This window comes from Ursus arctos, unplaced genomic scaffold (assembly GCF_023065955.2).
Source record: "Ursus arctos isolate Adak ecotype North America unplaced genomic scaffold, UrsArc2.0 scaffold_17, whole genome shotgun sequence".
Taxonomy (NCBI): Eukaryota; Metazoa; Chordata; class Mammalia; order Carnivora; family Ursidae; genus Ursus; species Ursus arctos.
The window spans coordinates 4,578,546-4,650,634 of record NW_026622841.1 but is presented as its reverse complement, the minus strand read 5'-3'; the positions used below and the strand labels follow the sequence as shown (position 1 = coordinate 4,650,634).

Here is a 72,089-nt window from a genome sequence, read left to right as displayed (position 1 = left end):
GAAAAGAATAGAGGGCAGTAAACTGGTTGCCAGGGGCAATAGGGAGAGGGTGGTAAAAAGGTTCAAATTTCCTGCTGTAAGATGAAGAAGGTCTGAGGATCTCATATACAACACGGTAACTATCGCTGACAACGCGTACTGTATGATCGAAATGTGCTAAGAGTGGAACTTAAATGTTCTCTCCAAAAACACAGATGATGAACATGTGAGCTGATGCTTAGCTCGATGGGGGCCCCTTTCACAATGTGTGTACATCAGATCACCACAATGGACACAGCAAATATCTTATAATTTTATATGTCGATTTTACCTTGATAAAGCTGAAATTGGAAAAACTTTGTTTTTAAAACATGTCTACATGAAGAAGGATGTTGTTACATTAGGAAATGTGTCGGGGCAGGGGGATGGGGAGCCGCACGGACTCGAGAGGAAGGAGAACTGGCAGGTGAGGCTCCGTGGTCCGGTCCGTGTCCTGCAGGCACAAGAACCACGGTTCCCAGAGGATGCGCCTTGGAAGCGTGGCTGCTTCCCGCCCCCCAGCACCCATGTCCCTTCTCACCGTCACCTACTCACCTTCTAGTGGCTAATACAGGAGGCTCTTTAGGAATAAACTGATCTTGTGCCTGAGAAATTAATCTCGTGTGGGTCAGACCTTTACTGAGCACCCAGCGTCCGAAATCAGTGCAAGCCAGTTTAGACATAAAAGAAAAATTTAACAGGCCCTGCAATCCAAAAGAGGTTTAAACAGCCAAATGTTAGGAAGGCCGCAGATGCAATGAGCCTCAAGGATATGCAGACAGGCCTTGACACCTCCGGCAATCTTCCCTCTGTAACTTGTCTCTGTTCTCTCTCAATGCAGCTGGCTCCCCTCCCGTCTCAGAAACAGCTGCAAGGCTCTGGCCTCTCAGCCCACGGCCTCCGTGCTCAGGGGAGAGCGCCTCCTCAGCTCTCTCGCAGAAAGTCCTTGGAGATAACCACTCCCAGACCATCAGCTGTGGTCTAAGTAGAAGTCCAGTGATCTTCCAGAGTCACGCAGCTGGAGTTGGGATTGCCAGGGGGTGGGGGAGCCATCCCCTACCTAAGTGGCAAGTTAGCGGGTGGGCGGCAAAGAGGAGGGGTGATGGTTCTCACTGAGCAACATGCAGACATCCATCACATGGAGCAGGTGGCGGAGTCATTGTCCCAAGGCATGATCAGCGCCCAGCAGCCAGTTAGCGGAGCCACAGGCCTTGAGTCCTGAAACTTTAGACCCTGGATGAGGATAAAACTGTCAAGGAATCTTAACACCAAGTCTGCCTGAAACAGCTTTGAGTCTTGCCTAGGACATTATAACCAAAATGGGATCATGTTCTCCCAATTTCACTTCAGCACCAAAAGTATGAGAAACTCAGTGTTTATTCAGTATCCAGCCAGTATCCAGATGACAAATAAGCTGATTTGGGAGGTTTGTGTTTTTTTAAGACATAAGCAACTCCTTGCAACTTAATCGAGAGTACTCTAGCTTGAGACCGGCTATGCAGAGACTCCTTTCCGTCAACGGCTACTGATGGCGTGCCTCGCTACTTCTGGTGTTGTGACAGGTGCTGAGGACCCAGTGATCAGAAGGACCGGGTCCTTCCTCGGGAGCCTTCTTAGAACCTCAGTCTTGTCATCAGAACAACTGAGATAATTAACACCTGCCATCCCTGCAGATAGAAGAAGACACACAGTATAGCACCCACCATGCTCTAGAACATCCAAGATTCATTATGGTCTATTAACTTTCTGATGCTAAACATGTATTACTCTGATTTATTTGCATTTCATAAATCCAATTACGGGAAATATTACTTACTGTCAGTTTACTACAATATTAAGTTTATAATAGTAATAGTTGTTATCAATTCAAATAACATTTGAATTGTGTTTGACAGCTTGGGACAGTCTTAGTTCTAATTAAATTAGTTAATAGTTAATAAAAAAATCCCATGCCTCAATCATTTTGAATAAGTAGAGGGTTCTAGTAAAAATAGCAGGACAAGAAAAATTAAGCCTTTTGGAAACAAAGTTTAAGAAATGAGAGTTTTAAGTAAGATTTAAAATATGGTCAAGTTTTTTAATGTAAATAATGCCATTCACATATAAGAAACTCCATATGAGGGGCAATGAGGTAGACTTTGATCTTATTGATATGTTTCAGTCAAAACTTGAAAAGAAGTAATTGGTCATGGTCCTCAGGGTTTAAGAGCATTTTTTGAACTTCTTAGAGATGAAAAGCGGACATACTTCTGTGGCTTGGCAGTGAGCAACTCACTTTCTCTCAGAGCCATGAAATTACTAGGAATTTAGTCTTTCATTGACTATGACTGAGAACTCAGGAATCCCTTCTAGAAAATTCTACTGCATATAGGGCAGCAACGACGGGGGTGAAGTAGAATGCAGCGGACAGTCGTATTTCGTGCAGACATTCACACCAGGGCAATACCAGCAGGTGTCAAGTTGTGAGACGTTTAGTTTTTCTTTTCCAAAGAGCAAACGTTTGAAGATCTTGAGTGTTGTCAACCAAAAATAAATCAGTACGGAAGAATGAGAAACGGCATTCTACCAGAAAAACCATACTATTTGTGTGATGTGGAAATATTATTTCTAAGCCCATGACACATAACGAAAAGAGAATACCATGTCATTCCAACAGGAGAAATGTAAACGTCTGGAAAAGACGAGGCCCATCTGCTTGACTGAGTAAATAGGGGCCACTGGAATTGCTCCTGTTCACGCTTGCTCAATTCAAGCCCGTGCTAGACGCCAAAGCAGTTTATAAAACGAACACCCACATTTGATAATAAAAATGCTGGGTGCTTCCCAACTATTTCACTTTTCCTTATAAACATTCATCAATAAGGTGATATAATTGTATTATGCTGCATACATTCAGAAATCAAGATCTGCATAGGAGAGACATAAGCCAAAGTAACAGAATTATTACAAAATGTTTCATTTGAGCTATGTAATTCATATTACTTTTGAAAATGCAATTCTGTATCAAGATAACCAGACACAGTTCTAGCTGTGGGAAATAATGTATAAAAGAAATCCTATTTTTAGATTTGCATTTCCAATAATGGTCATATTATTTCAGTCTTGGCCAGAATTCCCAATTTAGAATATTTTCCACTCTCAAAATAGAGCATGTATCGGTATGTGAACTATATCTCAATAAAGCTGTTTAACAACAACACAAGGCATTTACCATGGCAGATACAGCTTAGATACCTTCAAGGAGGATTCCCAAAACTGTGGCTCATTATTTAGGCTTTACCAGTGTCAATATGTTAAAATTCCAGCACCACACACATGTGCCCGGACAAACATTACCTTACTATCAAATCCCCGAGAAAGCTAGCATTTATTGAACACTTGCTAAATACCATGAAATGCTCCAAACACTTTTCACAAACTCACTGATTTCTCACAATGGCCTTACAACGTAGGTGTGGTGACTTTCTTACATGAAAGAGGAAACGAAGACACGAAGAGTTTGTACAAATTGCCTAAGTTCGCCCAGTCGGTGAGGGGCCTCAGGCAGTATGGCTCCAAGAGCAGACACGTGGTGCCAATCGAGGTTAGGACAGAACCAGTGCCAATGCCTAACTCGCTCTGTCACCCAATCAGAGCCCATGCAGAGGCCCCTCCGTGGACCTCTGGGCACATGCCTCTACCAGAATGCTCCCTTTCAAAGCTCCATAAAAATGCCATGGAAAGATGCTGAACCAGAAGTCAGGATCAGAGGCCCTAAGAGCTGTCAGATATTGGGGCTGTCCCACAGGACCACTAGGGACCTCTCCCAGAACTGCCTTCACTAACATTGTACAGCCTTGGGAACCCCACGGACTTCCTTCCTTCTAGGGGTGATGTGGGCAGAGCCCCTTAAAAGGGTGAGTTCAGTCCAGGGACTCTGGAGGGACATGAAGCCAGGCAGGACCACTGGATGGCAGGTGCTACAGTGGTCCTACCACAGGTTGCCAAGATCAGAGGGCTGCCAGCTGTCCTCCATCTGTCCCCACCAAATGCTCTCCTGGGGCCTGGAGGATGGAAGCTGGCCTACTCCCTCCCTTTCCTGGACCCCAGAGAGTGATTCCAGAAGTCACTCTATGCATTCTTGTCTGGTGGCACTCCTCCCTGAAGACCGGGTCATTCACGTGGTCCTGCCGTGTGTCTCTGTGAGGGGTGAAAACTTTCTAGAGAGGTTACTGGGCTGGATCCGTTTAGCCATTAGAGAGATCCCTAAATAGCCCTGAGCCTCTTTCAAAATTATAATGTAAAACAACCTAAATCAATTTTAAAAAACCCCACCTTCTTCCCTCCTTCTGCCCTAAATGTCCTGCTCCTGAACTGAATTACTGTTTTCTTTTACCTTCAAATCTTTTCACGCTAAGTTTTATTAATAGTTTATCTAATTTCAACCTTTCCCCCTAAGTCGTCCAAATCTAGCATTACCCCAACTTCAAAGTTTCTTGGTTGCCAAAAACAAAATGTGAAATACTGTCTTATAAAATAAAAGGATTCTAAGAAACAATGGAATGAACTTCCAAGACCTGAATTTCGGGACACATTGAATGCTTCTGTAATCTTATCCATCCACATAGAAACTAGTCATTGCCAATCCAGAAGGCTGCAAATAATGACAAACACAGAGCACAAAATCAACTTTCTTGTCAGCAGAATTTAACAAGACACGGGTCTTTTTGCTATTTCTACAGACTGTGTTTAAAATACACACATACATGGGGCGCCTGGGTGGCATAGCGGTTAAGCGTCTGCCTTCGGCTCAGGGCGTGATCCCGGCGTTCTGGGATCGAGCCCCACATCAGGCTCCTCCGCTAGGAGGCTGCTTCTTCCTCTCCCACTCCCCCTGCTTGTGTTCCCTCTCTCGCTGGCTGTCTCTCTGTCGAATAAATAAATAAGATCTTTTAAAAAAAATACACACATACATGCACCCATATGTGCACACACACATGGACACACACACCGAAAGGAAACCCCCTCTTTTCTTCTGGATCTACTCTTGATCTCTTGCTCTGAAACTTTAATTTAGTAGCACTCTTTTCTCTTTAATATAGAGAGTGATGCAATTGTTTTTTTTTTTAAAGATTTTATTTATTTATTTAACAGAGAGACAGTCAGTGAGAGAGGGAACACAGCAGGGGGAGTGTAAAAGGAAGAAGCAGGCTCCTAGCAGAGGAGCCTGATGTGGGGCTCGATCCCAGAACTCCAGGATCACGCCCTGAGCCGAAGGCAGACGCTTAACGACTGCGCCACCCAGGCGCCCCGAGAGTGATGCAATTGTTAATACTTAACTTACAAATACTTTTTGGCCATTAACTTGATTTTTAGTATCTCTTTCTTTTTTAAAATTTTTTATTGAAGTTATTTCTACACCCCACGTGGGGCTCAAATTCAGGACCCCAAGATCAAGAGTCGCATGCTCCTCTAAGACAGCCAGCTGCCCTGATCTCTAGTATCTGAACCAAAGAGTGAGCAAAAAGAATTAAAAAACATAAAAAGAGCATCTTGGTTCTTGTTAGTGGTATTGCTGCAAGTCCTAGTCAGTGAAGAAATGATAATTTTCGAAAATACTGGCCACCAGATGTGGGACAGCCCAGGCCTGGACAGGAAGCTGCCAGGGCAGTGGGTGAGGCAAGCATGGCCTTGCCCCCAGAATGGAGGATGGGATGAGATGAAATGCTCAAAAGCTACATTTCTACCACAGGAAGTATATCTCACAGACCATATGCATTTTGTAGTCCCCTGTGACCTTTTCAGAAATACACATCCAAAGCTCGCTTTTGCTGATAATGAGGAATATGTATGAAATATGTAACTAAAACAATGTACTTTCTACACTTCTCTCACTTTGACTTGTAAAAAGATCATTCTATGTGTTTAAACCAATACATTTGGAGTTCTAATATTATGGGACAATGTGATGCCGATTGGTTCCCATCCAGCTTTCAATCATCTTGGACTTGAGGTGGTCTGGTCTATAGGATATCTCTGGCATTGGGGTCTGAAGCCCTGGGATTGACCTTCCTTGCACCTTAATTAGCTATGTGATCTCTGCCTTTGTTTCTTCAGGTGCAGAATGAAGCTATCATCCCCCCTGCATCAGTCAGGGTCCGATCAATAGAACAGAAACCATGCCAAGGGTCTGAGATCGAAGTCAGTGCTGGCGGATTTGCTAAGCTGTTGATTGAAGAACCAAGAAGCCATACAGGGGTCAGGGAGGCAAGACAGCGCAGAGGGAAGGACGGATGGACACAGGGAAGGACAGTGGAGTTACAGGCCTCATTGGGATCATCGAAGGTCACATGCCCTGCTCCTCCCCTGCCTCCTGCCTGGTGCCCCTGCTAACGGAGCTCCCCCGGGGCTGGGCCTCAGGAGCCAGGGAAGCACACGCAGAAGGGGTGCTTTTGTGAAACAGGGCACAGGCAGGTCAGAGGAGGGGGGAGGAACAGATTCGAGTGTAAAACTGCCAAGGACCAGCACCCTGCATGGCAGACTTGGAATGACTAGAATCCACGTTCCTGAAGCAGGTTGTGCTCAAAATGGTGAGCTCTGGGGGCAGCTGGGTGGCACAGTCGGTTAAACACCTGACTCTTGGTTTTGGTTCAGGTCGTGATCCTTGGGTGGTAAGACTGAGCCCCGTTTTGGGCTCTGTGCACAGTGAGGAGTCTGCTTGAGATTCTCTCCCTCTCCCTCTGCCCCTCCCACTTGTGCCCTCTCTCTCTCTCTCAAAATAAATAAATAAATCTTTAAAAAAAACAGTTGAGCTCTGGTGTGCATGGGTCTTTGGGAGCCATGCTTTTGAATGAACTCTTGTGACTTATAAATAGGACTGAGCGTGAATAAACAATCAGAGGAAAGACAGTATGATGTAGGAAAAGTCAAACAAGCAAATATTTCCATCTGATAAGGAGTTCATCACTCCCAGTGTGATGTTGCGGGCACAGCGGATCCTTGTAGCACACAGTGGAGACGAGCATCACTTCTCTGTGTAGTTGGAACAGGGGCCAGGAGAGTCGCCCATTCACCCTCACACCCACCTGAGACATCTCCCAAGTTCACAGGTATATTCAGAACTATAAAAAAGTACACAGAGGTCACAGATTAAAAACACCTCTTTTGGGGCACCTGGGTGGCTCAGTCGGTTGAGCTTCTGCCTTCATGGTTCAGGTCATGATCCTAGCATCCTGGGATCGAGCCACACATTGGGCTCCCTGCTCAGCGGGGAGCCTGCTTCTCTCTCTCCCTCTACCCTTCCCCGCCCCCACTTGTGTTTGCGTTCTCTCTCTCTTTCTCAAATAAAATCTTTTAAAAAAACATCTTTTTTGTAAACCTGTACATATCATTTTCAAGACATATCAAGGATCTCAAAAGATGTCAAATTAAACCCTAGCTATTTTCTGAGCCTAGGATAGTGACAGCCAAGCCGCTAAAGCCACAAGAGGTCTTCGAGGCCACCGAATGCAACACGCTATCTAATTTCAGGAGAAAGAAATCACAAATACTACGCACAAAGGCAGACACAGGACTGCAACTCCACATTTTACAAGTTACCGCTGCTCTCCTGTTTCACGGAGAGCCGTCAACCACGCGCTCCCCAAACTGGCTTCTGGGCGACAAAATGCTGCCCGACCCTGGCCCATTATTTCACAATTTTATAGTTTACAATTTACAAGAAATCTGGACTCATAGAAGTTGCAGGACTTGTTGCCCAAGGTCACAGTCTGTTAAAGGCAACAGGCAAACTTCAGACCCACTTCTCCCAACTCCTAATTCAGTGCTCCTGTTTCAGCCGGAGGCGGCCGCGGACCACGAGGGACGTGTTCTCATTTGTGGCGCGGGGAATTGAGATGGGGCAATGGCGTGCTGCCTTCCAAAATGGTCAGGTCAGTCGGTGCTGCCACGACTGTACCAATCCAACCTGCGTTGCAACACGGCTTGAAATGTCAATTAAAATTGCAACAGACTGTACTGCAAATGGAAATTTTGCTTGCGGGAAAGCCAGACTTTGCGCAACTCCAATGCTTATTTGGAAAGAATAATAATACTTCTAATATAAGTACCTTTCAAGTACATTTACTTTATATTTTGTCTGCTTGTCATTCTGGGCTCTTCGAACGTGCTGTGACCGAGGTGTCCCCACAGCACATACCCTTCCCCGTTGCTTCCTTCACACAATTGCCGTCCACCCACTAGGTACCGGCAGCTCTGTATCTCTAGTAACGGTTCTAGCACACAGTAGGATTCGATAAATAGTTGCACAATAAATGAGCACATGAATGAGTAAAAGGCAATGACCAATCATCACACTTTCTGGAAATAGCCAATTCTTATAACTACAATGATGAGAAGTCTGTATGTCTCAGACAGGTGTCCCCTGAAAGTGGGCCCTGGGACAAGCCTACAAGTACAAATAGTTTATGTGAGAGGTGACCCCAGAGTGGGGAAGTGACACAGGGAAGGGAGGAGACACAAGGCAGGTTGTGGTAATGAGGCAGGGATATAGTCACAGGCAACTGGGGCTGGATCCCAGCAGGGGACTCCAGAGAGGGCAAAGAGTCTGTCTCGGCATTGCCCCCAGACAGGACAGGAAGCCAGGTATTCCCCCACCCACTGCTGCACCCACTGACTGAGTCACTTCTGGGACATCACCTCCCTGGCACAGCACGCCTGCCCACTAGCTGGCCAGCCATGGACCCAGGCAGAGACACAGGAAGCCAATGGCTCTGACGAGAACTGCCCCAGAGGGACTTCCTGGGCAGGCTGGAAGGACTCGGGTGGGGCCCTGACAGTCCACTCTGCCTGAGCGAGGCTTGGGCACCCTGGCGCACCTGCCCGAACTTAGGTACCATCAAGCCCTCCTGACAGGTGAAAATCCGCTGCCGCACTGAGTTATTCTCTAGAACCTAAAGAAGAACCACGGTGGGGTGTGGTGTATCATGGTCCAGTAATGACCATAGTTTTGAAAGACCATATGTTTATTAATGAAAACCATGCATTCCAGCTGTATATACTTCTTTATCAGAAATGCGACTTCAGAAATGAATATACTGAGGGGCGCCTGGGTGGCTCAGTCGTTAAGCATCTGCCTCCAGCTCAGGTCATGATCCCAGGGTCCTGGGATCGAGCCCCAGATCAGGCTCCCTGCTCAGCAGGAAGCCTGCTTCTCCCTCTCACACTCCCCCTGCTTGTGTTCCCTCTCTCGCTGTCTCTCTCTGTCAAATAAATAAATAAAATCTTAAAAAAAAAAGATACGAATATATTGAGAACCCAAGACACCAGAAGAGGCTCACTCTTTTTTTTTTTTTTTTGACTCATTAGGCCTTCCTTCCTTCCTTCCTTCCTTCCTTCCTTCCTTCCTTCCTTCCTTCCTTCCAGTTTCAGAGGTAGAGGTCAGTGATCATCACTTGCATATAACACCCAGTGCTCATTATATCATGCGCTCCCCTTAATGTCCATCTCCCAGTTACCTCATCCCCCACCCACCTCCGCAACCCTCAGTTCATTCCCTAGAGTTAAGAGTCTCTTATGGTTTGTCTCCGTCTCTGATTTCATCTTGTCTTATTTTTCTCTCCCTTCCCCTATGATCCTCTGTTTTATTTCTTAAATTCCACATATGAGTGAAATCATATCATTGTCTTTCTCTGATTGACTTATTTCACTTAGCATAATACCTTCTAGTTCCATCCATGCCATTGCAAATGGTAAGATTTCATTTTTTGATAGCTGTGTAATATCCCATTCTATATCTATACCACATCTTCTTTAGCCATTCATCTGTTGATAGACATCTGGGTTCTTTTCATAGTTTGGCTATTGTGGACATTGCTGCTATAAACATTTGGGGGCATGTGCCTCTTCGAATCACCATGTTTGTATCCTTTGGATAAATACCCAGTAGAGCAATTGCTGGGTCATAGGGTAGCTCTATTTTTAACATCTTGAGGAACCTCCATACTGTTTTCCAGAGTGGCTGCACCAGCCGGCATTCCCACCAGCAGTGTAAGAGGGTTCCCCTCTCTCCACATAAGAAGAGGCTCATGCTTTAAAAAAACAATAACCAAGAAAGCTATTCATTAACTACTTGCTAACATAATGTCAAATATATCTTTTAGATCACCAGTTGGCAGCCCACCTACAAAGGAAGAATGAGAAGTTTGCACCTTTTGGCACTCCAGGGAATCCGAGAAGGAGAAGAGAAGGCCTGGCTTGTGCTTGGGTGAGAAGGAAGAGAGACAGGAGGAGGGTCTAGAGCAATGAGCATCGTGGGCAGACCTGCACAGGACAGAGTGTCCTGGATCCTGAGGGGCGGCTCCTAGAAACATGCAGCAGCCACAGTGAACACAGTCCAGCCCACCCCGCACTGCCCGGGGCTCACAGGACACACAGCAGCCACAGGGGCCCCACTCCAGTCCCTTTCCATCACCATACCCAGCAAGGGTACCATCGATATTCCAGTTCTGCCAACTGGTCCACGATACTCCTTATAGCACTTCCTCCTCCAGCTAAGCACACTGCCCAGCATCTGGCACTGCATCCCTTTGTCACATCTGTAGTCATGTTCATTCTGGAATATTCCTATAGCCTGTCTTTATCTCTTAGGACATTACATTTCTGAAGAATAGTCTCCCTTCCAGTCCTCATTTAGGGTTTGATGCATTCCTGGCCAGTGAACCACATACACGATGCTGTGTCGCAGTCAGGGCATCCTGCCTGGAGGCAGGCACTGTCCATCGGGCCCTCACTAGTGATGCGAAGGAGCACCCCATCGAGGCATCACCCGGCTTCTCCACTGCACAGTGACTATTGCTTCCCTTGGGATGAGTACGCAGTCTAAGAGGAGACACGACGGCCAGCCATATGTTGGCCCTCATGAAATATCCCTCTTAGACTCAGCATCTACGGGGGCTCTCGCCTGAACCAGCGTTCCCTGCGAGGACGGCAGGTCATCCACCTCTGGCACTCCCTCCCTTGTGTCACAGGGGTTTTTATAATGCTGGTTCAGATAAAAACCCACCCTTGGGAAGGACACCTCCATGATAGAAATGCACTGATCCGTTCGGTCATCCAAGGGATTGCTGGGCTCTGGGTCCCATGGAAGGCCTCCTTTCTCTCCCATTTATCTACCCTTTAATTGTCATCATGGACTCATTGATTCCTGTTTTTTCCAATGGTTTGTAAGTCATTACTGTACTTAGTTGTTTGCCTGCTCAGGTCCAGCTCGATTTGGCCAATGGGAGCCCTGCCAAGTTGGCTCCTGTGTCCTTCCAACGAGCCTCATCTTTTTTTTAAAAGTCACTCTGTATTTTGTGGCATAAGGTACTCCATGCTCACGGACTCACATGTCCTGGCCCTGAAGTCAGCCATTTCCCTGAGGAGCCCTGGATCCTTTCTGTGGAGAACAGTACTTGACAAAGGTCTGGGCAAAGGGTGCTAACTTCTGTCACAGAGGTGTCCTTTCCCGGAGTCGGCTTTTATCTGAACCCGCATTACGAAATAAAAGCCTCCCTCTGTCCTCTCCCTGGAACAAAGAGTTCTAGAGTCCAGGCTCAGAGAAGGAAAACAACACAGACACTCCAACCGAGGACTGGGCTCCCACATGCAACACGGGACTGCTGCGTGCTGCCCCACCGAAGAAGCCACGCGGCCTCCGCCCGCGCTCAGAACGGGGGTCCCACGGTCTCTCGCTGTCACCGGTCACCCGGATGCTCATCTTCTGTGTGGTGTTGGACAGAAAGCTGCCAGGCTGTTTTAACGAGAAAATGGAGCAGTGCCCTTGCTGGGACGCTCATGGAAACCATGGCGGCACTACTTGAATTCTTCCTTTGTCATCCTTTGATGAAACGAATTCAACGAGAGGGCGCCTGGGTGGCTTAGTCAGTTAAGCAGCCGACTCTTGACTTCAGTTCAGGTCATGATCTCAGGGTCCTGGGATCAAGCCCTGTGTCAGGCTCCACGCTCCTTGGAGAGTCTGCTTGAGGAGTCGTTCTCTCTCCCTCTCCCTCTGCCCCTCCCCCAAGCGTTCTCTCTCTCTCTCAAATAAATAATTAAGTAAACCTTAAAAATTAACTAATTAATTAGTTAGTTAGTTAAATCAATGGTGCCCTATTCACGAATCTGCAACAGCACTGGCACCAAAGAGCTCACAGCCCATTTACTCTTTTTTCTTAAAACATCGTATTGTGAAAAATTTACAACATGCACAAACAGGAAAGAGCCCCGTGTGGCCTCACCCACTATTCTTATTTCATCGCCCTACCCCATGCTCCCCCCTACTTTTTGGCAAGAAAATACTAAAGCAAATGGTAAACAAACTTCGATACGCATCTCTCACAGTTAAACCATTATCATCTCCAGCGGAACTTAAATAACCTGATTATCCAGTATCCTCTAGGAGTACCCAGTCCATGCTCCTTCCTCTCCAATTATCTCCAACATGTCTTTTTACACTTTGTTTAAATTAGGACCTAAACAAACAAGGCCGACACCCTTTACTTGATGGATCTAGCTCTGAAGAGAAGTTTCACCCATACTACGTCCTCCTCTTTTTAATGCCACTTACTTGTTGAAGACACTGTGAGTTCTGACACAATTTCCCACGTCCAGGATGTGGCTGAGTGTCAAGTGAGCCCTTAACAGATGAGGAGAAATGATCCAGGGACCCAGGCAGAGGCCGATCTGGTGGACGAGGAGGTGACAAGAGGAGAGAAAGGGCACGTGCCCGGGTGCCATTGAGGGGGTGACAACAGTTCGAAGAGACAGAAGGAGACAGGGCAGACTGCACTGCTCACTGTGGGAAGCCCTCTAGGAGCTATGACACAGGTCAGGCAGGAGATCCCGCACCCATAGCCCAGGAAACGCAGTCCTCTCTTTCCGACCTATGGAAGGAGGTGGCCGAATCTCCCCAGGCTTCTACGTGGGCTGCCAGCGTTCGTGTCTGACGAACTACACTCTCTGCAGTGGGTCCCATCACCAGAGGGCACCCCGTGAGCATCGTTCGCCCGAAAACTGAACACATGTCTCAGTTCATCCTACAGCCCTCCAAACACAGCAAAACACTCCTCAAAATCACTTGTCTTTTTATGTTTATTTTTACTTACTTGACACCTTCACCTTCATCTTCTTTTGTTTAACTGTCTGGGGGTGTTAGGAGGTCAAGACCCAGGGGTACGGAGGGACGCATGACTGGTGGTCATGCAGGGAAATGCTGGCCGCTCGGATCCTCCCTGACCCACTGCCTCGAATGGGACACATCCCCCTTCTTCCTGGACTCATTTCCTGGGGCCACCGTAACAAGAGACCTCAAGCCAGGTGCTTTCAGACAACGGAAGTGAGTTCTCTCATAGTGCTGGAGGCCAGACGCGCAAAATGCAAGTGTGGACAGGGCTGTGCTCCCTCTGAAACCTGCGGGGGTGGGAGGGGAGCCTTCCTGCCTCTTCCAGCTCCCGGTGGCTGCGGACAGTCCTCGCCGTTCCTGGGCTCCTAGCTGGATCACGCCTCTCACCCCTCATCACGGCCGTCTCCGTGTGTCTCCCTGTCCTCTCACAACCATCTTCTCATGAGGACGGGCTGAATCAGGCGTCCTCCCCACTCCGCTGGACCTCGTCATAAGTAATTACATCTGCAACAGCCCTGTTTCTGAACAATCCCATCCTCAGCGACCAGGGATTTGGACTTCTGTGTGTCTTTTGGGGGAGACGTAATTCAACCCCTCACACTCCTCTTCCACATAGAGTCAATATAACTTGAGCATACCTACGTAGCTGCAGATAAAGTAGACTAGCAGCCTCCCCTCGACTCAAAGATTATAGCGAGCGAGTGGGGGGGGTGCAGAGGGAGAGGGAGAAAGAGGATCTCAAGCAGACTCCCTGCTGAGTGTGGAGCCTGACGCAAAGCTTGACCTCACAGCCCTGAGATCGTGATCTGAACCGAAATCAAGAGTTGAATGCTCAACTGACTGAGCCACCCAGGGGCCCCAACCTCCCTTCAACTTAAAATAATGTCTGCCTTACCCAAACGGACATAGGAAATTCTACAGGCCATCAGTATCTTGAGGCTGTGTGATGCCGCGAACCCAGAAAGTAGCGCATCGACCTTCAGTTGTGTATACGGAGTAGATGCAGGACCTCCTCTCAGCCAGGCTGGGCGGGGGGTCGTTGGCGAGCATGAAACGCGGCATCAGAGGGGAAAACGAGTACGAGAGGCGGGGCCAAGACCCCAGACCAGAGCTGTGAGGCTCAGAGACTCACGGGCCCACGGCACCGGCAGGCTCTGCTGAGCGGCCTCCCCGAGGTACTGAGCGTGGTGGGTGCCGGGTTTCAGCCTCTCCTCCGCACCTGGCGGAGCTCAGTCAGCAGGGCGGTGGAGAGGGCGAGGTTCCGGGATGGGGCATTGCTCACGAAGTGGTAGGTATTGTCACCCGCCCCCAAATTCTGTAGGTTTTTAAAAAGTAAGGGGTCAACATCTGAAACATGAGAAAAGATGTGATCATTTTTTGGAAGAAAGTAACTCACGTCTGTATGTACGAGACGTGGCATTTACAGGTTCTTGACGTATCAGAGCCCCTCTCAACCCACTTAAAACCGATATTTGGGAATGCTATCTTCATCTGACGACTCCTAGATGATATAACTTATACAAACTTTCAGAAGGAATAATCATGACGACCAAAGTCTAATATAAAGAAAAATCAAATGAAAGCAACTCATAATTAATATTTATTTCAATCTGCCAATGCTTGGTGGGTACAGTTATGAAAGAACAGAAAAGGGTCTCCACACATTTCCAAACTACCCCCAAAGTACCATCCCCCCTGAGATGCACTGGGGCTGTGCTCTGTGACCTGGCTCACTGACTGGACCACAGAGATCCCCCACCCCAGGAGACCCGTGCATGGGGTCCCGAAGGCTCTGGCAATACTCCGCCGAGCCATAAAGCTAGCTCCTCTCAGTATGAGCACTAGAAAATATTGGCCAGCTAGAAGTAAAGGAAGAAAAAACAAAGCAAACTCACTGGGGAAGTAATGTTAGAATACAGAGAACATGACAGAGAACTAGGCAGACACACGCCCCTGGAGATGGCTCCGACCCTGCTGGGTTCCAGGCTCGACGTCATCCCTGATCACCTTACACTGTAACACCTTTTCTTTAAGATGTCCTAACTCAACTTCATGCTGAAAATCAACATAGCCCTGATATTGCAGTGAACAGGAAGTTTTGACGAGGCTTTTTTTTAAGCTAATAGAAATTCTACTCCATTGCTGGCAGGAAACGTGATGCTACGGGGGAGGTGAGCACTAGCTGTGAGGAGGTGTAATTTTTAGTTCTTTGTCAGTCACAAACTCAATAGAGAGCTTTAGGCAAAAATATATTAACATCGCATCATGGCAAATGCCCCTTCCTCCCAGTTAAAGACTGCAAATCTGAACTCTGTCGGCTCCTAGTGACCTTGACACACACCCATGCGTGCACAGTGGAGAAGGTGCCCCAGGAAGGCCTGGCTTGATTCTGCCCATCAGCCTCACGGCACCTTCTGGCAAAGCTGTGCTCCCAGCTAGGTGCTGAGTCACTGGCACGGGCACTGCCAGGCAGGTCAGGTTTTCAGCCTAGAAGGAACAGCAGAGCCGGTGAAACCCACCCATTGGCCCAAGTGCCTGTGATGAACAGATTTGTCAACGCGGACTTGTGGGACTTTGTTCTGGGCTTGGCTCTGCTCAGTGCAGCAGCTCTTGGATTTGCAGAGCATGCAGGGCAGCTGATTTCATCCCAGCGAGGTCTGCTTGACGTGCTTTTCCTTCCTGCCAGCCTTGCTCTCGCCCACCTGGGTTTGCGGGGACAGCTAGGCCCAGACGGGGCCCAAGGAGCTCCACAGATAATGTCCAGGCCCGCCGAGTTTCCAGCAGCACCGGATTGGCGTCATGATGCCATTTTTCCAGGATAGGAATGTTGGTCTGGATCTGGTGGTTCCTTAATGTTCATATATTTCTTTCCCCCAGGAGTGGGATCACCAGTTGCTGGCATGGTATTTTTCTGCTGCAAAAGTTAATTTAAAAAATGGGCACTGGGTGACATTCTGCTCCAATTCTGCTCTGAAATTCTGCTCCAATACGTACTGTTAGGGGTTGAATTTTTCCTCCAGAATTCACATGTTGAAGTCCTAAAGCCCAGTACCTCAGAATGTGACCTTGTTCGGCAACAGGGTCATTGGAGATGTAATTAGTTAAGAGGAGGTCACACTGGAGTGGGGTGGACCCTCATCCAGTAGGACTGTGTCCCGAAAGGGACACAGAAGGGGAACACCATGCGGAGATGGAGGCAGAGATGGGTGTGACACAGCAGTAGCCAGGGCACAACAACGATTGCCAGCAAGCCACCAGAAGCTGGGAGAGAGGCCTCGAGAGAGCACACGCCCCCTCCCAGCCGCAGGGGGAACCAGCCCAATGACACCTTGATCTTGGACTTCCGGCTCTAGAACTGTGAGACAATAAATTCCTATTTAAACCACCCACCTCTGGTAGTTTGTGAAGGCAGCCCTGGCACATGAATACATTTATTTAAATTGATTTTTGAATTTAAATATTGGCCATCTAATAAAGTATAACAGATTATTAGTATTTAATATATAAAATCCATAAGGAGAGGCATTTCTCACCCCAACAGTTACAGTTTTTACTTAAAAGAATAGAAATGCATTGTCTATCAGAAACTCCCCCTATGGGCTCTGCTCATCAAAACCTGATTCCTTCTCAGAAATATCCCTGGCATTCCCAGGAGGCCCATGTGGTGTGTTTTGAGCAGAAATGATGAAGAAGAGGTCCAGCAGGAGTTGTACTGTAAGCAGGAGTGCGTGGGTGGTACAGTCAGTTTCATTTGACTCTTGGTTTCAGCTCAGTTCCTGATCTCAGGGTCGTCAGATCAAGCCCTGTGTTGGGCTCTGAGCTCAGCACAGAATCTGCTTAAGTTTCTCTCACCCTCTGCCCCTCTCCCACTCTCTCTCTCAAATAAATAAATAAATCTTTAAAAAAGAAAAAGTTGTACTGTAAGAAACACCCACCTCCAACCATGATCCAGGAAAACCAACGCAACAGAATAATTTCCAACTATCTAGTTGTGTCCAAATCAATCAGGACAACATGAGGTGCTTCCCTCCTTCTCATCTTCTATTCCTGGACTTACCCAGGAAAGTTGACTCTAAGGTGAATCAGCCTTGGATCTGCCCCCAAATAACCTACCTCTGAACTCTTGGTTTATAGCACGGGTTTTGTTATCCATTAGTTGTTTTATCACTATATGTTTTATTATACTAGTGACTCATGCTGGTTAGGAAATTCGTTTCCAGTTTGCTAGTCTAGCTTGCATGACCTTAAAAGGGTTTCCAGAAGGGCTTCTTGACATGCTTTCTCCAAAGAGAGCTCAATTATTTCCTGAAAGTAAAAGCTGAAATGTTTATGTCACGTGAAAGTATACTAATTCGATGGTATCGTACGCAAAATGAGAATATAAATCTTGTTTATCATTTAATTGTTTGGCTAAACTTAAGACCAATACTTAAAGTCAGGCAGACCCAGAAGACATTAAATGTTTCTTCTTTCTTTTCTCCTGGCCACATAAGCGTAAAGGCAGCTGGGGCCATGTAAGGCAAGGCCCTGGTTCAGCCTTTAGCCTCTAAGGGGAAACCGTTAAAATAAGAATACTTTTCTCACCCAAACAATAGCATGCCCTGCAAAATGGGCACACATCCCCATATCACAAAGGCAAATGCCAAGAGATGCTCGGAATCGGACTCTCACTATTAAAATCTCACGAAATCCTTCATTTCACACCCCTTAGAAAGAACGTGTACGGGTTTTAATAGCTCCTTGACCTTCAGCCCTGGCAGTGGAAGTGATGACCTCGCTGGCCGTACCAACACTTGAGCTGTCTGGCATACATTTGGGCTCAGGAAGGAGCGTGTCCCCTTCTCTCTGGAGACAGGCTTTGAAATGGACAAATCGGGGCTGGAGGAGGGACATGTCTCACTAATAAACAGAGCTCAGTCAAACCTGCACACGCGCAACCTGACTTAGGATGTCTCTTTCCCCACCTGAGCCAGTGCCTGTTACCTGATGAAACACGATGACTGTGCTAATGAACGATGGCCCCTGGTTGAGCCTACAGTTCATTAGAGCAACATCAGCATAGGCAGGAAAACTCGGCAGTCTACAGAGCACGGATTCTAACCCAGAAACACTTCCTGCGGCCCGCACACTGGCACGGGTCTGACGTCGCCCACCACGCACAAATCCCTCTGGCTGTTCCCAAATATTCACTCCAAGTTAAAAAAACCTCACACATTTGTGTGCACCATGAGGGCCCCTCCGTGCATTCTCAATATTTATGGGAAGGCCCTGGTTTTGGGGCCATGCTAATGTTTGAGGGATGGACGGTGTCCCCCAAAGAAAAGTGTCCAGCCCCCTCTTGCTGACCTGAGCTGGGATTTCTCTGAATCATAACTCTTCCAGGCTGGGGTTGACGGGCACTGTGGCCAAGTGAAGCCCGTGGGCTGGCCACACCGTGGACTCGCCACAGAAGGAAACTCTTGCATCTGTGGTATCACCCGGGACACTGTGACAGCAGCACAGAGATGGTTCTGAGCCATCAGCACCTGGGGTGTAGTGGGGGAGAGTCTCCTTCCTCGGGGAATTGTTCTAAAGTCCAGCTTGTGCCCACTGCCTGTCTTTTGAGTAGCGAGTGATAAAAAACAACCTAAAACTGACTTAGACAATCAAGGAGATTTATGAATTAAAACTCTCGGGTTGAACTGAAGGAAACTGCCATTCTTATAGGTCAACACTTGTCAAATTGTCAGCAGTATTCTATGCTCCAACCTTCTAAAAGGCCCCATGATAGATCATGCTAGCTTCAGGAGAGGCATGATCCAGCAGCTTAGCAAATGTCTCCAAGGGCTCAGACTTCCCACCTTTCCAGTCTGCCTTCCATGGGGACAGGCTCATCTCAGACCTCGTGAGCCCTCACCCTAGCAGGACCCAAGTTACGATGTCAAAACAGCCGCAACACACTAAAACATCATCAGGGCTCATCCTGGAGTTAGGAGTGGGTCAATCCCACCCATATCAACAGCTGAGAGTGAGGGAGGCTGGTCTCCTGCCAGTCAAATTCGGGTGCTGCGATCAGACGGGAATGGACACTTGGTGGCAGAGAGGAGATGCCCAGCACAGGCAGCTAGCGCTTCGGTGAGTGTGACCGGAACAAGCCTTTACACTCAGTAAGCGCCCTGAGTGTTAGCGGCCACCTCAGGGGAGGAAGGCCAGGGGGCCAAGGGACCTCACTTCCTGCCAGTGGGGCCATGTGGGGCCTCAAGCAGTGTGATAGTGCGTTTGTGCCCAGCTAGGGACACCAAACCCCCGCATGGTCTCTGACCCGGCTGGTGTCTGGGTGCTGCCCGGGCAACTCTCCTTCCCTTCTGCACGGCACTCCTCATTCTCTCCTCCACCACCTCCCCCTCATGGAAGATGAGACGGGTGGATTCCCATTTCCCTTTCTCCTCCTTCTGACTTTTCTGGAACATTCCGGCCTCCTTGGCCCTTCCAGCCCAGGGACCTGTGGCCCCCAGGCAGCCCCGTTCTCCCACACCCTCCAGCACCTGCCGATCGCTCCAGCGGCTACCCCACTGGCTCCCCCCATCACAGCAGGGTTCTGGACAAAGCAGTCTCCCCTGAGAAGGCTGGCCAGGACCGTTCTGCCGCTAACCTAGGGCACGATAGCACGTGAGTTCAGAGCCAGGCTGACAGGAACTGGGTCCCAGCTGTCACTTGTTGGTGACCTTGGGTGAGTTCTCTCTCAGCCTCTGGTGCTTCATCTTTAACACAGAGATTACAGCAGGTCCCCACCTCCTGTGTGTGTGTGAGGAGGATTAGGTGAGGTCCTAATGTGACACCCTCCAAAGCAGACCTGCCAGGGCTGTGGGGCAGCACCTGCTCTTCTCCGTCCCCCCAGGGACATTTCTGTGGCAGCCTCTCCCTCAGGCTCTGAGCCCTGCACACCCCTGACCTCCCCACTACCTCAGTGCTTAGCCTCCTCCCAGGCCTCCCTGTCCCCTAGATGGAGGGCTGACGGCTTTTTTCTCCAACCTGAACGTTAGGGCACCACCAACTCCCAGATGCCCAAGCCAGCCTCCTGGAACCTTCTCCAGCTTGCTTATGTCTTAATGGGTTTGTACCTCCAGGGCTTTCTACAAAAACGGATGTATGGAAACTTCTTACTGGGCTCAATGGGTGGGTGGAAGGTCTCTCTGGTCAAGGGATTCAGAAGGAGAGTATCGAGTCACAAGGTCATACTTGAGGTCATGACAACAGTTGCCTTGCACCAGGTGGTACGAATAGAGGAGACAAGACAGAGCCTCAGGGAACAACCCACTCCTCCAAAGGCCTCTGGAATAACACTGCTGAGGTGAGGCCCGAGATTCTCTATTTGACAAACTCTCGGATGCTGCTGGTCTGCACAACAGACGCGGAGTAGCCAGGGTGGAGGCCTTGTGGATTTCCTTTAAAAGTGAGTTCACGAATATTTTACTAAACTAAAAGCACTAATAGTAGAGAACGGACTACATTCAGTAAAGATGCAGCCTTTTGCTTTTTGGTCTAGACAGATTTGTGCTATTTATTATAAAATGAAAAACTATCTTTCCAATGTGATTCCACTTTTCTAAAGGAATAGGAGAAGTACTTCTAAAAGAATATATATATATCGAAATATTAATTATAGTTATTTTTAGGTGGTCACCAATTTATTTTATTTTCATATATTTCTGATTTATAGGTCTTGTTTTTTCTATAAATATATACAAAGGTAATAACTGTAATTTAAAAATGCCCACTTTGAAAATTCTAAATACATAAAAGTATATTTATAAAGACATGTATTTATTTTTAGGCTTCAGTACCTGCTCTTGGCCACCCATAGTCTATAATCTGCAGATAGTCTTCTCTACATGCAAACTGGATGATGGCTGTTGAAGCCAGGCTGGCCTCATTGTTCCTCTTCAAATATGCCAGGCAACACTGCTGCCACAGGGCCTTTGCACTTGCTGTCCTGGCTCAGGGAATGCTTTCCAACAGACACCTGTACGACTCGTTCCCTCACTTCATGCTGATCTGCACCCAGAGGTCTCCAATTCACAGAGGATTTCCTAATCCCCCTACAGTCACACCCCATTCCCTCTACACTGCCTCCTCTTCCACTTCATAACACTGTTCACTGACTGGTGTCCCTATGCATGTCTCCTTCATTTTCCTGTGAATTGCAGGTCCCATGCAAGCAGCTTCCTGAGGGTGGGAACTGTGGCATCCTGTTCAGGCCTGTGTCCCCAGGCCGAGATGGTTCCTGACTCAATGCATAGTTGGGGGTAAGTTTTCGGGACAGTTGTGGCATGAAGAGGGATGATTTTTCCTTCATCCTTACACTTAGAACTAGTGGCTCTTGATCTTTGGGGAATAACAGGCCCCCTAAGAATTTAAGGAAAGTTACTAATACCTTTCTCAGAAAAACATGCATATGAACACAATGTTTCATGTCATTTTTGGGGCTGTAATGACCTTCTGGAGCTGCTTCATGAAGCTGAAATCTGTGGTCCTAAATGATAGGTGCCACTCTTACAAGCCTAATTTGCTCTTCAGCTGTGCCAGAAGTTGCCAGAAAGATCTTTCCTTTGGGTTTCTCCTACTGAGGGAGAGGTTGTCAGAGACAGGCAGTGTTTATGAGAGACTGCACGAACACCAACACAAATTATAAGTTTCCATTTACAATTTGAGCTTGAGAGAGGTGAGAACAAATCAGTAGTCCAGCGTCAGCAGTATAAATTACAGCAGGAGCTCTATCATCCATCTCTACTTAATCTCATCACAGGATTAGCTGTCTCTCTCCATGTCCTCTGAAACACATGACACCCAACGCCCACAACACACTGATACGCTCCATTAAGAGCCTGCCTTCCTGAGCGCCCACACGCCCCACGCTAACTAGTGGAGTGTTTATCCGCTCTATCTGGTCCCACTCTGCTTATTCATATTAGCTGCACCTACAAGTGCAATTACACTGTTTAACTGAATATTAAGTAACCTGGAAGGAAATACGGCGCCAAAGAAGAGATGTTCCTATAAAGACTGCGAAGACAGTTGAATGCGTTGGAAAGCTTTGGTCAAGAGGTTGTTTTAAAACAGCTGGTTAGGAGCTGACAAGACATGACAAAGACCAGGTAGAAAATTCTAAAACTCCAGAAGTGCTGTGGTACAAGAATGGTGGAAACTCTCTCAGCAAGAGCAAGGGAAATCACCTAGATGATATGTTACTGATGGAATCAGTGAACTCACACTTAAAAGCTCTGGAGAAATAAACGAACACTTGAGTCATCTTAAAATAAGTTAAAATGATTTCCCACTTTACCTGACTTTGAGTAATCGACCATCCAAACATACACTTAAAGGGGCTTCAACTACATTCTAAAAATAGGGAGGCAGCCACCCTGAAATCCTAAACAAATCCTGTAAGCATGATGGAATTAATTTCTATAAAGACGGCATGTTCTACCCCCGGCCTGACTCAGCAAACTGGCCGAGCATAGGTCTTCTGGAATCCTTGAGGAGAGTGAGCCCGACACTGAAGAGGGGCACGGAAGACAGTCACATGCGAAGCTTTTGCTCTGGTGAGAAGAGCTTCAGGAGAAATGAAAGGGCTGTGGAATCTAGTTTGAACTTGAAAAACTCAGGGAACCAGCCAAAAACGGGCATAATGCTCAGCACGGATGATCCTGAAAGATTATCGATAGCGAAGAGCACTGGAGACAGAGGAAGGATCTACTCCATGATTTCCCTGAAAGGATCTTCTTTACTATTTTCTGTACTGTACAAAAACTTCAACCAAAATATGGAGTTGCTTTAAATCGTATTCAGTGTCTCGGGGTAAATCCGTGAAGGAGATCACACCAAGAGGAAAGAGAAAAATGTTTTCTCTAGTTATTGCTAAGCCTCAGGAGTACAACTCGAATGCTGAAATCATCAGCTTTCAGAGGAGGAAAGGGCCACTTGGGGCCCCCCAGACCAGTAGGTTTTGGTTAAAAGGAAGGCTTTTAGGTACTGGGCTTGCTGCCAAGTAAACTTGCCCAGCCTGGAGGAGCCCGCAGACTCAGGCCGGGGGCAGGCTTTGCTGAAGTCATGAGATACTGCAGCTTGGCAGAGATAAAGGGTACTTCAGCATAAGCTCATCAGGTCCAAGAGCACAGAACTTCCCTGACCCTCGGACACGTAGACAGCCTTGCCCTCCCTCATGTTTGCTACTGATAACCTTCCACCCTCCCTTGTCCTCCATATTTTGGACAGGCTCCAATATCTAGGCACTAACATAGCCTTTCCCAGGGTTTTGTCAGCCAACAGGATCCGGAGAGTTAAGAGTATCAGAGCTTTCTCAGCTAACGTTAATCTTTCTCCGCCTCGTGCTGTGCTGAGAAACTCCTGGAGTCTAAACACAGCCGTGCTCCAACACACAACACTCAGCCTTCTGACTGCAGTTCTTAAAAATCACTATCTTCAAAGGCTGAGGAGGAGTTTGTCAAGTGCTTTCAGCACTGCCTTGGACTTGGCGACATCACCAAGGCTTTTGGGCAAGAGTGATATCCAAGTGGTGTCTTTGTGTGAAGCATCTGATGGTGATGAGGATTAGAGGTTGGAAGTCGAGATGGGGGTCGGGGAGCAGCCATGGGACTTCACTTACTAGTTTAGTTACTCAGTCAACAAACACCTCCTGTGTTCCAGGAATTGGAAGAAGCTCTAAGGACACAGCAAGGAACAAAATAATGGCATGGCCAGATCCAGGTGGGAGGAGCTGGGGAGCACTTGCCGCAAAAATTCAGGGGAGAAGAGCCGAACACGTGAACTAAGGCAGTGACACAGGAGGTGGAGAAAGGAGATGCATATTAGAGTCGCTCTTACTATCGATTGCAAAAGTCAAACATTTTCATTCAAACCGTATAACAGGGCAAAATATAAAGGGCCTCTTCTCTGGTTTCACATCCCACACCTTACGGGAGACCACTTTTAACACATGGCTGATTTTAGGAAGCGATGCTGAGGGGGAGCAGGATGTCAGTCCCCTTTTCTGGTGTGACCTGGGCAGACACTTCCAAGATAACAAACCAGAGAACTATTTCTTAGAGGATGAGTGTACTTGGATCTTGTTGAATTTCTTAAATAACAGCTGTATTGAAATGTAATTCCCATACTATACAGCTCACCTGCTTACGCTGCACAATTCCACATTTTAGCGCATTCAGATACATGCACCTGTCACCACAAGCAACTTTAGAACATTTTCATCACCCCAAAAAGAAACCCAGCTCACGTAAGCCACTACTCTCCATTTCCTCTCAACCCTCTTCCCTGGACCTAGCCAACCACTTTCTGTCTCTATAGACTTGCCTATTCTAAACATTTCCTATAAATGGAATCATACAATACGTGGCCTTTTGCAACTGCCTTCTTTCACCTACCATCCTGTTTTCACGGTTCAGCCATGTTGTAACGTATATAGCACTTTTTGTTGTTAAATAATATTCTACTGCAAGAATCAATCATTCCATCAACACATCTTATTCATCCATTTATTGATGGATGTTTGGGTTGTTTCCACCTTTTGGCGATTATAAATACTATGAACATTCATGCACAGGCTTTTGAAAACCTGTTTCCAATTTTCTTCAGCATGTACCTATCAGTGGAATTGTTGGGTCTTATGTAATTCTATGTTGAACTGTTTAAGGACCGGCCATACTGTTTTTCATAGTGGCTACACCACTTTACATTCCAACCAAGAGCAGACAGGGGTTCCAATTTCTCCACCTCTTTGTCAATAATTATCATCTGACTTTTTGATTACTAGCCTTCCTAGTGAGTGTGAAGTGGTATCTTGTGGTTTTGATTTGCATTTCCCTAATGATACTGAACATCAATACATGTGCTCATTGGCCATTTGCATATCTTCTTTGGAGAAGTGTATAATCAGATCTTTGTTAATCAGATCTGAGTTATGTTTTATTGAGTTGTAAGAGTTTTTTTTTACAGGTCCCTTATTAAATATATGATTTGCAAATACTTTCTCCCACTCTATGTGTTGTCTTTTCACTTACTTGATGGTGTCCTTCAAAGTACGAAAGTTGTTAATTTTGATAAAGTTCAATTTATCTCCTCTTTTGCAGCGTGGGCTTCTTGTATCACTATCTAAGAAACCACTGCTTAATCCAAAATCATAAAGATTTAGGACCATGTTTTCTTCCAAGATAATTATGGATCTTTTACTGTGTTCTTGAACTGGTGAAGTAAGCAATGAATGTGAGGGTAATGCTACTCCTCTTTGGAACAATATTAATTTTTCCATCTGACAATTTTCAACTGACTTCTTCCTAAAGAGCTATTGACATGACAAGCATAATCATGAAACTGAAATTCAGTTCAGAAAAATATTAGGATAATTAAACAAGAGTTTTTAAAATTATTGAGTGCTCACCACAGGACACACATCACCTAAAATTATGGGAATTTTGAATTCTTTCTACTAGAACTTCTAATTGTTCCGTTACTTCCAGAATTCTCCATGGCTCCAAGAATATTAAAATAAATCAAATTTCCTCATCTAAAAGTGACAACACACCATTTTAATGGTTCCTCATATTAAGTGCCAAGAGTCAGGCACTTAACTGACTGAGCCACCCAGGCACTCCAGTCATTCCACTTTGATCCTCACAATGAGTGTCTGCTCACAGGTATGGGGCAGGGGCAAGTACAAACAGAGGAAAAACACATCGCAGGTCTGAGTATTTTCAAATCTGCTAACATCTGCTAATGGCCTAAAAGGCTAGGTTTGAATTTAGGATTTTCAGATTCCTCAAAGGAATGGCAGAAGGTGGCAGCACCAGGAGAACCAGCCCCAGCCCTGGTTATGCACCAGCCATGTCCACATTCATTAGCCCAAGGATGACGATACCCCCCCAAAGATAAATCCTGTCAGGGCATAAACCATTCCCACTAAGGCAGGACTGTTAATGGACTCGTTCCTAAGGACTGTCACATTTGCTCATTCAAGTCAGGGGTCATTGCAGCACATTTGGAAAGTAAATCTCCCAGCCTGAAATTAAGAGTCACTCTAAATTCCTGGCAAGATGGACACTGCTGGTGAGATATTTTCACGATTGGGGCAGATCAGATTTAGATAATCCTAAGAACATGGGGATGCGTAGGTATTTGTGTCTCGTTGGGGCAAGTACAGTTATAACCGGAGAAAGGCATAAACAAGGCACTGGATGTTCCGGCCATGAAAGTCAGAGTCCACGGCTTCTGAGGGGAGTCCAACTGTGGTTTATGGTGGCACTGGGAATAGAAGAGAAATTGGTCCTGGGAAGACCAGGGGTCTCCAGCATCATGGACAGATCAGAGTTTTTGATGACAAATCCAGCAGTCTGAAAGGTTACCTCCCCCACCCCCAGCCTTAGCAATGGCCTGAGAGATACAGATGGTGGTGTCATCTTCGGAGGACAATGCTGGAGTGAAGGGGAGAGAGGAGAGGGTTTCATGTGTAGGTAAAGTATGAGGTCTTGATCTGGCATCATGTGTGGAAGTCTACTTTGATGTTGACTATTCTGTCCATTTGATTTTGAAGTGCCTGGTGTTTGCACAGGACCAGATGTGGGGGGGGGGGGCTTCTTCAGTTATGACACATGCACCAAGTATTGATACTTTGTCATTTGGCAGCAGTGTCAGTGATCAAGAATTCTTAGTAGGGTCCTTTCCATCAGTCTAGCTTTTGTAAAAGCATCAGAGTAAAACAATAACAGTCTGTAAATGACAAAAAACTGTAAAATGTCCACTGTTAAATCTGATGGGAGTTAATTTAAAAAGGAAATGTAGTTATTTCTCGGATACACAACACTTTAAGATAATAACTGAAATTACGACTAAGATTATAGCAGGACATATCAGATTTCTAGGAATATTATACAATTTCTAGAATACTTACAACATATCCCTACAAACACAAAGAAGGCTTAGTATGACTTACTTGACAATACTTTCCATGCAACCTATCAAATAAGGCTAATTAGTTTAACATCTTTCTACAAAGATAAGGAGAGAACAAATCTTAGGAGATGCAGTAGGGACTCTCTGGAAAATTCCAAGTTATCTCCAGCTCAAAAAGACATCAATTAGAATTTGGTTTTGGGGAAGTTTAACAAAAATATCAAAAGGTTTTAAAGCACTTTGTCAAACAGGATCACAGGCCACTGTGACACAACCCATTTAATCATGACAATTAAAGACTTTAAGCAAATACAGAAAGTTAAATAGGTGTGTAAAAAAACTTAGCTCTATCAGTAGAGAAGACTTGGTTTTCTTTAGCAATCAAAGCCATGATAAACACATCACAAAACACAGGAAATTATTATTTTTCAAAAGATTTTATTTATTTGAGAGAGAAAGCACACACGCATGAGCAGGGGTGTGGGGGCAGGGCAGAGGGAGAGAGGGAGAAACAGACTTCCTGCTGAGCAGGGAGCCCGATATGGGGCTCAATCCCAGAAACCCAAGTTCATGACCTGATCATGACATTTGTTTTCTAGGCAAATACAGAATCTTTGTTCTCTAGATTACTTAGAAAGGTAAGGAAAACCCTTTCACAACCTCTTATCAAAAGCAGACCAAAAGTCCAAGAACACTTTGCCCTTTTAACAGAGAGAACACCCAATTCTAATTTTGCAGATAACTTTTTTTTTTTTTTAGAGATAATGCATGCATGGTGGGGAGACACAGAGTGAGAGAATCATTTTTTAAACAGTTTATTTATTTGGGGGGGGGTGGAGAGGGCAGAGAGAGAGGGAGAGAGAGAGTCTTCAGCAGATTGCACTGAGCACGGAGCCCGATGTGGGGCTTGAGCTCATTACCCCGAGATCACTACCTGAGCTGAAACCAAGAGTCCAACGCTTAACTGACTGCACCACCCAGGCACCCCAGGGAAAGAGAGTCTTAAGCAGGCCCCACATGCAGCACAGAGCCCAGCATGGAGACCCAGTTGGGGCTCGATCTCACAACCCTGAGATCATGACCTGAGCTGAAATCAAGAGTCGCACACTAAACTGAGCCACCCAGATGCCCCTGCAGATTACTTTTGACGTTAAATTCATTCATTGAAAAAAAATCTTAAATTTGTTCTAATCTAAGCCCGCTTGCACACATAAAATTCTTTTGCAAAGATTCCTTTTCCACAAACTTCTACAGCTTTTTAAATATCCCTTCAAATTTTGTCCTGTTTTTCCTCTTTCCCATTCTGAAATAACAAGCCTCACTTTAGAGCAAAATCACTCTCTTTTCCCTCAACAAAAGTGTATTTTCATTCCTCACACCTTCTCTTACCAGAAACACACATCTTACTTTCCTTGCATACAGAAATGCTTCCCTAATTATTTCTAGTACCTTACATAGGTTACAATTTTTAATGCTTAAAATATCTTAATTTCTGAGGAAAATAAGGAAGTTAACAATTGTGAGCTCTTTTACTTTAGCATTCTCTGGCTTGGCAAATTCATAAATATATTTTATATTTTCTAGAAACACATGCTTTCTCAGTATGGAACAAAACATGTTTACTCACAAACTCAAATAGCTTTAGTTGTTCTGTAAAAAGAAGCCAAAAAGTAAACTTATCCATATTCAGTAATCAATGGTTCAGTATTTTATTTAGAAATGATCTACGTATTCAATGACTAATTTAACAAAACTTCAAGGTTTCAGGTTGCCAAAAACATTTGGGGAAACTATTTAAAAAGTTCACTTAAAAACTTCTAACCCACTTAAATCTATTTAATTATTTGTTCTCTCAACAATTATGTTTACTTATGAAAATTTCATCATACCAGGTTATTTTCCTGATGACAAATTTTATAAACCGAAACAACATGAACTTATTTGATTAAAAAATCCAGGTAGCTGCCCTTCAACAGACGAATGGATAAAGAAGATGTGGTCCATATATACAATGGAATATTACTCAGCCATCAGAAAGAACGATTAGCCAACATTTGCTGCAACATGGACGGGACTGGAGGAGATTATGCTAAATGAAATAAGTCAAGCAGAGAAAGACAATTATCATATGGTTTCACGCATTTGTGGAACATAAGGAATAGCAGGGAGATCGGTAGGAGAAGGAAGGGAAGAATGAAGGGGGGGTAAACAGAAGGGGGAATGAAGCACGAGAGACTATGGACTCTGGGAAACTGAGTGCTTCAGAGGTGAGGGGTTGGGGGAATGGGATAGGCCGGTGATGGGTATTAAGGAGGGCACGTATTGCATAGAGTACTGGGTGTTATATGCAAACAATGAATTATGGAACACTATATCAAAAACTAAGGATGTACTGCATGGTGACTAACATAACATAACAAAATTTTTTAAAAAATCCAGGTAGAATAAAAGATATATGTGTGCATTATATTTAATGTTTATAATTCTACAGATATCTATTTCAATTAAACCAACAAATTTTAATCAGCTTTAATACTGAATATTTTCCCAGATCACATGAACCCAAAAAGCATTTAGGCCTCTATTCTATTTTTGAGAATTTTAAGAATACTTAATTCATATAAGCGCCTAAATTTTCTTTAATTCAACTGAATAGAGCTCTTTTACAAATTCATTTTGGCAATGCCATCTGGAGGCGGAAAATACCCCACATGTACAATACCTATGCATAAACACATATACACAGAGACAGAAGTCAACAGAGACCTTACAGCTTTTGTTTTAAACCTTCAGCCATGAGACAGGCAGGCTAATGCAGAAGTCACTGGCTGGGTCCAAATCGTGTGTCCGGAACATGGAATAAGTAAAGCTTACCTGTTCAGGTAACTAAAGCTTTTTTGTATTAGTATTTGTGGAGAAGACACTTAAAATTTTTCATTTGCCTAAGTTTCAAAGAACCTTTTCCCCTCTTGTTTCTCTTCCAGTAAGAATGACCTCCCCGAAGTCTGTATTTCAAAGACAGGGCCTAGCTCAGAGTGTGGGCAGAAGACCAAGTACAGCATTTCCATTCCAAAGCACAGAGAAAAAAATGCAAGTTCCTCCCAGAAGAAACCTTGTTTCCTAAGGCCAGAATTTTTACAACACTAACTAGGCTTTTGAGATCAATCGAGGTGGTTTTTGGATTGGTAACAATAGGTGAACTTTGAATTGTTCCCCGAGCTGCATTTCTGGTTTTGTTGAAGATTTGTAAAATAAGGACAGTTGTTTTTAATTCCTCAAAGACTTGGATTACTGCCTAATGATACCAAAGGGTTGATCTGTCCATCCAACCACATTATCTTCAATTTGTTATGTATCAGGGAGAAGACTTCCAACTAAGATGAAAATCAAAGATGTCTCTGTTCTGTATTTAGACCTGTTTGTCTTCAGGAAGTTTTAAGTAAATCATTTTTACAAAGTCTTTCAGGTTTTTCTTTCCTTCTGGATGCATAGTTTTACTTTAGCTTAGGGTAGAATGCCTACGATAAAATTACGATCAGGCACTGAGTATCAGCCTCTGGCTTGGCCATCTTTTGACCACAGAGCTACTTTACAAAAATCTTTTAAATATTTTGTTAGTTTTCAGCTAGGACAAACAATAAATATTTTTGGCAGTAGTGAACATCCCCTCTTGGATGTTAAAGAGGGGTCCCCCCAAAGAGGGTGCAAAGATGATAACCTTCCCAAGATCCAGAGAATCACTCCCAAAGACAGCCGAAAGGAAGAAATGACAATGGTCATGTCCAAGGCAGGCAGAAAGCCAAGCCAAGTTCTTAGGACACAAAACGAGACAAGCAAGAAAGCAAGAGCTATCCCTGCGGAGGGGGGGAGAGTTGATAACCAGTGTGATTTGGAAAGGAAGAGACGAGACAACTCAAATTTTATTTTCCCTCTTGACAGGGGATCTCTGCAGAGAGAGATCCAGGAGAGCAGACTCTGGTAAGGACCCTCACCCTTAGCCAGCCTCTTCGTTTTCCCAAGACCTCATCCACAGGCTCCAAGTGGGTTTAGAGAATGTAGCTTCAGTATCTACCAGAATCTGGCAAGGTTTTCTGTTCATTTTCAGTTTCCCTTGGTTGTTTAAGGGAATAATAGCCATGTAACAAAAACTCCCCCGGAGTCCCGTCAACTCTGGGAGAGGCCCAGATGGGAGCTCTCCTTTGAGAGTAGATGTGGAGGCACCCCTAAGGCCACTAACTTGGCAAACTTTGTTTATGGTCTTGTCCCGAAGTCCCTTTCAAAGTTCTCAGCTGCGGTCATGAGTTCTGTCAGACAGATGGGAGCTCAGTTCCATCCTGGTTTGTTTTTTTTAACCAGTCTACTAGTCTCAGGAACTGATGCATTTCCAAACAGGGCAGGAAGGGCAAGGCTGGGTGACCTCATTTACTGTATGCAACCGGGATGCCATAGGAAGAGAGCTTCCGGACAGGCTTTAAAGTCTGTCGCAGATTCATCTTTTTTGTTTGCTCATTTGAATAATAAACCAAATGGGGCAGGCAGGGAAAACTCCTTCTGAGAATGGCTTTTAAAAGGTCAATCATCATTTTGGGGCGCCTGGGTGGCACAGCGGTTAAGCATCTGCCTTCGGCTCAGGGCGTGATCCCGGCATTATGGGATCGAGCCCCACATCAGGCTCCTCCGCTATGAGCCTGCTTCTTCCTCTCCCACTCCCTCTGTGTGTGTTTCCTCTCTCGCTGGCTGTCTCTATCTCTGTCAAATAAATAAATAAAATCTTTTAAAAAAAATCATCATTTTGCAAGCTTTTCCTGGTCCATAAGGGAAGTGTGTTTAAGAGAAAGGACCCTAAATATCTTCAGGTTTACACCAATCTGCTTCATGCTTCCATTTTGGGGCTTCCTCAGGGCTGACCAGCATGCGCACAAGCCCACAGAAATCTGGAAACGTGGGGTCACTGGCCCAGCTAGTGATCTAAATTCTTCTGGAAACTTTTGGGGATCCTCCCTGGATTTCTTAGGAAATTCTTTTACCAAGGAGTTTAAGATATCTGAGGAGGACCTCCTGCAATCCGGGGTAACCCATTCTATTGGTTTGGTTTGGGAGCCCTTGCTTTCTAAATCTTGTCTAATGGGAACGTTCCTCATAATGACCATTGTAATTCTAGGTTGCATTTAGTAAAACTCTGTCATTGTTGTAAATATCCACAGCTTCTGGGACCACAGTTCTTAGACAACAAGTAAAGCAGTTGTGCCAAAAAGGTGGTGTGCTCAACTCTTGGAGCTAAGGCTTTGGGTCTTCTGGAGCCAAACTAATACCCAAGGGGATGTGTCACTGGGTTGGGGACTATGTGGTGTTCTACGGTGCACCTCACCACATGGAGACTTTCTTGAGGCTGACAGGTGACCCAGTGTCAATCTATCCTGTTCTGTGACCAATTTATGGATAAAGTTGGGTGGCAAGTGTTCTAACAGCTTTTAAGTGCTCAACTCATGCCCACCAATCATGCAGCTTTGGGCTTCCAAGATTCCCATTAGCAACAACCTTTACACAAAACACACTGGATCTGGGCCAGCTTACGTCACACCCAGTTTGACCCCAGCTGGCATGGGAGTGGGGATAGGACTAAACCAGCAGACCCCAAACAAATGGTGAACTGTGAAGTGAACCACCAGCAACACGGAATCAGAGACTTCACCAAGGGCTAAGGATCCTGATCAGAGGGGGACTGCGGACTGGACCGCCAGCAGTTCTCAACATGAAATCAGGGACTGTCATCAAATGTGAGCTTGGAAAGCCAGTTAGTTCAGGAGCTTGACGTAAAGAGAGCAGAGCTCAGAACTGAGAGGAACTAACCCACGGCCCTCAGAAACGACGAGAAAGACAGAGAACGCGGTTTGTGGGTACCATGCCTGTGTTTCTCGTGGCCCCCAAAGCCATCAGAAGTGTCCTTCAGATCCCATCACTGCCACCTAATCTGTTAAAATCCAAAATTCATCTGAATAAAATGTAAAGATCTTATTAGTTTTATTCAGGAATTCATCCATCGGGCAATATCCTGTCTTGCAAATAGAAGCTCCAAAGAGCTGTGCCAAATGGAAGACTTTTATGGGCAGAAAGAGACTTTTAGCAGAGCTGATCGTTTCAGGCAAATTCATCTTCCTTTGAGGGGTCGGTAGGTGAGGGAGGGTATCCACCGGGGATTATCTCGCTAGTGCTGACCAGATAATTCCAGACTGACTGGCTTCAGGGTCCACTCCTGATAAGGGCTGAAACTGCCAGCAGTTTAAGTCTCAAGTCTTGGTGTGGTGATGTGGGTTTAGCGCAAGTGACTCAATTTGGGGCCTGTCGCCTCTTTTTAAACAATACTCTGTTTTTAAAAAATTGCTTTCCAAGGTGTTTCAGTTATTTCTGAAGAATTCCATTGCTTATCAGTTGGTTAGCCTGCCAATGGAAACTGGCATAGTCATACATAACTACAAAGCACTTAGAATCTAATTCATCCTTTACGTTTCCATATTTAAAAGAAAAAGAGCGTGGGGCAGAGAATAAAGATGACAGAATTAGTCTCCTGGAACTCCGAGAAAATGAACAGAGCCATACCAGAAACCCTCATGGCTCATCACCACCAGCTACATTTCTTCAAAAATCAGATTCCAAATGTTCCATAATCTCCTTCAAATTTTGTTTTTGTGAAGTGGGAAATCAGTATTTCCTTAATGAATATATAGTTTGTGCCTCTAAATGAGGAATTTTTTTAAACTTCAGAACCTATGTGACTGAGAATCTCTTCAGTAAATTTTTAGTCTGTGAGAAGGAACAGCTAAAACGTCCTCCCATGGTCCACGGGTTTCCTTTTACATTGACTGTATTTTTTAATCAAAGAAGAGATGAGAGTCTTTCTCATAGGTCCTAGAGGCCACCTTCTCTTTTTATCATCTATTTCAAGTAGAACAGTTAGAAATCTTTCAATTCTGAGCTTTTCTTATTCCCTGGGAAAGGAAACCATGCTGGAGCAGGCAGTACGGGTTGTTCAGGGAGACAGGAGGCAGCACAAGGAGGGACGAAGGACGTTGGCCATCTCACGTCATATAGACTACTTGAGTCTGAATGATTAGCACATTAAATGACTCTGCTAAATAATCAGATTCTAAATGTTAAAGACAGTTATATAGCAAATAGACAGGCAAACGTGGTGGTGTATTTTAAAAGCCAGATATATTTTTAAAAGATCATGCCTACAATAAGTAAATTATGTAGTGATGGAACACCAAAAAAAGATGATGAACAAAAGGCACGTTCTAAGAGTTCAGGAGTAGAAAGAACAGAAGAGTTCTTTTTGGTTTGGTTCAAAGTAGGAGAAAAGGGAAACAGGTGTATTAAAATTATTTTTCGGGTGAAGGTTTCTGTCAGTTGAAGCAGTTAACATTGGCTTCTTTCTCCCTGGTCCAAAGCAGTCTTTTCCTTCCTTGGCTTCTGAGAATGTGTTCAATCTTCTGCGGTGTAGAGGTGATACATCAGGGCTACCACCAGTGCTGAGATGGCGGGGATCACCCAGTTGGTCCACCAGCTGGAAAGAAACGGCAATGATGCTTGTAGGATGCTCAACGCACAGGACTCAAAACCTTTGCTCCTTTTAATCACCGTGAAAATCACTGTAGCATGTTTTTATTATCTCTGTAACCTGCCTGGATGAAATGTCAACTGCGTTGCTAACAGCAACATGAGTGCAACACATGCCCTAGTATACCAGCAACTGCTCTAGCTTTGTAAGAGAATTAATGACCCCTCCCCATTCCACTCAAAGCTGTTTCTAGAAACTTACACAAAGAGCTATGAATCACTCCCCCAACAGATGCTACCAATGACTAGTGACTTATCTAAGGACATCAACTCTGGGTTACGTATCACAAGTTCAAAAAGCAAATATTCCTTACAGGTTTTATTCTACTTACATACATGAAGAATTTAAAATAGCACTAAACTGAGACAAGAAAAGCAAGGTTCTCATTTTGGGAGAGCCATCAGCAAGCTCTGTAACCAAGAGAAAAGCACATCCCCCGGACTGTGAAGTTAAGGAGTTTGAGCCATAGGGTTACTAAGGTTGCTACGAGCACCACAGCTCTATGTTCCGTCATTCTGTTTTGAAAATCTAATCTCTGCCCATGCACAGTAGATTTAACACATTAAGAAACAGCATGCCCAAACTACTTAATCTGTGGTCCATAGATGTAAACTCAGAAAAACCCCTAACTTACACATTGTTTCAGTCCCGGTGCATAGAATTTTTGATCAACTATAAACAACAGATTACAGATCAAACCAGGGACAAAACTAGAATGATCTTCAATTTAGATACGAACCTACAGTTTCTTAGAAAACAAAATATACAGGCTGCAGAATGTGAATTAAGCCAGATAATGCCTATAAAGACATATATTTTCTGTCATAAACTTTCTATCCTTTAATACTCTTCACACATCAACCCGTACAAAGATTGTGTTCCATAAAAAGATTTAAACTGCAAAAGGATGACAAATGTAACTTTCATCTTGGTGGGGTTTTCAGTTTTCATTTAGAAGGAAACTGACCTGTCAGTGAAATACGGTGAAGGACTACTGCCTGAAGGCAGGGAATGTACCAGAACAGCAACACACTGGGGAGGTTATATTTGACAGGGTGGAGTAAAATAGGCATAAATGTGTGGTTTTGAGCTTGGGACCAAATATCTCTATCTACCAGAGAGCTATCTGCCGATTATGTATTCGATATGCTAGAGCTGCCACAAAGGTTAAGAGGATCTTGGCCTGTGACACAGAAATCCAGTCCCTACAACAAGTGATTCATGCTACACCTGGAGGAACACTGAGCCAGTGCTTAGGGAGATACAATCACTACAATAAAGAAACGGAGCATACATTGAATGAGAAAGGATGTTTTCCCGGACAGTAAAAGATTGTGCAGGCCACAGGGCTACCCTGGAGAAAAGGAAACCCCATTTGTTCTGCCTGTTCTATAGGGTAGGTGCAGCTGGAGGGCGAGATGTGGGGTTGTTCTGAAGAGTGTCTGGAGTCCGAGCTCTCTGACAGTTGAGGAGGGGATGTCCTGAGTCATCTGGGCACCAAGTGGAGATGACCCTGCGCTGTCCACTGAGAGGGGGCACAGTGGGAGCCTGAGCCTCAGGTGGGGGAGGAGCCCTATGCCCACCCTGACTTGACTGGCCTTCTGATCGCAGTTACTTTAAGGGAAAACTACGACGTACCTGGAATTAGAATCAACAGTAGTAATGAGAGTTTCCTGAAACACAAGAGAAAAAATGAACATAAAGGGAACAGCTGCACATTTACTGAATTGACTAAGAACTTCTTTTAAAAGAAGATCACAATATTCAGTACATTCTTCAAAACACATTGAAAGGGAAAACTATATCACAAACCTCTTTTCCCTAAAATGCCTAATTTCACCATTTTTTAGAAGAAAAAAAATTTAAGAATCATCTGTATTTAAATTACTTACAAACATAACCTAGATAATTTGAAAAAATGTTAAAAAAGGCTACAAAAAATATGCTCTACACCATAGACATGTGAATAATGTAGGAACTGAAAACCGGTATTACGTACACAGACACATAACCCCACCACTAGCTTCAGGAAGAAGAGTTTAATTCTTTAAAAGCATGAATGAAACCTTCAATAAAATCAGTTATTTCACTCAAATTTTATATGAAGTAAAAGTGTACCCAAATTGTATTAAAAGACATGTCAACCAAAAACAGAAAAATAAGAACGGTCATTTAAATTCTCACACTCTGGACCACCACCTTTCCTGGCCTTCTCTGACTCTGACAAGACAGATCTAAAAAGTGGAGGCCTCAGGAACTGACCCCACAGAGTCACCAGCCAAGAAACCTCCAAATAAGGACACCCTGTGTGTGTGCTGGGGTCTTTCACAGTTGGCCTAGTTTGCCTTCCAGAACTTTCTGAGAGAAGTTCTGTCAGTACCATGACAGTGAACTAATTTTGGCTCTAGAAAAAGACATACGTCCCCAAACATGAATAACTAAGGCCTAAGGAAAAATAAACCTTTCTGGGCTTGAAAACTAAGAAGCATTCTTTAGAAGTTTCACACCAGCGAAAGTATTAGTGCCTTAAAGGAAGGGAGCCGTAAGTAAGGTAGCTTCATCTGAGAGTTCATCTCTGCAGTTTCCCAAAGCACAAGATAAGCATTTAGCAAAACCAGCCACACTCCGTAGTGAGGCAAAGCCACACAGCGAGGCAGCACATCAGAGAAACCCCACGAAAAGGCAGAAAACTGTTAGGGAAAAGCAAGCAAATCAGTTACGAGACCCACAAACCTGGAAACATGGCCTTTAAGATTCCTGACACAGTAGGGGGGAAAAAAACAAGTCATTTAAAAAGAAAACTTCACACATTTATTATCTTTTTAAGCAATGTTAAATCTTAGCGACTACAGAAAGTATTCATAACTACTGCAAGATTATTTTTCAAATTTTGCGTATATGAATAAAATTAACAAGGGTTACCAGAAGTCGCTGGACTATGCAAAATGATTATTCAGCTGTTAGAAGACATAATAAGTTCTGAAACTGGAGCACAACAGTTCACTGAAAGTAAAATATTATTGTCACAACAGAAAGTTAAGCCCGGAATAGTAAACAGAACACAAACACAGATCTGTTATTTTGTTATACCAAGCACGTGCATTTCACCAAACATGCTGACAACTCTATGGAAACCAGGCTGGCCTGGCCTTCCTCCTCCTTCATCACTGCCCTGAGCCTTAATGCTAAAACTGTTAGGGCACTGTCACCGCCAGCAACAACAATGATCTTCTAAAGAGCTGTACTTTAAAAGATTATATACGTTTCTGTGTGTTTATTATCTGTTATGCTCTTAACCCAGAGGTGCCTGACAGTTAAAGCAAGTTTGAATTACCACTTACCACACTGATGAAAAAGCAAACAAACTGTCTGGCCCGTCCAAGGGTCTGAGGGGCCTAAGCTGGGCTTCCGTGTGTAACTAACAAATATGTCAACAGCAACAGGCAGAAAAGACTATGGTTTTTATTACAGGCTCTGCCACCTGTTCACTCCATGACCTTGAGGGGGTTCAATTTCACATAGGAAAGATTAATAATTCCATCAGTACATGAGAAGCTATGTATATAATCATGCAAAGTGCATCAAGTTTTTGCAAATCAAAATCATCTCATATATACATACATCTACTTTAGCCTATTCCTTAATTGGAAGGCTTTCCTAAAAATATCAGGGACACTGATGCTTTGGAGTACAGAGCCTACAGAACAAGCTTGAGACTGCACCGGCCAAACCTGAGATGGGTGCTAGCCATGGTTCTGCAGTGTGACCTCGAACGAGGTCAAAGCTTGCAGCAAGATCTGAGCTTCACTGTTTTTACCTTCCTAGAAGGTCTATGGATCCCCACAGGGGTATCATGAGACGCAAATAAAGTCACTTAAACAGCAACGATTTGAAAACCACAACCAACAAAAGGTATTGATACTACTGATATCCCCTCCATGTAAGCAAATTCAACAGATACAAATTTGTTTAAAAACGCATCATTTCTACGTCTACAAATATCTTAATCCTGGCAACTAAACATCATGTTTTCCTTTGGGCAGGGTCAAGCTAATAATCTTTGTTGCATCTTATTTCACAATTTAACTAGATATTTTAAGCAGCAACATTGAAAAAATTCAGACCACAGCTTACATTTATCAGCCTGGAGATAGACAGATGGTTATACAGAGACACACACACCAAAAGAAATACCTATGGACACTCTCTTCTGGCAAACTAGAAGCATAAGAAAGAAAAATCCAAAAAAGTGGTTATGTATTTTTTTCACTGTATTTGCTTATGTCCCCTAAAAAAGGCAGCCAGTTCTTGCCCTACTTCTGCTGATATAAACAAAGTCACATATGTTCTAAAAGAGGAAAGAGTCTGTCTTTGCGAAATACAGCAGTATGGTAAGAGACCTCAGCCCTAATTTCTGTTTGTAGGCATCGCTGTTTGGGATACGACGGGACCTAAATGAAATCTAAGTTAATGTAACGAGCCTTATCAAACTCTGGTTTTATTATAGCTGAATGATTTGCACCAAGATTATTAACATACTGAACACCTAACAGGAAAAAAATATACACTTTTTCCTGGACCTGACTGTGGAGAAAAAGCAAAAACTACACGCATCACAGGATTTCAGTTACCCCGAAAGTAGCCTCAACAAAAGTGCTAATGTTGGATGACCCAACAGCAAGGACTCAGCAACTGTTACAGAGGCAACTCAAATTCTGAAGTCCATTTGTTATCTTCCCAAAGTACTCAGATCACCAACACTGAACTTTCTGAATAGGGAAAGGAGAGAATATAAATGAAATTGCTTTGTAGGAAATAGCATTATCAAGACTTATATTGTACCATCTGGGGTATGAAGGTAAACACAGCCTTTATGCTCTACTGGAGTTACTGCTTTGGTTTTGCTGTAGATTAAAGACAATGTCTTGTCAACAGCAGCTAGTAAATGAGTTCACCAGTTCTTCGTACAAGCCCTGAGGAGTCTCACTTTTGGGCTCTAATAAAAGCAAGGACATAAACCAAAATGGAAAAATTATTCTTTCTGTGGTTTAAGCAAAACGTGCCTCCATGGTCCTTTAATTACAGGCCAACAACTATTCTGTCTGCTTATACTTGTCAGGGACTCTGATTGTTGTCATCAATTCTTACAATGTATTTATCTTCAAACATAAGTGAGAAGACCAGCTCAGAGAGAAGGAGGGCTAGTGAACCAGGGCATAAAATTAATATCCCCTAGAATATATTTTCCTTTCCGAAGGAAAAATGCATCAAAAAGTTATTATTTGAGTCACATTAAATTCATCCAACAAATACTTATTTAACACCTACTATGTCCCAGGGACACGGAGATGAAGAAGACATGGGTAGTGTCCTCCAAGGTTCAAGTATTAAGACCTGTGTTCAGATTTTAAGTTCTCTGAAAATAAGCCTCATGTCAAATCTTTCAGATCAGAAGCACAGGGCTACTTATAAAAGTAGCTGTTCAAGAGGTATCCACTGATAATTATGATGAAAAAATGATGTATTGAGAGTCTTACAAAGAGAACACACAAGCTGTCCTAATGAAACACAATGACTGGTCTCTACACAAAGTATTCTGCTGAGCCAACACATTACATACTCATCTAACCTAGAGAGACCTATGCTGGCCTCATTCAAATAGCTAAAAGACTTTCATCCTCCAGTTTCACAGGCATGAAATACAGTGAAGATAGGAACGGTCACTGAAGACACTGGAGAAGACACACTTACCGAAGGCTTGGCTATCTTTGCTCTGTCATCCTGCAATTAAAAAAAAAAAAAAAAAAAGAAGGTACATTACAGAATGAAAGAACATTTACAAAAGTACCATGTCCAAAACAGCCACTTTTATTGAGATTTTTTAAAAAACATTACTATTCAGTAATTAGCACTTTTAGGTTCATCAATCTAGGTTGTTAATTACAAAGTTTGACCCATCTGACTTCACTGCAAAAATTAATAGCTGATTAAATGATTAATTTTCAACCACAGTCCCAAAGTTTAGAACATCATCCATGATAATCATATTTATATGTTCATGTGCATATACATTTATTAGACTTGGATTTTGATCTTCAATTCAGGGGGCAGCTGAGACCTAATGAGATTTTCCCCTTGCTATCCTCTGAAATGAGTGTATGTATGTGTATATACCTGTGTACGTGTGTGTGCGTGTGTAATTTTCTGTGATATCCTCAGTGAATTCCTGCGATCTCCCAACGGCAGGGTTGTAATTTTCTTAAACCTCTGGTTGAGTAGTCCAAATTAAGGGTCACCTAGAGGTGACCACAGGGGATCCCCGTAGGCAGATGAGGCAGAAATGCTATAGTCACAGCCTGAAAACCCACCTTCTCCACACCCACAAGTTTGCAAAGGAAAGAATTAGGATAGAATCAAACATTTTGAGGGAAAGCCTCTCTGGTTACCATAAAACCACCTCACTTCGATGAAGTACGAAGAAGATGAAAATATGTGGGTGAATAAACTCTCCAGGTAAGTGAAGCTCATTCTTTCAGAGTACCCCCTCCTACCACCAAATAAACAAACAAAAAAAAAACCCACCTCCCCATTCAATGGAAATTGCTCTAAAAGAGATTTCCTAATTTTCAGGCCTTCCATAAGGAGCCTTTAAGCTTTCCGTCAATCATGGTCATTGCAAGAAACATCAATCAACAAAACCTTTCTTTTTCTTTCTTTCTTTTTTTTTTTGGCAATGTTAAATTTCTTAGCTTGGTAATTGGTACGCAGAAGCTTATTTGATTAAAATTTTATATGATGCACTTATTGATTTACATTTGCCAAATATCTTATAATAAATGACAAGATTAAAATTATTGGCAAGTTATTTGGCAATTACATGTGATTTTTATTATAATAATAACAAAACTTTTCATATGGGTTTTTTTTTTCTCAGATTGCATACTTGGGCTGAGGCCACACACCTATATTAGCCCGCTTCTAACAGTGCCTCCACCCCCTCTGGCTGGCTCCCGGTACAGCAGCATGAGCTGGGAAGCAGAGAGGAGACCGTGTAACTGTGCTGAGAGGCCCGGGTGCTCTAGAGGCAAGAACAGCTGCACGCACGGCGTAGGATCCACTATCTGCTTGGAGAACTCCACCACCTCTTCCCAGGTATTCAGCTACATTCCAGGTAACTTCAGTTGACAGATTGGCAAAGTTTCATATGGTCATTCAAAATTGCCACAGAAGGGCCTAAATTCATATCACAGCCCCAGGTTTATATAAAAGCTAAATTAGGCAGCATCTTCCCAAAACCAGTCCAGGGATTGGCACCAAAGGTGACGTTCTCAAAGATCTGGGGTCAAGTGAGGAGAATGTGTGAGTTTTACAGGAGACAGAGTTTATTCATTTAACAGAGGTGGTTTGAATTTTTTTAATCATTTTTTTTTAGAATTGAAATATCCTCAAACTATGACAGTAAAAGGGAGTTTAAGAAATATTTCAGTCAAAAAAGAAAAAAAAAAGAAAAAAGAAACCATGCTGGGTCAATGACCCCCACCTTCTAAAATATGTTGCTCTGTAATACTCCATAGTCTGAGAGGCACTGTCCCCTAGCCATGGCCTTGGGTTAGAGGGTCCTGACTCTAAGTGCCAGTGAAAACTGCAACCAGGGAAATACAAAGAAATTTCTGGTCAATTTGTTTATGAAAAGAATGGTGTTATATAATCAGGAGGAATTGTTTTTGCTTTACTTCTTCAATTTCATAATATGCAAGTCTACAGTTTTAGCAAGGTCAACCCACAGCCTTAAAGAGAAGTAAACGCCTCCCATAAGATACGTACCGGATGAAGTTCCCCAATGATGAACGTTTTGGACAATTCTCTAGCATCTGTAGAATGTCCCACATCCTCAAAATTCTCAGTAGCGTCCCCTCCAGCTTGTTCCCTTAACACCTCTTCCCCACCAGGATGCTGTTTGAAGGACAGATACAAAAAATAAGTATATTTTTTCTAGGCAAATGAGTTTAAAGGAAGTGGCCAGTTTCCTTAACCAAATAGGCTACTCTAGAAATTGCAGACAACAATGTGTGAGTACAACTCATCCACATGTGGATGAAAACAGCATAATCTTCTGTATTTAATTTCCTTCTTGAAAGTTCATTAGAATCTTTCTCCAGTAGTCAACATGTTCATTTCCCCAGATCACTCTTATGGCTATAAAAGCATTAGACACAAATTTTTAATCCTTTGGAAATGTCCTCTTTGCTTTTCCATAAGGCTCTCAAGATTGTCCTTCTTGACCTTTACCCAATCTATTTTTTCTTGAGTCCTATACCCTGACCTTTGACTTCTTTGTTCTAGGTGTGGACTTAACGCTACTACACCTTAGATGGTAACTGTGTGATAACTCACAGGACAGGAAGTGTCGAGCCTGTCAGACAGGCAAGCACATCCCCTGCTTCTAGCAGAACCCTTTCCAGTAGGAAGAAAAAGGAAAGCAAACAGGTGCGGCAGTGACTTGCCCAAGCTGCTGCTGTACGGACAAATTATTGATGGGGACAAGGGAGGCAAAGAAGAAAGAGCACCCCTCCACTGGGGGTTCGGGGGAAGGCCTTGTGCAACGGAAGTATTTTAGTGATCTTAGCTGCTTCAATTAGTAAAACAACAGATGGTCACAATGCAGGGAGAGGCTGACAAGGGGGCCCAGGCACAGACACAGATGAAATCCAGAGATCCTCAGGCAAGCAAAGGAGCTCTCAATCAAGTAAAAAGAGAGTAAGTGCTTGATTATATCACCCCAAATACTTTAATGGGGGAGAAAACCTTCTTAAATTGAGCCTCACTATTTCCTTAGGTCAAATTTACCCTGCCCTTGAGCAAATTACCTGAAAGCATGTGTCCAATGACTAAACAAAACAATTCTCCTCTGCCTAAGTGACAGCACTCTGTTCTTAATTTCTCCCAGTGATGGAAAACATAAAGGCACATAGCAGAGAATGGTGGACAATTACTCTGTTTTGAAATCCATTTCTCCTCCTACTTTGTTTAAATATATCTACTGCTATAGAAATCTACTTTTTTTCTCTATTATTGTAAAAGTTATCCATCTACATTATAGTAAAACTGGAAAACACAAAGAAGAAAATAAAAATCACCAAAATCAGCTATGGTTTTGCCATCTGAATAGGGCTGGATAAACACACATGTAGATGTGCGAATAATTTTTTAAGGAAAACTGAGATCATTACCTTATACATACGGTTTTATTAGCTTAAAAGCAGATTATAATACATGATACAGAGACAGTATTGCCACTACTACTACGTGAACTTAGGAAAATAATGGTATTTATCTCATATAATTTTTTAAGATTAAATGTGTTAATATAGGTGTCTGACACATAACATACGACTGATAAACATTATCTAGCATTTTCACTAAATATTTTCCAACGTCATAAAGCATCTTTCCGCAACATGACTTTTTAAACAGTTCCCTTATGCTGCGTACTGCGGGAATTTCCAAAATTATTTAAATGTCTTCTATTGGGGGCACAGAACAACAGAAGTCCACTTTAAAAAACATGAGAAGCCACCCCAGGGGTACAGGTGGTTGACTGGCTCAGTCTGAGAGCCAATCTGAAGCTTCCTGATGCACCTCCAAGGCTGTTGCAATGGAAACCATGATGTGTTGATTCCGGAACAGTCTACTTACTGGGACTGAGGAGTACAGAAGCCAAACACAAGTGAGATAAAATGACCACTCCCTCAGCACCAGAAATTATGTAAGTTCATGGACTGTGTTCCTTCCATGTGGGTGGCTGAACTCAAGAGCTCCTTAACTTTGGGTTCTTATTAAGGTTATGTGAATATAGACAAATCTCTCAGAGCAAAACATTAGTTTCCAGTTACAGCCTATCTTCAAAGGAAATTTTCAAATAAGGTTAAAAACATAGATTGGCATTTCCTAAAGCATCATAAAACTGGACAAGTTTTAAAAATAGAGAATTTTGATTTTTAAAATGCTAAAATATATCAGGTAAACATTCTGCTTCACAGAGAGTAACACAACAGTCTTAACCTGAAACAAAAGGGCAACTTCTCAACTTAATTTCTGACCAAGCAAGGAAAACAGGAGAATATGTCTCTACGTGTACATATGTGTGTATCTAGCTATGACTTATACTTTGCCTAAACCATCTCTGTGAGGTAATTTTTTTCAGGGGAAAAAAAAAAAAGAAAGACATCTTAAGTTCCACTGACCACTATTTAAGAAAAATTATAAAATGAACTGACATTAAAATACCTTTGCCCCACTCTAGGGGTTTTTTTAAATGATAAAAACAAACAAACAAAAAAACCCAAAAGAACAAACAAAAAAACTTAAAGTTTTTTTCTTTTTCCTAGAATAAAATAACTCTAATCTTGATAAGACAGCAAAACATATGAGACTAGCTTATTGTAATACCAGATATTTTCCTTGAAATATATTTATGATGTGGGGAGAGACAGAGATACACACTTTGTGAAGTAAATCAAGTCTAATCATGATGGTTTGTAACTTGGTGATTCACCTTGTCACTGTCTTCACTCTTGTGAGCAAATTCATGCTGTAGTCTTCATATGCACACATTTCATTTTCAGCCTGAAGGAAACTCTCCTTCCTCACCTGTCAGTACTCTTAAGAGACAGGGACACTGGTGTTGGTGCCATCTTGGTTACTCCCAGAGATGGTATATGTCTATGGTTTATGCCCAGAAGCTCTGAGAAAACTTACTATCTGTTGGGTAACTTCTAGAATTTGAGAGGGACTCAAAGAAAAGGCAAGGCTTCAAAGAGGAAAGCAGGAGAATAACAGGTGATGAAAATTATCTGGAGATTTCCTGAAAGATTTAAGGAAAAGACCAAATTGCCTAGTCACACGCAGACAAGATCAGAAATAACAAAAGAGGTGAGACTCTCCTAAAGAGTCTGACCCAAGCTCTGGTGAAGTTGTAACAGAATCCTGTCCTCAGAAAGCAGCACTCACAAGGGCCCCCACGCATCCCACCATGTGGTGGCAGCCAGCAGCTGTAGAGCCCAAAGAAGGAGAGCCGGGAGGGACTGTCAGGGGTGATAGTAAGGAAGACTCAGGAAGGACAGAAATGGATGCAGCTGTGGGAAAACTAGCCATTTCCACTAGAGCTGTCCTTCTAACATAAAGCCTCCCATTTTGCCACAGGAAGATTTCATTTTCCATTTGTGTTATTATGTTCTAAAGTCAATTCACTCAACAAACACATACCAAGTGTCTCCATGTGCCAGACACCAAGGTGTGCCAGACATTTGGAGCAGAGAAGGTCCCAGCTCCTGCCCTGGGGGGATTTACAAACTAACAGGGATCCCACAGAATAATCCGTAACTGTACAGCTAACTGCTGGTGAAAACCAGTGTTCTGAAACGAAAGAGCACGGTGCCACAAAGGCTACAACACGAAGGACTCAGGAGCGGCTTCACTGAGCTGAGATACAAAGCAGGAAGGAGTCAGGATCAAGCAGGGGCAGAGACAGAGGGGGTGACTGTCCCGTGGGGCAGGGAGAGACTGGGGCAGGGGAGGGAGAAAGGCCAAGTTGCGGAGGGCAGGGCGGGCCACACAGAACTCTAGGCCCCTTCAGGGATTTTGATCTTTTTCCTGCAAGCGATGAGAAGCCATTGGGAAGATCTAAGAAGGGAAGGTGACAAAAGCAGGTTTAGTTTTAAAAATATAACCTGGTCTTCAGAGTGAACAACAGATATAAGGGCAGGAAAGGACCCAGGAAGACAATTCGCTAAGGCCATTACAGTACTCTAGGCAAGAGAGAGCCTGAGGCAGGCTGGTAGCAGCCCATGGAGATAAAGAGGTACAGATGAAGACAAAAGGCAAGAGAGGAAAGACTTCTTGACGGGATGAAGATGGTGGATGAGAGACAAGATGCAACACGAGGACGCAGGTTTGGGGCTTGCCCAACAGAATGCATGATGGTGCCAACCGCTGGGAATGGGAATCCCGGAAGCAGACCAGCTTTGGCGGATAGACTGGTTCCAGCAGGGCCTCTGCACACTCACTGTGTCCACATACTTGGTGATCCAATAATTCCCTCTGTCTGCCTCTGCAATATCTCCATTCCACAAGTTACCCAAATACACCTCGCTCTGACACCATATAAGAACCCCCAGGTACAAACAGGGAATACCAATAAGATAACTGGAAATAGCTTTCAGTCTTGACACCCATAGTTAAGGCTTATTTACAGGAAAATATATTTGAAAAGATAAAAGATTAGCACAGTCCATAATTCAGAAGACATTAACTGCCACAGCCCCGCTCCACTCCTAAGGATACTTTCAGGAAGACATCGTGAATTTCTGTGGTATCGACAGTAACGCTGGCTACCAGGGCCTGAAATTATATCTGACTTTCTACTTTTCTCAGCAGAAAAGCCCTCAGCAACCTTGGTACGGTGGATCTCTTCTTGAAATGCTGGCTTCTCCCAGCTGCTGGCTCCTGAGTTTCCCTTCAACCTCACTGGCCACTACTTTCTAATCCGTTCATCTCCAAGTCTCAACAAGGGAGCACCACAGGGGTCAATCCCTGGTCTTCTCCCATCCTCAACCTAGCGCTCCCAGTGATTTTACCTGGTCTCCGACCTAGAAAATCAAATGAGTAATAGCCAACTACCCCGAGCTCGAGTCCTCCCACCTGCAGCAAGCTACCTCACTGTTCACTCAGCATCGAATGCATGTCCCAAACACAACATAACATAACCAAAACCAAATGTTTTACTTTCCCTCAAAATGCACTGCTTCCAAGGGCGCCTGGGTGGCATGGTTGGTTGAGCGACCAACTCTTGATTTCAGCTCAGGTCAGGATCTCAGAGTCGGGAGATCCAGCCCCGTGTCGGGCTGTGCACTCAGTGAGGAATCTGCTTGAGATTCTCTCTCCTCTCCCTCTGTCCCTCCCGCTCATGCTCTTTCTCTAAAATAAAGAAATAAATCTTAAAAAAAAAAAAATGCACTGCTTTCCAGAATTTCCATTCTCAGGAAAACAGTGCCACCATGTACCCAGTTGCTGTGGTCCAAAACCAGAAGTCAAACTTTATTCCTCTCTCCTTCCCACTCCAACCCACCAGCAAATCCAGGTGGCTACCTTCAAAACATAACTCAGGATCCAACCACCTCTCCCCACTTCCAAAACTGCCACCCTAGACCAAGTGACCAACACCAAGCACAGACAAGCACAATGGTCTCCTAACTGGTCTGCTTCCTCTTGCTCCTTCTACAATTAGCTTCCTCACATCATCATACCATGAGGACTTTTAGAAGATGATTAAGGTACTCCAGGGAAGGGCTAATGTTAGCCTAGTCCAGGGTGGCTGGTCATAGTGGAAGTGAGGAGAGGTAAAAGGGAAGTAGAAAAGGAAAACAGACATGCCCACAGATTCTGCCCACACTTCCAAATATCCAAAGTCTTTCCAGCTTTCTAGGAGGGCAGAGTGAATGCACCCTTGCTCAGTTCTAGCCGGTCTCAAGGCAGGTCCTCAACCTGCCAAACTTGTTCTCCATGTCAGATCCCTCCCATCTGCATCTGCTTGGAAGATTCTTCTCCCAACCTTTATGTGATCCCATCTACCCTTCATTCATACTCAAGTTGGCCTTTCAGAGCCCTTCAAGGATTTCCCCATCTGAAGAGCCCACCCCGGGGTGCCTGGGTGGCACAGCGGTTAAGCGTCTGCCTTCGGCTCAGGGCGTGATCCCGGCGTTATGGGATCGAGCCCCACATCAGGCTCCTCCGCTATGAGCCTGCTTCTTCCTCTCCCACTCCGCCTGCTTGTGTTCCCTCTCTCGCTGGCTGTCTCTCTCTCTGTCGAATAAATAAATAAAATCTTAAAAAAAAAAATAAATAAAATAAAGAGCCCACCCCACACCATGTTCTCTACCCACTTCCTATTTTGTTTGCCTTCATAGCACTCATTACTACCTATATTTATATCAATTTGTTTATAAGATTCATGAGGACAGAGACTTTTGTCTGTCCTCCTAATCACTACTGCCCCAATACCTAGTTCAATGCCTGGCACATGGCACATACGAAGAAATATTTATAAGTTACTGTTGGGTAAATAAAGGAGATAAGCACAGGTCATTGCACACTGATTTTGGAACCATTACATCTAACCAGTTATGCGGATGATGACAACTTTCTCATTTCAACTATTCTAGCTCATACCACTCTCCTTTCCCTGAACTATAATAGTTCTTACCATTCGGAAACCATATAATTTTATGTTGAACTGCTGTCTGATTTATTTAAACAAAATATTTACTGTCTACTCTGAGTAAGACATTGTGTGGGACACACAAAAGTTCATGAAAAAATCAGCATGGCTCAATCCTGAAGAATCATGTACTTACGCTGAGGTTAAAGAAATAACAGGAGAAAACCCTTGGCCTTCACTGATACAGCCTCACAGTTCTAATCATCAATGACCCAGTAGGTCCTAAACATGTAGTAACATGCGACACTGCTAAGCATGGATTTGAATCACTCTGAGAGGAGCAAATGAAACACTTAGCTACTGCCCGACACCCACAGCACAGTGCCATTCAATGATTCTCAACTTACTTTCACTGCTGCAACTTCTGTGATGTGATAAAAGCTTTCTTTGTGACAAATGGCTCTGGAAAAAAGTCACCTGCTAATAATGGTGATGGAAGTGAAGAGAAAATCAAGAAGTATAATAAAGCAATCGTTTTGTTGCCAGACATCAGAAATGGAGTTTGGGGTAAGATGTGAATTCAGAAATGGCTTCGAATAGTGACACAAATGGTTCCACCAAATACACTATCTACACGGAAACCAAGTGGCTCACAAAGCTGTTTTAGTGAGTGTTCTAGACCAGTACTGTCCAAAAGAACTTTCTGCAATGATGGACATATTCTATATCTAACCTGTCCAAGATAGTAGCTGCTAGTCACAAACAGCTACTGAACACCTGAAATGGGGTGAGAAACTGAATGTAAATTTTATTTAATTTATTTAAATGTAAATAAGCCATGTACACTCATTAGCTACCACACTGGATACGTAGCTACAGACAACACAAACCTTTTTCAAGACATATAGACAACCCAGGTGAAAACTGATAAAGCATTTCATTTGCAATGAAAGATATATTTATTATTTAATGTGTGTTTGTGTGTGAGACTACACAACACAGGCAACCCCACAGCTTTGGGCCTCTCAAGGTGCACTGCCTCTCAAGATGAGGAGGCTCACAGATAAGGGCCAATGGCTAGAACAAGGGCTCAGCACAAACCAAACTGCCTTGGAAAAAAAAGCTTTTGTCAACTAACTCATCCAAGAAGGAGGGGCCAAGATAAAAGCTGATGATGGCCGAGGGCCAAACGACTCTTCTCTGTGGTTACAGCAGGTTGTAGGATCAAGCCTGACTTGTTTTACCAACCCTAGCGCATTATAGGGTAAGGCCGCTTAAGTCCTTATAAGGACAATGCAATAAAGACTGGCATGACACAGAACAGTTCATTTATATTAATTTAACAAATTATTAGTTTTATGGCTTTAGTCCTTTTATAATCACTAAAGGTCTGAAGTGGTCTCTTAGGCTTTTCAGTTACACTCTACTTAACGTGAGAAATACAGTTGTAATTGTACTGTGAATTTGAGGATTTATCAAAGTCAAGGGACTCACAAATGCATACAAAAATGAGAGGAATACCAATAAGGCAGAAAATAAGAAGCATTAAATGAATATCAAAATCCAAGGAAAGAACAGATCATTCCAGATGGAGGACAGGCCAAAATGGAACCCTCCGCATGCTGAATGCCTGACAGGGAGGGTGAGATCACTCCTACCTCATTAACAGCACTCACTGAGTCTGTATGGTACTCAATGATCTATTAGGTATACTGCCTGTTTTCTAAATAATATAAAGGCTCAAAAAGAAAGAAAATATCACAAACTTGATCAATATTTCTTTCCTGGGCATCAAATATCCATAATGAATTAACCAGTATTTACAGTCCTTTGGACAATACTGAAATAGAAACAAACTCAGATTTTCATTTCATCTTAAATCATGCTTGTATTATCAGGTAAACACTGATGAGTTATGTGCTGTGAAAAATCCACACACTTTGGGGCGCCTGGCCAGCTCAGTCATTACAGCATATGACTCTTGATTTTGAGGTCATGAATTTGAGTCCCATGCTGGGGGGGGAGGAGAGAGGAGGAGGAAGAAGAGGAGAAGTAAGAGGAGGAGGAGGAGGAGGAGGAGGAGGAGGAGGAGGAGGAGGAGGGAGGGAGGAAGGAAGGAAAGAAGAAGGAAGGAAAAAGAAAAAAAAGAAAAATCCACACACTTAAAACCAATGACCAATTTGTCACTCTTCACCTACAAAGCCAGTCTAGTCATGGTCCCACCCACTCCTCTTTCCAAATATATCCCACTGGTAAGAATTTGCTTTAATCTGAAAAACACTCAGTCGAGGTGGAAGTCAAGTACTCTTGGGATTGCTTTGTTCAGGAGGGATACCAATGTTATCAGGGTTAACCCCACACTCACAGCCTCCACTCAGAAACCATATGATAAGCTTCATTCATAACAAAAGTCTAAATAATCTCACTGAGAAGACATGTGGTCTGTTTAACACTAAGGAGCTCAATGGTTTACACCCAAGGTCATTACAAAAAAGAATGTGACCCAAACCTGATGGCAAGACTCCCATGGTCCGCTGATGTCACAGCAGCACTGTCCAAGTGGTGAAGACCAGTCCTAGGAGAGCTGCTTCTTACACCTCATCCCCTAACCCCTGGATATTCTCTGCTTCAGTAATAACCACTAGCAAGAGATACCACATACAACACACAATGCCACATACAACATGTAACTTTTTCCAAATGAAAATAAGTCCAATTTCCCATACACAGAAAAAAAAATGAGTATCAGAGTAAACTACAAGGCGCTTTACCACAGCCCAACAGTGTAAATGTATCAGGGGACCAGGTACAGAATAAATAGAGTCAGTGAAGGCAAAGTCTTAGATTATTTTTGTGTGTTAAGAGGCCAAGAATAATAACAGCAACATAATGAAAGTAGGGCCTCAAATCCTTTTTAGAATGAGGCCAAAGAGAAATGCTAAGTAAAGGAACAAATGTATAATTAGAGGATTTTTTAAACTGCAATAAAATTCTATTTCATATTTAGTAGTACACTGAATAACCATAAATAATGCTAATAATACAGGAAAAAGTGGATCTATAAAAACTGGCAAGATAAAAAAGATAAACTTAGATGCCTCTCCTGATACAGATGTTTTCAATAAGTAATAAATTCTTATTAGGAAGGCAATAATCTTTTTTATTTTAAAGGAATTTTTTCTTTTTACTTTTTTCCTCAAGAGTACTTTTTTAAAATTTGAATTTCCACTGTTATCACATGTGATAGCAACATTTTTAGAAATAGCTTAATATTTTTCAAATGAGTAGATTATTATTAGTCATCTTTTTGTTGATAAATACAATTAAGCTACAGAGATCTGTTATATCCTTACTATGCCATAATGTGATTTGTGAAATTTTTTTTTTTTAGTTTTTATTTAAATTCTAGTTGGTTAGCATACAGTGTAATATTAATTTCAGGAGTACAATACAGTGATTCAACAGGTCCACACAACAGGGAGGCCTATCACAAGTGCCCTCCTTAGTCCTATCACCTATTTAACCCTTGCTCCCACCCACCTCCCCTAAGAAGGGAATAATCTTAATGAGAAAGAAAATGTAAAATCGAAGTCACTCTAGATTCAAATGCAGCCTGCAACTACTATTACTTCAGAAGCTAATTACTGAGTGAAAATTATCTCCAGGGCCGCTCTGCTTCCCTCCTGTTTGCTTCCGTGACTGCTACAGTTCCTTGGGTTCTCCACCCAGAAAATAAAGATGGGTACAAATTATATTTTTGCAATTATTTGTGCTAGTTGTATTCCCCTTTAACATAAACAACTTCATAAATGAGACAGTCTTAGGCTTGATATAGAATAACAGTTTTGCTTAGTTTTTGACCTTCAGTCCTAGAATTCTTCTATTTTAGTGACTCTGGAAAAACAAATTGTAAAACTTCAAAGTCAAACGTTAGGTATTGTTCCCCTGACGGAAAGCCTTGCGTTCTTGTAAATAGGACCTGAGAGGGCGTCTCATGGAGTTCTTGGCTCCAGCCACCAAACTGTCCCTCTTCTCCCCAACTCCTCTCCCATCCTTACTCGTCTGCTGCTAGAATGTTCATCCTCGGATATTGATCGTTTCATGTCTCCCACTCAAAAATCGACAGTGGTGAATTTCCGCATGCCAATCAAATGCCTCCTGAATATCTCAACAAAGAAAGCCTCAACATCTGCAGAGCACAGGGGGTGCCCTCAGTGGCACAAGCAGGTCAGTGACGGCAAAGGCTGCTCACTGCTCATTGCGCTCTCCTCCCCCCAACAACATTTAAATTTTTAGCTAGGAAACAGCTATGTGGAATAGAGATTTTCCCAGCCTCCCTTTCAGCCATATGATTAAATTCTGGCTAACAGAATGGAAGTGAAGGGTCGGAAGAACCTTCTAGAAGTCTTTCCTTTAGAATGGTGTGCCCCTTTTGCCCTTTCTCTTCATGCTGCTTTCTGGAATGGGGATGGTGCCTCTGAACAGGAGGATGAGGACCAGACCCTAGGGATGGCGCAGAAGTAAACTAGAAGTATAGTGCCCTGAGTTCCTGATGGAACACAGCCAGCACACCAGGCTTGGACTACCGGGCTTGTTTCTTTATGACAGACAAAGAAACTTCTTTAAGCACAGTTATTTGGAGTTCTTCTGAGGTTAACTCTAATCACTACACCCATCATTTTATCAATACCATGCGCCAGGCACTACAGTCCTAAAACACTTAAAAGATGTGAATAAACATTATTCCTAGTGTCAAGAAACTTAAAACCGTATTAGGACAATGGTCTTCACGTACATTAAACAACTAGAGTAATACGAAAGGATTAACAATATTAATTGTTGACTGAACAGAGAAGTCTAGAAAGGCAGGGGCTATGAAAAGATTACCTAGGCCTCTTCGGGAGAGTTAGAATCGGGGTAAAGAGCAGATAAAGATGCACAGGCGCAAGAAGGGTATGAGCACCAGGGAAGGCTTGCTGACTGAGATGCGCGTGAGCGCTTGCGGTTAGTGCAGAGGGAAGTCTGAGCAAAGCAAAATGCTAAGACTGTGCAATGGCTCATTTTATGTGTCAGCCTGACTGGGCCCAGGGAGGCCCAGAGTAAACACTATTTCGGGTGTTTCTGGATGACATGAGCATTCGTATCAGCGGACTCAGTAGAGCAGACTGCCTTCCCGCCAATCCACGGAGGGCTTGGGTAGAACAGAAAACAGAGGAAGAAGGAATCTGCCCCCTTCTCCCGCCTCACTGATTGTGCTGGGACAGGTCATCTTATCTTGGGCCCTCAGACTTGAGCCTTTCCAGGCTCCCATTTCCCCTCAACCCATCACAGGCTCCAGCCTTAGTCATAAACCACTCTCAGCTTCCTGAAGTCCTGCTGTCCTCCACCTCATTCGTGAGCCTGGCATCAAAAGCATCAAACTGAGCTGACAGAATGTCAGAGTCTGAAAGAATCTTCAGCGACTCAACATCCTCAAGTTCACAGATGGAGAAACTGGAACCCAGAGAAATTAAGCCCAACATCACACTGACAGTTCACGGAGGAGGCAGGACCAGAATCCTGGTGTCCGACTTGTAGTTCAGCCTCCCCTCTTTGAACAGGCAAATTAAATGACCATGTTTATGTTTCTGGTCAGAGTAACTTTGGATAAGATGCCCTAAAAATAAAGTTCCTCCGTAAATTTGTTTGGAGATTTAGGGGAAAATCTCTCTCACTTTTTCTAGGTCCCAAGAGATTTTGTCATCTGCCTTGACTTCTTGGGTCTTGCCAACTAAGAAAGAGTCTAAGGAAACACACACACACACACACACACACACACACACTTCTATTGCAGGGTTTTATCCGGCTACGAGGTTATCCGTATAAAAAACCCAGAAGGGTATGCGAAACTACACTACAGTATTGCAACGTGTCAGGTCAAAGTCATTTCCTCCGTTTAAACAAGCAGAACAAAGGACAACAAAAAAACCCCTTTCCACTTAAATGTAATGTTATGTGGACCCAAAGTCCACCAGTTCTAAAGTTTTAAATAGGATCTTTCAAATCAAACACTTAACACTGCCAAAAAAAGGTCAAGTAAACATACTGTCCATAAACAATGACTAAGCAAAAAAAAATTATTTAAAGAGATTATCTGCAATAGTTAAGCCAAAAATTAAAACAATTCAAAGGAGTGTGGAACATAAACAATTTATACAAGATTTAGAAAAAAAGAAACGAGACAGCCCAACCATATGTTTTCTATAATTTCCAGACACGTTTTTCTGCACTGCCTACGGCTTTGCATGCGCGCTCTCACTGTACCCTCAAAGCTCAGGGACCAGAGGCTCACCAGCAGCATCTGAATTACTTCTCCTTGTTTCCCTTGAAGATCATGGGAGGAAACTTACAACGAGGACTATCTATGCATTTTTGCCGCTGGCTTGAGAGCCGTCCACTCACTCACACCTCTGCTAAGTGCCACGCCAAGCTCTGTTGTTTCCAAGATGGCTAAGTACTGGCCCCATCCTCAGGGAGCTACAGTCCAGTGAGCAACCAGACAGGGAGACATAAAATAGCTAAGCACAGCGAGCACCGGCTACAGGAGCTATAGCACAGCAAGTGGCGGGATCAACTCCCAGGAGAGGGAGGCCAACCAGGGGCCAGGAACGGCACTAAGGGGAGATGCTTGAACTGAGGCATGAAGGGTTCAGCAGCTGTCCCCCAGGTGAACAAGGGAAGGACGGTGGTCTATGCAAAGGAAACACAAGAGGCAGAAACACAAGGGCATCCTGGAGGACTGTCAGGCACTATAAATAACCTGATTTCACAGGTATAAAGATGCATTGCTGGGAGAGGCAATAAGAAAGAAGAATTAAGCACGTATCACCTCCCACCGGCTTTATACGTAACCCTTTCCATTATCACTGATCAAACTGCGAAATTAGACCCCTCCTTAGTCACTGCAAGCCCCCTAACCTTCGTGACCCCTCCCTGACCACCTCACTGGACTCTAACATCTACCTGCTTACACTCCTCAGGTCCCCATGCCATGGTTGGTATTCTAGAAGTTGTGGTCTGTACCCTAGCTGTCCCAGCATCTGTGCACAGGCAGTACTTTGTAAGCTCAACAAGGTCCAGCTCTAAGCGAAATAAGTCAAGCAGAGAAGGACAATATTCATATGGTTTCACTCATTTATGGAACGTAAGAAGTAGGAAGATCGGTAGGAGAAGAAAGGGAAGAAGAAAGGGGGGTAAACAGAAGGGGGAATGAACCATGAGAGACTATGGACTCTGGGAAACAAACTGAGGGCTTCAGAGGGGAGGGGGGTGGGGGACTGGGATAGGCCCGTGATGGGTAGTAAGGAGGGCACGTATTACATGATGCGCTGGGTGTTATACGCAAGTAATGAATCATGGAACTTTACATCGAAAACTAGGGATGTACTAGATGGTGACTGACATAATAAAAAAATTAAAAAATAAATAAAATAAAAATAGGAAAAAAAAAAAACCAAAACCAAGGTCCAGCTCTGCCACATCTTAGTGAGGTGACCCAGGAAGGTGCTGGATCCTTCTGAGCTTCCATTTCCACATCATAAATGCCTCCCGAGGAGAGAAAACACAAGGAGCAGCATGCCTGGCCTGTAATAGGTATTATAGTAACATCGATTTTGCTCCCTTTCTGCAACACCCCCATCTGCTATCACCACGAGAACCTTGTCCAGAAACTAAACAGTACCGGCCCTCGTGACCTGCTGAAGGCCAAGTCTAGCACCAAACCCAAAAGACGCCCCAGTTCTATCTACCCTGCCCTTTATCTTCAAGAGATTTCTGTGGATTAAATCACATTACTAGGCCTAATTGTGTGAAGCCAAAGAACCCAATGACGAGAGTTAACAGAAACTACGCATTGCAAGGACGACAAACATTGAGAGCGTTCTTGAAGGTCATGGGGATAAGAACAGATACGTGATGCAGCTGTGAGCTGGTGATGACAGAATGCTGTTGAGATTTTCCCTCCTTGAAAAGACAGAAGCAAAATTCTTCTTGGTTATTTTTAGGGTTGAGATAGTAAATGTTTGGCTTAAAATATGCTGTAAGTCAAAGGTAATTTTGCATTTAATCAGTATGCCCTGGCCAATACTTTTAATTCTACCAAAACTCACCTTCTCTTGTAGATACAATAAAGCAGGTGTGGTAACTACTGACTGAACCATTCCTCTGATCTCCCAAAGGAACGTAAGTCCCGACTCGGAGGTAAGGACCTTGGGGTAGAGCGCAGGGTCAGGGACAGGCCTGCTTCTAGGGAAAAGAGCAGGGGACACGGAGGCCAAGAGAGGAGTTAGAAGAGCACACCATTTGCCTCGTGACGCATCTGAACCTGATGTTCCTCAGGAGAATAAGCAAAGCCACCAAGCTTGAGGGCCCCGCGGCAGACGGGCGGTGACCTATGACGCACTGTTAGTCTCCAGTCTGTGATCCACCTTGGGTTAGAATGGCGAAATGACGAGATGACATGGCAGCCTGCATTGACAATGATGGGGAAGGAAAGGAGGCTTGATGGTGGCACCAGTCCGTCTTTTCTCACTTTCTTCCTCAAATCGTAGCCCTATTTTCCCTTTTATATCTAGTGTTGAGACCAACAAATTTGGCTCAAACCTGTATCTGGGGGCAAGACAGAAATAAAATAAGCTGCTGGGAAATTATTCAAGCTAGCCCAACAGCCATTCTGCATCAATTTTCTAATACTTTACACTTAAAAAGTTTTAACTATTCATCGAGTAAACACGTGTTGAGTCCTTTCTGTGCGCCGGCATTGGTCTGGTTGCTGGAAAACATCAGGGAATAAAGCAGGAAATACATCCTCCCGCATATGCTGCAAAAACGTATGCTCCTGCATTCACAGAGGGAGACGAACAAGCACTAAGTTATAGAATAATTATACAGCATGTTAGAAGGTAGCATTCTACAGAAAAAAGAAAAAATAGAGCAGGGTAATGGTGTTAGGGTGCAGGGGGTTGGGGGGACTTCCCTTTAAAGTGGGGGGCAGGGGTCTGGACAAGCCTTACTGAGAAGATGAACAGGTGAGCTATGCAAGTATTTGGGGGAATAAATTCCATTGCAAAGTACTTAAGGTGGGAGAGGTCCTGGCATGTTCACAGAAGAACAAGGGCATCAGTATGTCTGAAGCAGGACATGACAGGAAGACGACAGCAGAACGAAATATCAGAGATGGAACTTGGCGCCAAGCGACATGGGACCCTGCAGCCATCAAACAGACTCTGGCTTTAGCCATGAAAGAGAGAGTGAGCCACTGAAGTTATTGTCTGTTTTAACTATATTGAAGTAGTTACAAAAGTTGTAAAAATAGTACAGACAGGTGCCAGGAACCCACCGCCCAGACTTCCCCAACGGAAACGGAAGACATCCTACAGAAGTACAGAGCGTTACCTTGGCATAACCCAGTTCAGGAGACTGACTTTCTCAGGGACACGCATGTGTCTGTCTGGTGTGTCCCGGCCTGCAACACTTTCCCACATGTATGTCACGTACTACAGCTCTATCATGGCAAAGGGCTCCCCCACTGCCCATTTAGTCACCCCCATAACCGCTCATCTATTCCTCAGTCATCTTGCCATTTTGACAACGTCCCATAAACGGAATCGCACTATATGCAATCTTCTAAGATTATCAGTTTTACCTGGCATAGCGCACTTGAGACTCGTTCAGGTTGCCTTGTTCCCTTTTTAGTGCTGAGTCATACTCTACTCTACGCATGTACCAGCCTAACCACTGATGCACTGAAGAACACTTGAGTTGTTCCCAATTTGGGCATATGACACATAAAGCTACTAGCCTACAGCCATTTTGTATCAATTCTCTAATATTTCACAATTATAAACTCTTAATTATCCAATCAATAAATATGGAGTCCTCTCTGTGCACCAGCATTGTTCCGGTTGCTGGGACTTGTGCACAGCTTTCACATGGACACGGTTTTCATCTCTCTAGGACAAATGGCTAGGATTAGGATTTCTGGCTCATATGGTAAGTGTATACTTAACTCTTTAAAAGCAGGTTGATTTCCAGAGTGTCAGTACCATTCTGTATTCTCACCGGTAATGCATGCCGGAGTCAGTATTTCCACATCCTCGCCAGCATTTGGGTTATCGGTATTTTTTTTAATCACAGCCCCCCCCCACTATTTTTTTTAAAGATTTATTTATTTATGTCAAAGAGAAGAGAGAGAGAGAGCACATGCACAGGCGGGGGGGAGGAGAAGGACAGAGGGAGACGTAAAGACTCTCAAACAGATTCCACACTGAATGTGGAGCTCCACGTGAGCCAACACGGCTGATCCCATGACCCCGACATCATGACCAGAGCCTAAATCAAGTTGGACACTTAACCAACTGAGCCACCTAGCACCCCTATCACAGCCATTCTAAGATGTTTGTAGTTTATCTCACTGTGGTTTTAACTTGTATTTCCCCAGTGGCTAATAATGCTGGACATCTTTCCATGTGATTATTTGCTATCCATGTATCTTTTTGGAAGAAATGTGTATTCAAGTCTTTTGCCCATTTTCTATTGGGATAGTTTCCTTATTGTTGAATTTAGAGAATTCTTTATATATTCTGGATATAAGTCCTTTGTCAGATATGAGATTAGAAAAAAATTTCTACCAGTCAGTGGCTTGTCATTTCATTCCTTTAAGAGGTCTTTTAAAAAACAAATGTTTTTCATTATTATGAAGTCCAATTTATCCATTTGTTTTTATATGGACCACACTTGCACTGTCATGTCTAAGAATTCTGCCTAAGTCGCTTCAAAATATTTTACATTTTGTATTTAGATCTATGACCTATATTTAGGTTAATTTTTTTTTTAATCAAGTGTGAGGTTTAGGTCAGGGATTTACTTTTCGACTACTGATGTCCAATTGTTCCTGAACTATTTGTTGAAAAGGCTACCCTTCCTCAATTAAATTGTTTCCCCATCTTTGTCAAAAACCAGTTGGAAGTATTTGCACGGGTCTACCTCCATGTTCTCTACTCTGTGCCACTGTCTGTGTGTATGTTTCTCTGCCAGGACCACAATTTTCTTGATTGCTATAGTGATCGTCTAAATCTGAAATCAGGTGGTATAATTAGTCATGAAAAGGTATATATGGGAAAGCGATATGTTCTGACTTACCTTTTAAAAGGCCACTCTACTCTAGTGGGAGTCTGCTGTCCCAGGCAAGGGACACCAGGCAAGGAGCAATGTTGATCAGACCAGGGAGACAGTAGGAGAGGTGGGAAAAATTAGTCAGAATCTGACTCTATTATAAAAGTGGAGCCCACAGAATGTCCTACTGGATTCATGTGGGGTGTGAGGTAAGAGGAGGGTCAGATACGGCCTCAAGGTTCTTGACTTGAGACAATGGACAGAACTGTCATCAACTGAAGTAGGTAAGTGTGACAATGGAGCCAGTTTTATAAAGGAAAGTCAGCTCAGTTTCTAATATGTTAGGTGTAGGGGGCCTAGCAGACATCTAAGTGGAGATGTGAAGCAGACTGTGGATACAACAATCCCAAGGCTAGGGAAGAGGTCTTTTTGCCCCGGATATAAAAATTTAGAAGCTGCCAGCATATTCAAAGTCACGACATTGAATGAGATGGCCCACAGAAAGTACAAAGCACGGGGCTGGAGGGCACTCCCCCCTTAAGGTCAGAAGGGAGAGAGAGCAGGAGTAGGGAGGTGGGAGAAAAACCAGGAGAGAAGGGCACTGGAAGCCGCATGCAAAAACGGTCTCCAAGAGAGGGGAACATCTGATCATGGGGTGCAGGAAAACCAAGCAGAGAGTTGCAAACGGACCAGCAGCATCACTGCAGACCTGAGCAAGAACGGTTTGGGTAAACTGCTTAAGAGAACAGTGAAGACAAACTGACGGTAGGAGGCTTAACAACCTTCTCAGAGGATTTTTCTCCATAAGGGAGCAGAAAACAAGGAGCGCCAGGAGGGGGAAGTAGAGTAAAGAGGAGCTGCGTGTGAGTGTGTTTTAGGACAGCAGCAGTAAGGGCATGCTTGAACGTGGGCGAGAACCACCCAGTGGGGTGAGGGGTGAGGAGGCGGCTAGTTTGTGCAGAAGGAAGAACAGTAGCTGTTCTTCAGAAGGGACTCTGGGTGAGCAGAAGGAAGCGGGATCACTGGCTTTTGGCAGACTGTACTGGAGACCCCAGCCTTTGACTCTCCATTTCTTCTCCTGACTTCCTAGGAGCCTGGCTCAGTGTCATTCTTACAGTCCACACTCTGAGGCTATGTCATAATCTGAACTGTCCTAATAAAGTCTCTCCAGTTTCTAAATGTTAAGTCTTTGGGACAGAATTCCAGGCAAACATCTATGAGCCAAGAAAGGATCATGTCATAATAAAACTAGTAGGTAGCATTTGTGTGGAAAGAGGGGAAAAAAAGGAAATAGGACGGTATAGAGCATGTGTCTGTGCCCCTCCATCAGACTCTCCCCTCCTCCACCCTGAATACTTACTGAGCACTTACTATGTGCCAGGATAGGTAGCAGTGAGTAGGTTGGACAGGGTCCCCGCTGTCTGGTGGGGAAGGCTGCAAGCAGGCAAACAAGAAAAACAGCTGGTATCGAATGAAGTATTAATGAAGAAGCAAAGCAGGACGATGGGACAGAAGCTTCCCCGTCCTGGGAAGAGATACCGAGCTGGGAGCTCAAGAGGGGAGTGATCAAGGGAATACGCATCACGCAGAGGGGGAACTAGTACAAAGGTTATGGCAGGAACACGCCTGACTTGTCTGAGAAACAGAGAGGGCCTGAGCAAGGGGTGGAGGGCAGGGGGATAGTATTACTACCTGCAGTGGGGGCCGGATCATGCACTTATTAAACCAGGACACAGAGATGGGATTTTATTATAAATGCAACAGAAAGCCACTGAAAAGAATTAAGCAGAGAAATGGCAATCTGTTTCCACAAAATAAAGTTTTTTGATTTTCTTCAAGAAGTTACATTCTCTAACAGAATAACAATACACATTCCTCAAACTGAAAACTCACAGCAACTACCAATTTGGTGGAACCAGTGAAATCCTGGAGACTGAGTGAGGTCATGCTCTGAGGAACACTGGACAGAGTCTGGCCAGTACCGCAACCGCGTGGCACATACAATCATAGAGCAGTCAGAAGACAGAAGGGAAGCAGCAAGAGAGGGGGGAGACCTTCCGGGGGGGGGGGGGGCTCCCAAGGCTGCAACGTTAAGTGGAATGGTGATGAGGGCAGACAAGGCAGGGTGTCACGCACAGCTCCGGGGATGAGGACCCACAATCAGCGAGGGGTTGGGAAGGGGCAGGCAGGGATTAGCTGAACCCAAGGAGGGATTTTATCAGAGTAGTAACCTCATCAGATTTCCATTCAGAACAAGCACTCCCAGGGCACTTACTTAAGAAACCTACCCAAATCAGCATTTAACTCTTTTTTTTTTTTTAAAGATTTTATTTATTTATTTGACAGAGAGAGAGACAGCCAGCGAGAGAGGGAACACAAGCAGAGGGAGTGGGAGAGGAAGGAGCAGGCTCCCAGCAGAGGAGCCTGATGTGGGGCTCGATCCCAGAACGACAGGATCATGCCCTGAGCCGAAGGCAGACGCTCAACGACTGAGCCACCCAGGCACCCCGCATTTAACTCTTCTTAAACAACAGGACACTGATTAAGACCATCCATCTGTGTTAGGAACAGAGTCCTTGAAGACGCCACCAAGACACTCTACTTAAAAAGCCTCCTGTGAGAAACTGGAATGGCTGGTGATCTCCTTCACCTTCTAGAAAGCAACACAGTAAAGTAACAACAGATAGAAAGGCACATTTTTGCCCTTTGACCTTACAAGAATTTTCTTTTTGTTCAAATATTTCCATTCCCAACTTCCCTTTGCTTTCTCCCTGGTTCCTGCAGGGATCTCCAGACATGGGTTGGAAACCTCAAAGCAAATAACAGCAACTATGTACCAAATGGATGGCTCTTGTCTTCTAAAGCTCTCCCAGTTATCCCAGGTCTCATGCCCTGGTCATGGGGTTAGCTGAAGAACATTGGCTGGGGAGTCCTGCCACCTGGAGTTAAATCCTGGCTTTGTCCTCACTGGCCATGCGACTGGAGCAAGTCCCTGACTTCCCCAGCCACAGTTCTCTTACCTTTAATAAGGAGAAGACCACCACCAACCTAGGAGGATCATTTTGGGGATTAAAAGTACAAATGTGAAGGAGGGCCTTGTGCACAAAAAGCACTCAGCACACCATCTAACACACACTTAATGCCAGTCAACTTTCAGTGAGTGTCCCCTGCTATCACTTTTACCATTAGTCCACTGGGGATCTCTACCAAGGGAGGGAGTACACATGACATTTAGTTGACACTTTCTGAAGATAGAAAGATGGGAAAGCAGGCTGGGTATATTTTGTGTCCCGGGCAATTTTCGACACAGCTGTGCGAAACTCAGCCTACCCATGATAAGCAACAGCAGGCACTGCAAGAAACAGGTAGAAAACAGCCCATTCTAGGCCCTCACTGCCGAGAAGCAGCAGGTTGCCACCCCTAGAAAGCCAGGACAGAAGGCCCTTTACTGGGCCTGGAGCCGTGGATGCCGCCCTCCTCCCACCTCCACCCAGCACCCTGCTCCTCCCAGCAGCAGCACTGGCTCAGGGCCATCCCTCTGGACACGGGGACCTCGTGGGCCTGACCAGAGACACAACCCTGCACGCAAGAATGTGACTTCTCTCTGTCATCCACAGATGTCAGCTCCCACTGACGAGAGATCACTTACCAACAGGCCGCTCAGACCAAATTCTACTCACCCAGAGTGAACTGAGTCCCACATCTTCAATTCACTCTCCAGTCTAAGACACAAGCAGCCAGTTAATAAATAGGTACTTGTAAATAGGTGTTCCCAAGAAAACCAGGTTGAAGGATAACAGGGAAAAGCAGCACACTTTATCAAGACACAGAGAAAGGCCATGAGGCACTGCTATTTCCATCCTCATTATTCTGTTGCTACCTCAGGCCACTTTCCTGAGTGCTCTAAACAGGACTAGTGCTGGTAATTTTAGGATAAACAAGGTGTTACTTGCTACAGCTGCATTTTTAAGAAAATTTATATGCTAAAGGAGAAAAAAAATGTTTCCATATGTTGCCCCTGCTGAGAAAAATACACACCCAAATAATTCAGGAGAGGAGGAGGGTAATCAACTAGGTCTCTCAGTTACTAAAGAAAACAAAGCAAAGCACTGAGCAAAGTCTCACTGGAGTGTAAGCCTGGGTTGTGGCCATTAGTACGATCACCATAGGCACTCCGGGAATATGCGTGAAAAGCATGTAACCTCTCACCCAGCAATCCTGCTTATAAAGACTTACCTAAGGAGACGATCACAGGTGGCCAACTGACAAATGAAATGTGCAAAGAAAAAGAGAGGATTGGTTACATAGATTATGACACATCTACCTAACAAGAAAGCAGCCAGGAAGAATACAGTTTACTGAAACAGAATGGTGCCCTCCACGTCTAGGGGGACGGGACAGATTACCAAACAGCATGCAGAGTACTTTATCATTTACGTACAACAAATCCCTGGGCCAGGGTGGTTGTGTGTAAGGCTATCGGGAGGGTGTTCATCGAGACATTCACAGCAGTCACCTCGGGCAGTGGAACTCTGCAAGTTTTGACTTTTCCCTTGCTCTTTTCCATACTACCCAATTCCTTAGAGTCATCATGTGTACTTTTCCCCAAAAGCAATAAAGTTGTATTTTTAGGGTGCCTGGGTGGCTAAGCTGGTGAAGCATCTGCCTTCAGCTCAGGTCATGATCCCAGGGTCCTGGCATCGAGCCCTGTGTTGGGCTCCCTGCTCAGCAGGAAGTCTGCTTCTCCCTCTGCCCCTCCCCATGCTCATGCTGTCTCTCTCTCAAATAAATAAAATCATTAAGAAAAAAAGTAAAGTCGAATTTTTAAAAAGCACCAGAAAAGAGATCTATCCATCATGCACAGCATATATTCCTCAAAAATTGTATTTCAAGCAAATATTTGTATTTTGAACCATTTTTGCTTTAAACATTATAATTTGGTGTGTGTTCCAAATAAATATTGAACCTTCCACACAAAATTTTAACACTTAATTTGTAAGAAAACTTAATCAAAATATTTATATTCTTTTCCAAGTGCTTACACTCATATTGTTCTAATATTCACAAACTTGATAGAGGACAGAATAGTCCCCATTTAAGAATGAAGAAAATGATCTAGAGATTTTACCTGATTCACCTCAAAACAGGTCAAAGATGAAACCCAGTTTTCTTAATCCCCATCCAACACTTAGAATGTGTAGTGGGACCTAGGTTGTTCAAACTCCATTATATTAAAAGGTACCCATTACAGGGCGCCTGGGTGGCTCAGTGGGTTAAGCCTCCAACTCTTGATTTCCACTCAGGTCAAGATCCCAGGGGCATGGCATGGAGCCCCCCATGTTGTGTCAGGCTCTGCACTCAGCGGGGAGTCTGCTTGTACCTCTCCCTCTGTGCCTCCCCCAGCTCGTGCACGTGCACATGTTCTCTCTCTTTCTCAAATAAATAAAATCTTTAAAAAAGAAAAGAAAAGGTACCCATTGCTTGTCTTCTATGGTTCTGGAGGACTTTGGGGTTAACAGACACCTGCGTTCAGTAGAAATGAGCATTATTTACTCCCTGATATGGCCAAGCTGGCCCGTGTGATCTATTCGCCCTTTCTTTGGAGTTTTCATCCACCTTCGAGATGAACGAAAATCAAAAGTTAACAATCTCAAGTGTTGCTTTTTGTTGTTAGGTTTTAACTGTTTCAAAACGAAGTAGCTCACAAGCAGTCTTGAAACCTCTTCTCAAAAATACCAAAAAGTTACCAAGAAAAAAAATGCAGAAACATAAAAGAGGCCCTGCCCAGGCTCACATTCCTCAAGCAGACTTGTGGCCGTGTCACCTGTTTACCTAAGACACCTGAGCCACATTTACCCCTAAGGATCCCTTTACATTTTCAAACTCCCACAGATTTCATTATTTTCTAAAGTTTTATTTACCAAACTATGTATGTGAAATAATAATAACATTCCTACTTTACATATATCAAAGACATATGTGCAACCACAGCTCTCTAGTAGTATCAGTTCAGAGTATTATCAAACCTCCTTGAAAAAAGCAAAGGCACTTAGGATTTTAGCCCTAAATATGTCACCCCACATCAAAAGTAAAGATATATGGTCCTCTGTGTTTTTCAGAATTAAGGACACGAGTTTCAAGCATCGACTCTCTTCCTGGGTCCAGGCGAACTGAGGTTCCCCAGGATCGGAGCCACTGGTTTCTGCAAAGTAGGCAGCCATGTTCAAGGAAAATAACAAAAAGTAAGTCCCTGCATCAAACTTGCTATTATGAACGCAAAGTCTCTGAAAGCAAAAAAAGAGCCAGGAGCCGACAGCTTTGTGAAGCAGAATGATGTTAAAGGATATCTAAAACACAGGTACAGAGCATCAGAATCCCAGGACAACCAGGAAATGTTCTACAGAAACAAGGAAGGGGCAACTTGACACAAAGGCATTCTCATCTCTCACATTTTTTAGGAAGATGTCAATTTCATAAATCAAACATCTATTGACTGGAACGGAAATCAAGTTAATATAACTTCATCAGTTATAAGACGCTTTCTCCTTGCTTCCCACAGCTCTTAAAAACTGAATACACACTACTGCCCAAATCACAGAAAGGGAAAAGCAAACCATTTCTTTTCCCTCCCAGCCACAAATGCCTACGTTTCCGTTTCAAGTAACTGTCCCTCAAAGTTCTACAGTCATTAGCCCTGCTAATAATATAATCGGGTAAGACAAAACCACACTTCATGAAAATAAATTAAAAAACTAGAACTCAGGACTGGAAAAAAAAAATCTACTCCAAAAAATGCAGGCAACAAAGCTTAAAATCCTGTAGGTCAACATCAGATAGTAACTGAACACCTGCTGGTACTTAGCTTGCCATTAATAATGAGCCAGCCTGCCCTCTCAGGTGTCTACCCTCCTCTTGAACAAACTAGTTTTTAAAGGCCATTATTTGTAAGAGATAGAGCTCGTTGCACAACTTAGAAACTTCACCTCTGCTCTTGACTGGAAGGATATAATTTATATAATCCTATCTCATTTCAACATCACCTGTCAGATTTACACCTTTACCTAAAATCTCCTATTAACACTCAGCTACATACGATACTACAGAAAACAAGCCACCAGCCAACCCTGCCCCAAACTAGAAGTTTGCATTTACCCACGTGTCTGGTATTGTGTTGTGTTTAACCAGCATTATTTTAATTCTTATAATAACCCTGTGAAGTACACTATCATCCTCCCATTTTACCTTAAAATAAGGTATCTGAGACATAGAGTGTAGATAGATGAGTACCCCCTTCCACCCATCACACTATACATTTTCTCAACATGAATGCAGACGTGCATATGAACGTATAATATCCTCAAAGGAAAAAATACTCCACCATGAAAAGTCTTGTTGTCCATACGGACGGGTGAATTCATAGTAGAGGGAGATCTAGAGCCCATAAGGATTGAAAGTTCACTTTAGAGGAAGGAAGCCCCCCACTCCAAAAGAAAAAAGAAATACCTTTCATACGTAAGTCAGGAAAAGCAGAACATTCTTTAGTTAACATGCAACAGTTTCATGAAATCCTGGAGCTTTTAAAATGATGGAAGAAAGCAGCAAGGCAGGAAGGAAGAGACAGATACCCTGGGTCCCTTTCTCTGTTTCAAAAGAAGCTATGAGATAAACAGCACTGGCAGAACAGAGTCATGGAAACAGGAGGGATCTAGGAAGAATTACACCTGGCAGAGTGGGCTGACTGCAGAAGCTGAGAGGATTTGTGTTTAAGATGCAGGAAACCACGGTAAGGGATCCTAGGATGGGGTGTTACCCCAGAGAGGCCTGCCCTCCAGCCAGTGGGTCCAACTGCAAAATGTCAGCCACCTCACTCTGCTACCTTAATCAAGACCCCGCTCTGTGCACCTGTGTTGTCCTTCCCACCCTGCCACTGTGGACTTCAGGTCCTCTTTACAGAGCTCCTGCCCGAGGCCTCCCGCAGCCCTCCGGGGTGTGCTCCCAGCTGAAGGAGACTCAGCGGACCCCTGCACAGCACTGTTTCCTGTGCTAGTCCTGCTTCCTCCAACGGATGCTTCTGGGAACATAAATGATGTGTTTTCCTCTCAGGTTGTCATCTACTGAGGGAGACACACCTGAAACAGTTCAGAAGATACTGAACTTCCTGATCAAAAGGAAGGGCATGATGACCAGAGAGCAGTGGTGCCCCAAACTCAAGTCACAGGCAGGCTTCTACAGGGGGCATTTTACCAGGTATCAATTGAGAAAAGGAACAGGGACCACTATAAACTTTTTATTTCACTATAAATAGTTCTTAGTTATCTCGCTGTGTTAGTTATCAAATATTAATGACAAGCTCATTTCACTGCATTTTACCTATACCTACACATTCTCCTCAAGCTACTTTCAGAGTATGGAATACAATAAAATAAAGGAATTGGCCCTCAGCTAATTTACCCACCCAACAGCTTGTTTGCATCCCTTAAACAATTTTACTCAGAAAATTTTGTGCAATTCTCTTTCTTGCCTCATAAGAATGAAATGTAAGTAGTTTAAAATTTAATCTTCTCTTCCTTATTATCTCCTTCTGAGAAATTTACCCTTAGAAGTTATGCAAAATACATTTTTAGGACAGTGATTCTCTACTAGGAGTGATTTGTGGACACCTGGCAATATCTGGAGACACTGTGACTGTCACCGTTGGGGAGCAAGTGCTGACATCTGGTGGGGCAGAGGCCAGGGCAGCCACCTGTACAACACAATGTATAGAACAGAACCCACAAGAAAGGGAAAAAAAATGCTTCATAAAATATCCTATTATTCTTTCATAAATGCTGTTCTTTTTTACAGATAGAAACAAAGAAAGCACACACTGAATCTTAAAATTCTAGAATTACACCTACCATGGGAAAGGAAGAAGGAACAGTTGAAAGCAGACCTTTGGCATCAGCTAGCCCTGATGTTATGATGCAGGGTTTCGAACTCGCCTGTGGCTCCCTAGAAGGGACAGATCAGGTATGCTTCCCTACTATAAATCACTCCTAAATCGGAACACTATTTTATCTTCTGGCACAACACCGAATGACAATTTAGGAGTAAAATATCTTATTAATAAGCATCAGCTTCAACTTTTTTAAAACACAGTTTAAAAAAGTTCTCTGCAAAAGTCTCTCGATGTAAATGGTGATTCAGCTAATACCAGGCTTTTATTTTCATTCCTCCGCCAACTATTTAAAAAAATTCCCATCACTAAACATTCTCATTTGTTTGGAGGAGGGGCGCCAAGCTGGCTAAGTGTTGCATTCAGATTTATGATTCAAACTCACCCACAGTGATAAAATACAGAGGTAGCAAAGAAAAGCACCTTAGAATTTGCTGCAAAAATTATAACCTAATGCAAAGAATCTTATCAAAGGAATGTTTTCCTTTAAGTTAGGCAAAGTTAGTTTACAACTTCCAAAGCTAAGGATCGAGTCCTACTGGCAGTTCTCACTACCTAACCTTCCTCCTTCCTACTTCATCAAAGCGTCGCACAGGCGGCGGGGTTAATTTCCTAGTCCCAAGAGTCCAGCACTGTACCTCGCCGTGAAGTCCTTATTGGATGCAGTTAACAATCACGGCGCTCCTTGCTAGTGAACAGGGTGCGCGTGGATGGTGGGGGTGGGCCCTGGGTGCCGGGGAGACCGGGTGGGGACCACACCCCGACCTCGGAACTCAGGGTCTTCTCTTGTGGGATCCCACAGTTCTCAGGGCGGGTGGTCTGCAACCGGCTTGAACTGGGAATCCACTCCCGGAATAACAGAAATGGGAAGATCCGAGTCTTTGATGGAGCCCCCTCTTTATGTAAACTCATAAAGGGTACTTTCAAAATCCTTCCGCAGCAGCGCCCTCTCCCAGGAAGGCAGCCCCAGACGCGATCTTGCTTCCCACTAAGCGCTAAGTGGTGCTCTGCTACGCGCCCGCGGAGGGAGGCAGCTTCTGCCGGATGCCAGCACGCCGCGGGCTGCTAAAATGGCTCGCCCAGCAGCAACGCCGGCTGACGCGCCTCGGGACGCTCCCAGGTGTGCAGGCACAGGTGTGCAGACTGCGGGGCCGCGCTCCCAGGCGTGCAGAGCTAGGTGCGTCTACTCAGGTGTCTAGATTCAGGGGGCGCCTGAACATAAGCACAGGTATGCAAACACAGAGGTGCAGACGGGAGGAACGCTCTCAGGTGTGCACGCACGGGCGAGCGCATTCCACACAATCGCACACTTCAACCCCGCCGCGGTGCGAACGACAGACAGCTCGCCGCACGGAAACCCCAAACCCCAGCCAGCGTCACGTCTCTCCAACTCACCTCCTCCAAGAACTTGGTCAAATCGTACACCTTGTGGTGCAGAATCAACCAGGTACTCTTGCTGTGGTTGTGCTTCTGGATCTCTTCCAGGGTGTAGTACTTGACAGTCTGGTCCGACTGCTCGGCCATTTCGGAACGCGGCGAGCCTCAAGCCGTGCACACACCAGCCGAGTCGGGAGAAGCGGAGCGCGCGCCTCAGCTAGCTGGGCCCGGGACATTCCGGGGGCTCCGGCCCCGCGCCCAGAGCAGGGCGGCCCGCGCCGCGGAGGGGGCGGTGGCACACGGCCTCCGATGACTGGACAGGACGTCTGTCACTCAAGGGGCCCGCCCTCGGCCGACACCGTCCGCCAACCCCAGCGCGCCCCCGCCCAGCGCGCGGGCGTCGACTGGCTGCAGAAGGTGCCCTTCAGGAGCACGGTGGTTGGAGCGCGCGGAGGGCGAAGCGAGCTGGGGCGGGCGGCGGGGCGGGGCTTCCCTTGCGTCTGCGCAGAAGGCTGCAGGGCAGGGGGGTAAAGGGCACCCGGCGTAGGGTACCCGCGTAGAGCCGCGCTGCGGCGGTACAAGTAGGGTCCGCAGGGGACCAGCGGCCGCACTTCACCTTCGCCGCGATTTCGCAATCAGATCAGAACAGCCAGCCCTGGATGTCACTGTGTAACCAAGTCGCTCCGCTGCGAGTCTGTTAACTATTAAACTGTTAACGTGATGGGACAGTCCCGAGCCTGGGGGACTTAAAACACGCAGTGCCATCACTCTGCTTCAGTGAAACAGTGTGCTGCCCAGAATCGTCACTCAGTAATTTTGCTCGACACTCCCCCCTCCCCAGGCGTGCCCAATTCTCACAGGGGAAAAAAAAAAACGGAAATACCTGTTTTGTACAAAGCAAAAACGTCATTACTCCTCAAGCTCTGAAGTACTCCGCTGTTGACACTGACTAGACGAGTACTTGACTTGAGACTTTTTCTCTTTTCAAATGTTTACATTTAGTGTTATAACGTTCCTATATATTTCAAAAATAGTAAAGCAGATTATCCTACTTCCCTAAACAGTTCTCAGAACTGCTGAATCTTCCCATGACTTCTAGCAGAGCAGTCTCTTGAGATGATGGCTATAGCTATAATCCAACATCAATACTGTTCCAGATTTCGGTCCCAGTTCCAACTCCAGAAATGGTTAAAAACAAAACTTTGGCACTAGTGATCTGGATCCTGCCCCTGGTTTAATGACTTATCAGAGATGGGTAACTATGAGCTAGTCAATTACCTGTTCTAGGCCACTGTTTATAATATGCTTAGTACAAGGTCTGGCACATAGACAGCATTCAATAGATTTTAGCTAGTGCTGCTATTATTATTCTACAAGGCTTCCTTATTCTAAAACACAGGTATGAGGAAACACCCTATCTGGCAGGTGCTCCAAGGTGAAGTAAATCTAGGCAAATTTGGAAACAAACCAACCTGAGAAATTAAAGAACACAAATATTTACAAACTCCTCCTGACTGCCCCTCCAGAAAAGACATTTTTATAAATATTGAGAAAGCCAACTCCACTCCTAAAGTTCCTCAGGTAAAAATATACTGTAAAAAGCACTCGGTTTCTTTTCCATTATAAGGCAAAAGTAAGCAAATATTACATTCTTTATTCATTTTCTGTCACTCATTCATAAGATGTGCTTGAA

The 72,089-nt window shown here is 44.2% G+C and overlaps 1 protein-coding gene and 1 long non-coding RNA gene across 4 annotated transcripts; both read right to left on the bottom strand.

The window, feature by feature from the left end:
* Positions 1-34,293: 34,293 nt before the first annotated feature.
* Positions 34,294-70,692, bottom strand: LOC113253526 (cytochrome b5). 3 transcript variants are annotated; one of them, XM_026496485.4, is made up of 5 exons: positions 70,415-70,692; positions 42,543-42,671; positions 40,470-40,499; positions 36,357-36,391; positions 34,294-34,664 (listed from the first exon to the last, which is right to left on the bottom strand). In XM_026496485.4, exons 1-5 carry the CDS (start codon positions 70,541-70,543, stop codon positions 34,583-34,585), a joined length of 405 nt encoding a protein of 134 aa, XP_026352270.1. In that variant the 5' UTR covers positions 70,544-70,692; the 3' UTR covers positions 34,294-34,582. The 3 variants fall into 3 exon arrangements, with proteins under 3 accessions (XP_026352270.1, XP_057169311.1, XP_057169312.1); XM_057313328.1 differs by lacking the exon at positions 36,357-36,391; XM_057313329.1 differs by lacking the exons at positions 34,294-34,664; positions 36,357-36,391 and adding an exon at positions 36,588-37,475.
* On the bottom strand, positions 43,741-70,408 carry LOC130543964 (uncharacterized). The gene is made up of 2 exons (XR_008959765.1): positions 63,765-70,408; positions 43,741-45,379 (listed from the first exon to the last, which is right to left on the bottom strand). It is a non-coding gene; the product is annotated as an uncharacterized LOC130543964 (long non-coding RNA).
* Positions 70,693-72,089: the final 1,397 nt, after the last annotated feature.

What these genes read in the sequence shown, in the direction of transcription:
- LOC113253526 (XM_057313328.1), bottom strand. Translation starts at nt 70,543, where the DNA reads ATGGCCGAGCAGTCGGACCAGACTGTCAAGTACTACACCCTGGAAGAG. An exon ending in TGACCAAGTTCTTGGAGGAG is followed by an intron (nt 42,672 to 70,414) that starts GTGAGTTGGAGA and finishes TCCTTCAAACAG; the next exon opens with CATCCTGGTGGGGAAGAGGT. An exon ending in CAAAGATAGCCAAGCCTTCG is followed by an intron (nt 34,665 to 40,469) that starts GTAAGTGTGTCT and finishes GTTTCTTTCCAG; the next exon opens with CTGGTGGACCAACTGGGTGA.